Below are 72089 nucleotides of genomic sequence, written 5' to 3' on the forward strand. Positions count from 1 at the left end.
ATACTGTGCATAAAATTTGAAAACATTTGCAAAAAACACCACTGTATCATTAATTTTTTTTTTAAACCTTTAAGTAACCATTTTTTAAACATCTATAAACATTACTTTTACATAGATAGACGGACCAGATATTCCTAACACTTTGGGAATACTTAAGGGTTACCAGTTGTTTTGTAAACTGTCTATAAACATTATCTGGATTGTTATTATAAAGTTGCAACCGATGACTATAATACCTTGTTAAATAGTTAATAAACAGTACCAGTAAAACGTGGGCAGTACCAGTAAAACATGTAAACAGTACCAGTCAAACATGTGGGTTGTCCTGATACTGTACTTCAAAATGTAATAGTGTAAAAATTGCCACAGAATAAAGTAATTGTTCAAGATCTATTGGTAACTCATAAAAATAATGTCATATTTGCATAAACTGTCACTACCGTATATATCCCGACACTAGCACATTAAGATAAGCTATGAAAAAAATCATGTTCCTCTGCCTCTTTCTGGTTAAATAATGTTTATAATAATTGTTAATATAGCAAGCTATATTAACTATTCCAGGTTATTTATGCATAGCATAAATAATAGTTAGTAGAGCATGCTATGCCACTTTCATCAAAACATATTACAAAGCTATAGCAATCTCATGTCATTCCGTCTGTTCGAAAAAAAAGTTGCACTAACTGTTCGTTACAAGCAGCATTTGCCGTCAGGCAGGTAACGATAGCTAACATAAACATATTTTTGCTAGCCTACCTGCTGCAAACTTACACTTTTTTTGTACAAGACAAGTAGAGCTATTTTATCCAGTGTAATTTATCACATACCACTATCTTGTTTTTTCTTATCCTCCTCTTCCTTTCTCTTTTTTCTTTTCTGGCTTCCTGAAGCATAAAATTCCGCTTAAAATCCGAAGATTTTGTATTTTGCCGCAGCAGAGATCGCGTGGTTGGCTGGCTGCTGTCAGCGACTACTGAGAGGGGGCCTTTTAAGGGGGATCCCGATAACAGTGTCATTGCACTTTACTGCATTGACTATCAATGGGGCGCTCACACAGTTTGTCGTTTCATTTTATTCTTAACCTGTCGCTGTCTTGGGGCCCCAGGCCAGCTCGGGGCCCCAAGCAATTGCTTGGTTTGCCTGCCTTGTCGCGACGGGCCTGCACACACACACACACACACACACACACACACACACACACACACACACACACACACACACACACACACACACACACACACACACACACACACACACACACACACACACACACACACACACACACACACACACACACACACACACAGAAAGAGAGTTTAAAAAATAACACAACACTGCCACCCTTTAGTGAGGGGAGGGCAGACAGAGAATAAATATTCAGAAGAAATATATTAAATAAAATAAATATATTGATCTGAAAAATAGTATGATTATTTTAAAGCTATTTGGTTACATTTTAATAAAACATTGTTTTAGTATGTTTTTAAACACACACACATACACGTTGTAATACCAGTGTAATACCCATGTCATTATACAAATTTGTGTCCTCATAAATCACATAAACAAGAGAGAGAGAGAGAGAGAGAGAGAGAGAGAAACAAGTTTTTTTTTTTATCCTGCTTCAAAACTAATACAATGCTGCCATCTTGTGTTCATTGAGGGGAGAGCAGCACAGACAGATACAGAATTGATTATTTAAAAAAATATTTAAAATAAATATATATATTCATCTGAAAAATAGTATAGTCATTTTAAATTAATCTAAGTTCAATTACCAAACATACAATCTTAATTTAATTTAAATCAAAATATTATTTTACAAGATATGAGACAATTTCTGTTCCCCTTTTTTTGTCCTTATTTAATCCCTCGCCATGGCAACACCGTTTGAGATATCCAATATTCGTTCGCATTTTAGCATCTTCCGTATCTTTGTTTCATGTTGACCGAGTTTGGTGGAGATTGAATAAATCGCCTACGAGGAGAACGTAAAAACTCAGACCCTGAATTACATAAATATTCACCTTCAAACCAAAATATCTGACTTCCTGTTGGTCGGAGCTAATGACTGTAAATTAGAAAGTTGTCCGGCTCGAAGAGAACAATATATGTACCGAGTTTGGTGACTGAAGATAAAACTAACCCCCCCACTTTTGTCAAAAGGTGGCGCTAGAGAGGCCCTCATCCCCGCCCATTTCTGATGCTTTGCCAATGTGTACTGACTGACATCTCTGATGTGTGTGTTGAGTTTCAAGCAGTTTCAAGCAATTTCAAGCATGCTAAGAGTCTCAAAACAGCCAAAAGATTATTAAACTTTGACACGTTGCCATGGCAACAGTATTTGAAATTTCAGGAATCCATTTCATACGTCTCTATCTGTCATGTTTTCACAGTATACTGATGAAGTTTGAAGTCAATCGTGTGAAAATAAGATGGTGATTCAAAGCATTTTTGAAAGTGACACACTTCCTGCTGCCAGTTGGTGGCGCTATAACTTTGACTCACAAAAGTCATATCCATGTGATCGGCCTCTTACAACGAACACACAGCTGAAGTTTCATCCAAATCAGTCAATGTTTGCTGACGTTATAACACACTTCCTGTTTCCCTTTTCTCGCCATAAATTCGTTGCTTCGCCACGGCCAAACCATTTGAGATATCAAAAATCCGCTCGCAATTTAGCATCCTGGATATGTTCTCTTCATGCTGACCGAGTTTGGCAATGATCGAAACAATGGCCTCGGAGGAGTATATTAAATTCCAGAGCATGCGTTTTCCGAACAACCCATAATAGCTCACTTCCTGTAGGGCTGACGCATAACTTAGAGCACGAAAGTTGTTCGGCCTGATGAGGTCTATATGTGTACCGAGTTTCATACATGTACGTGCAAGTGTGTTTGATATATGGACCAAGTTTTCAGACCCCACTTTAGGGGGCGCTGTCGAGCCCCCCTGCCACGCCCGGGTACCAGCTTCAGCCCGGCTCTGATGGCCGCGCATTCCGACGCCTGTGCGAAGTTTCAAGAGTTTTCGAGCATGTTAAGTGCCCCAAAAGTACCCGAGAAGTCGAAAAAAAAAATAAAAAAAAAAAAAAAAAAAAAAACAAAGAATAATCCTTAGGGGAACAATAGGGCTCTGCGCCCTTTGGGCTTGGGCCCTAAAAAAAAAACAAAGAATAATCTGAGGAAGAACAATAGGGCTCTGCGCCCTTTCAGGGCTTGGGCCCTAATAAGATAACAATGTTTGAAATGGGTTTGGCTAAAAAGAAGATTTTGGTTTTGTCTATAATATGTACTTATACTATATTGACTGGGTTAAATAGAATTGCATTACTAAAAAGAGACTAAAATACAATTTTCATTTACTAAAACTTGACTAAAATGTCATCAGTTATCGTCGACTAAAACTAGACGAAAATAGCCATAGATAATTCTGACTAAAATAAGACTAAAATGCTCAGACTTTTAGTCGACAAAAACTTGACTAGACTAAAAATAGTATGACTATGACTAAAACTAATAAAAACTAAAATGACAGCTTGACACAAAGACTAGACTAAAACTAAAATTAAAACAGGCCGCCAAAAACAACACTATTACCCAACAGTCAAATAAATCAATCTAGTGCATGTTCACATTGACGCAGCATTGCTAATAAATTGCAACTTCCTGTTTGTGAAATGCCTCTACGTTCTGACCAAACGTGCCAAGTGAATAAATATAAAAGTAATAAGTTATGTAAACAAACGTTTAAATAATGTTACAATACAGAATACATATGTGTTTTTTTTTAACTCGAGTACAATGGTCAAACATTTTTGCAGCGCATGTTTAGAATAACAGAGGAACAGCAGCACAGGTCAATGCAAAAACCAATTTTCCTTGCTATTGCCTTCAGCTTGTTAACCACAGAGGACTGTTATAGTCACTTTCCCTTTATTTCCCTGCTTTAGAATAAAATGCTTGTTTAAAAAAGTGCTATACAAATAAATATAAATTAAAACAACATTGTATTGTATCACTTTTTGCTTTATTTCATGCAGTGTGTGAGTTATACAGCCGTTTTCGGTGATAAATAGAGGCTGTTCTCTTTCGAGTCAGTCTCTCGACACTGAGTCACCCATAGGTGTCACTATGGGGTTATCCCCTCCTTGAATCTACTGAATCCATCCATCCATCCATCCATCCATCCATCCATCCATCCATCCATCCATCCATCCATCCATCATCTTCCGCTTATCCGGGGCCGGGTCGCGGGGGCAACAGTCTAAGCAGAGACGCCCAGACTTCCCTCTCCCTAGCCACTTCCTCCAGCTCTACCGGGGGAACCCCGAGGCGTTCCCAGGCCAGCCGGGAGACATAGTCCCTCCAGCGTGTCCTAGGTCTTCCCCGGGGCCTCCTCCCGGTGGGACGTGCCTGGAAAACCTCCCTGGGAAGGCGTCCAGGAGGCATCCGAAATAGATGCCCGAGCCACCTCAGCTGGCTCCTCTCGATGTGGAGGAGCAGGGGCTCTACTCCGAGTTCCTCCCGAGTGACTGAGCTTCTCACCCTATCTCTAAGGGAGCGCCCAGCCACCCTACGGAGAAAGCTCATTTCGGCCGCCTGAATCCGGGATCTTGTCCTTTCGGTCATGACCCACAGCTCATGACCATAGGTGAGAGTAGGAACGTAGATTGACCGTTAAATCGAGAGCTTTGCCTTGCAGCTCAGCTCCTTCTTTACCACGACAGACCGGTACATCGACCGCATTACTGCAGAAGCTGCACCGATCCGTCTGTCAATCTCCCGTTCCATCCTTCCCTCACTCGTGAACAAGACCCCAAGATACCTGAACTCCTCCACTTGAGGCAGGAACTCTCCACCCACCTGAAGCGGGCAAGCCACCCTTTTCCGACTGAGAACCATGGCCTCGGACTTGGAGGTGCTGATTCTCATCCCAGCCACTTCACACTCGGCCGCAAACCGTCCCAGTGCACACTGAAGGTCCTGGCTCGAGGAGGCCAACACGACAACATCATCCGCAAAAAGCAGTGACGAAATCGCGTGGTCCCCAAACCGGACACTCTTCGGCCCTTGGCTGCGCCTAGAAATTCTGTCCATAAAAATTATGAACATACACCGGTAACAAGTCTGACTTATTGCCGGCAATGCGGACCAAGCTCCTGCTCTGGTCGTACAGGGACCAAACAGCCCTAAGCAGGGGGCCGCCGACCCCATACTCCGAGAGCACCCTCCACAGGATACCACGAGGAACACAGTTGAATGCCTTCTCCAAATCCACAAAACACATGTGGACTGGTTGGGCAAACTCCCATGAACCCCCCAGCACCCTGGAAAGGGTATAGAGCTGGTCCAGTGTTCCACGATCTGGACGAAAACCACACTGTTCCTCCTGAATCCGAGGTTCCACTATCGGCCGAATTCTCCTCTCCAGTACCCTGGCATAGACTTTCCCAGGGAGGCTGAGAAGTGTGATCCCCCTATAGTTGGAACACACTCTCCGGTCCCCCTTCTTGAAAAGAGGGACCACCACCCCGGTCTGCCAGTCCAGAGGTACTGTTCCCGACCGCCATGCGATGTTGCAGAGGCGTGTCAGCCAAGACAGCCCCACAACATCCAGAGACTTGAGGTACTCAGGGCGGATCTCATCCAACCCCGGTGCCTTGCCACCAAGGAGCTTTTTAACCACCTCGATGACTCAACGGAACACATGTCGGTGGGATTGAGGAGATACTCAAAGTATTCCTTCCACCGCCCGACGATATCCCCAGTTGAGGTCAACAGGTGCCCATCTCCACTGTAAACAGTGTTGGTAGGGCACTGCTTCCCCCTCCTGAGGCGTCGAACGGTTTGCCAGAATCTCTTCGAGGCCGACTGATAGTCTTTCTCCATGGCCCCACCAAACTCCTCCCAAGCCCGATTTTTTGCCTCCACGACTACCCGGGCTGCAGTCCGCTTGGCCTGCCGGTACCTGTCAGCTGCCTCCGGAGTCCCACAAGCCATCCAGGCCCCGATAGGACTCCTTCTTCAGCTTGACGGCATCCCTTACTTCCGGTGTCCACCACCGGGTTCGGGGATTGCCGCCTCGACAGGCACCGGAGACCTTACGGCCACAGCTCCGAGCGGCCGCAGCGACAATGGAGGTGGAGAACATGGTCCACTCGGACTCAATATCTCCAGACTCCCTCGGTATCCGGTCGAAGTTCTGCCGGAGGTGGGAGTTGAAGATCTCTCTGACAGGGGGCTCGGCCAAACGTTCCCAACAGACCCTCACAGTACGTTTGGGTCTGCCGGGTCTGTCCAGCTTCCTCCCCCGCCATCGGATCCAACTCACCACCAGGTGGTGATCATTTGACAGCTCCGCCCCTCTCTTCACCCGAGTGTCCAAGACATATGGCCGAAGGTCTGATGACACGACCACAAAGTCGATCATCGACCTCCGGCCTAGGGTGTCCTGGTGCCACGTGCACTGATGGACACCCTTATGCTTGAACATGGTGTTCGTTATGGACAAACCGTGGCTAGCACAGAAATCCAATAACAGAACACCGCTCGGGTTCAGATCAGGGGGGCCGTTCCTCCCAATCACGCCCCTCCAGGTGTCACTGTCACTGCCCACGTGGCCGTTGTAGTCCCCCAGTAGAACGACGGAGTCTCCTGTCGGAGCACTTTCCAGCACCCCTCCCAGAGACTCCAAGAGGGCCGGGTACTCCGCACTGCCATTTGGGCCGTAGGCACAAACGACAGTGAGAGACCTATCCCCGACTTGAAGGCGCAGGGAAGCGACCCTCTTGTTCACCGGGGTGAACTCCAACACATGGCGGCTGAGCTGGGGGGCTATAAGCAAACCCACTCCAGCCCTCCGCCTCTCACCATGGACAACTCCTGAGTGGTAGAGAGTCCAGCCTCTCTCAAGAAGTGTGGTTCCAGAGCCCAAGCTGTGCGTGGAGGTGAGCCCGACTATCTCTAGTCGGTACCTCTCGACCTCCCGCACAAGCTCAGGCTCCTTCCCTGCCAACGAGGTGACATTCCACGTCCCTAAAGCCAGATTCCGTGTCCAGAGATCGGGTCGTAGGGGGCCTCGCCCTCGACTGCTGCCCGATTCACAATGCACCGACCCTTTGCGCTCCCTCCTGCAGGTGGTGAGCCCACAGGAGGGCGGCCCCACGTCACTCCTTCGGGCTGAGCTCGGCCGGACCCCATGGGGGGAGGCCCGGCCACCAGGCGCTCGCATACGAGCCCCGGGCTTGGCTCCAGGGTGGGGCCCCGGCTGCGCCATGCCGGGCGACGTCACGGTCCTTGGTGTGGTTTTGAACATAAGGGTTTGTGAACTGTTCTTGGTCTGGCCCGTCACCAAGGACCTGTTTGCCTTGGGAGACCCTACCAGGGGCATATAGCCCCAGACAACATAGCTCCCAGGATCATTCGGGTACTCAAACCTCTCCACCACGATAAGGTGACAGTTCAAGGAGAGGGAATCTACTGAAGCCTTATTGATAAGGAATCTACTGAAGCCTTATTAAATAACCGTGTGGGCAAGAAACTGCACGCCAATGGCATTCAAGCGCTCCCCATGCACTATACACACTCAGAAAAATAGTATAACTGTACCTTTAAAAGGTACACAATTGGTCTTTAGGGTACAATTATACCTTTGTTTTCCTCTACTTAGAGCAGGGGTAGACAAGTTTGGTCCTAGAGAGTCGCTGAGAAGATTTATTAAAAAAGACGTTTCGACCCAAAAGGTCTTCGTCAGGCAAACAACAATAATTTGTATCAGTGTGAACCATCACACCTGACCTCATTAGTGAACTAATTACCCAATCATCCAATGTAGCGTCAAAGAGAGAAAAAAAACTTTTAACAATGAAGCATAAATCAACAGAAAAATAAATGGAATAAATAACAAACCCAAATAACCAATATAATGTGAACATAATATGATGAGATAATTTTTTTTATTTATAATTATATATATATTATATATTTCTCATCCTAACAAATTGAGCAAAATATGTCAAAAGATATATCAAAAATATCAACAGACAAATGGGGGTAAAAAATTATATTTATATATTATTCAACCATAAATCAACAGAAAAAAATAAGTTACACACCCAAATATAATACACAACGTAATATTAGGAAATCTTCCTTATATGGTGTGGCTCGGAGAGTGAACTACATGAGTTTTATTTATTTCTTAATCGTAGTAGGGAACATCTCAAATTTACCATTGATTATGATGAGTGTCAAGTCAGTTTTCTTGACTTACTAATAATAAAAGACAATGATAAACTAGACAGATCTATATAGAAAGCTTACTGTTAGAAACACTATATTACATGGTCAGAGTTTTCATCCGACTCGTTTAAAGAAAAGTCTTCCAATTAGTCAGTTCAAAAGTATTTGCACAACTCTTTACACCGTATTTCATACATTTCATATGTCAGAGGTTTTCACGAAAGGGGTTATGCTGATCCTATGTGGATTCGAGAGGCTGCTGCACGATTTGAAAATATTGATCACGCTTGAAGTCTACCGATAACAGGTTGTCTTGTATTATTCAGTATTCTGCGTTATGTAAGGAATTTGCACATATAGTTCGAAAACATTGGCACATTTTAAGTTCAGATCCTGCAATGAGTCATTTTTATAAAGATCCTCCACGATTTGTACACAAACGAGCTCCAAATATACAGCAAATGGGGGTGAGAGCTGACAAAGTGTTGGCACGTTCAAGTATGCCATTTCTAGTCCCTGATGGGAATTATAGGTGTGGACAATGTGCACAATGTAATTTTACAAATAAATGTCACACATTTAGCCACCCTCATTCTGGGAATAATTTCGTGTAACACCACAGTTAATTTATTTCACTTATTCCATTCAAAAAGTGAAACTTGTATATTATATTAATTCATTACACACAGACTGATATATTTCAAATATTTTTTATTTAAATTTTGATGATTATAACTGACAACTAAGGAAAATCCCAAATTCAGTATCTCAGAAAATTAGAATATTACTTAAGACCAATATCTTGGCCAACTGAAAAGTATGAGCATGTACAGCACTCAATACTTAGTTGGGGCTCGTTTTGCCTGAATTACTGCAGCAATGCGTGGCATGGAGTCGATCAGTCTGTGGCACTGCTCAGGTGTTATGAGAGCCCAGGTTGCTCTGATAGTGGCCTTCAGCTCTTCTGCATTGTTGGGTCTGGCATATCGCATCTTCCTCTTCACAATACCCCTTAAGGTCAGTCGAGTTTTCTGGCCAATTAAGAACAGGGCTACCATGGTCCTGAAACCAGGTACTGGTTGCTTTGGCACTGTGTGCAGGTGCCAAGTCCTGTTAGAAAATGAAATCTGCATCTCCATAAAGTTGGTCAGCAGCAGGAAGCTTGAAGTGCTCTAAAACTTCCTGGTATAAGGCTGCGTTGACCTTGGACCTCAGAAAACACAGTGGACCAACACCAGCAGATGACATGGCACCCCAAACCATCACTGACTGTGGAAACTTTACACCAGACCTCAAGCAAAGTGGATTGTGTGCCTCTCCTCTCTTCCTCCAGACTCTGGGACCCTGATTTCCAAAGGAAATGCAAAATGTACTTTCATCAGAGAACATAACTTTGGACCACTCAGCAGCAGTCCAGTCCTTTTTGTCTTTAGCCCAGGCGAGACGCTTCTGACGCTGTCTGTTGTTCAAGAGTGGCTTGACACAAGGAATGCGACAGCTGAAACCCATGTCTTGCATACATCTGTGCGTAGTGGTTCTTGAAGCACTAACTCCAGCTGCAGTCCACTCTTTGTGAATCTCCCCCACATTTTTGAAAGGGTTTTGTTTCACAATCCTCTCCAGGGTGCGGTCATCCCTATTGCTTGTACACTTTTTTTCTACCACATCTTTTCCTTCCCTTCGCCTCTCTTAATGTGTTTGGACACAGAGCACTGTGAACAGCGATCCTCTTTTGCAATGACCTTTTGTATCTTGCCCTCCTTGTGCAAGGTGTCATTGGACGTCTTATGGACACCTTTCAAGTCAGCAGTCTTCCCCGTGATTGTGTAGCCTACAGGACTAGACTGAGAGACAATTAAAGGCCTTTGCAGGTGTTTTGAGTTAATTAGCTGATTAGAGTGTGGCACCAGGTGTCTTCAATATTGAACCTTTTCACAATATTCTAATTTTCTGAGATACTGAATTTGGGATTTTCCTTAGTTGTCAGTTATAATCATCAAAATGAAAAGAAATAAACATTTGAAATATATCAGTCTGTGTGTATTGAATGAATAATATACAAGTTTCACTTTCTGAATGGAATTTGTGAAATAAATCAACTTTTTGATCATATTCTAATTATATGAACAGCACCTGTATATGATTAAATGCCCTTGTGGTTTAGCGTATACACACTCATTAAAGAGATGTGTTAAAACTCTTCATGGTTTATTTAGGATAACGTTTTTCCACGTTTAAGGATATCACAGCTTTCAGCTCTCAATGCAATAGCTGCATGCGCCAGTATTAATTTTGACAGCAAATTTTGATTTAGTTTTAGTCATAGTCTTTTGACTAAAATGCCATTTAGTTTTAGTCATATTTTAGTCACCTGAATTGTTTTTAGTTTTAGTCGACTAAATATCATAAGATTTTAGTCGACTAAATCTACAGTAGATTCAGTAGATACAGTAAATCTACACTGCGCCGTGTTCTCCAGCGGTTATCAGCACGTTCAAATCATGTGCGCATCTGTTACACAGGACATCAGTTCTGACTGGATCTCTTCAATAATCGACCCTCCCTAACATTTTCGTCTCGTTTTTATTTGTTGACGAAAATGACAGTTGATTTTGGTCATAGTTTTTGTCATCCATCTCTAGTTTTTATTTAGTTATCGTCTTGTTTTCGTCAGTGAAAAAAGGTTGTTGACGAAATTATGACGAAAATTATTCATCAAAGAAAATAACACTGGCGTGCGCTCGTGACTATTTAGCTCCGCCCACACGATACGCCTCCATCCACCCGTATTTTTTTCAGCGTATCTTTCTTTTATAAATATAATAAAACTAAAGACTTATCGGAGATATGAAGGATGCAGTACTACTCTATAGGCACTCAAGATTGACATGAGATTGTCTGAAACTGAGTGTTTCACCCCCCCCCCCCCCCTTTAACACACAGATTGTGTCAGGTAATCACATACTCAGATGTAATTTTAAAAATAAAGTGAAACTAAATTATTAAGCATTTAATCAATAGTCGAGTACAGAACGCATGAGAAAAGCTCATGAAGAGATAACAGTTAACAGAGTTTGACCTTTGAATTAAATTAAAATGTAGCAACTGATAAAACTTTCTATATAAATAACTTTTATTTCCACAGGCCTGTTTGTTTGAGAACATACAAACACACAATGCACAATGATGGTGTGTGTCGGCGTATTATAACATGATGTGTTGAGAACAACACAACCAGATGTGTTAAAAATTGACACATGTTGTGTAGATTTTAACACATGTAGTGTGTGTGCTCAGGGACAACACATGTTGTGTATATTTGAACACATGTAGTGTGTGTGCTCAGGGACAACACATGTTGTGTAGATTTTAACACATGTAGTGTGTGTGCTCAGGGACAACACATGTTGTGTAGATTTGAACACATGTAGTGTGTGTGCTCAGGGACAACACATGTTGTGTAGATTTTAACACATGTAGTGTGTGTGCTCAGAGACGACACATGTTGTGTAGATTTTAACACATGTAGTGCTCAGAGACGACACATGTTGTGTAGATTTTAAGACATGTAGTGTGTGTGCTCAGAGACGACACATGTTGTGTATATTTTAACACATGTAGTGTGTGTGCTCAGGGACAACACATGTTGTGTAGATTTTAAGACATGTAGTGTGTGTGCTCAGGGACAACACATGTTGTGTAGATTTTAACACATGTGGGGTGTGTGCTCAGGGACAACACATGTTGTGTAGATTTGAACACATGTAGTGTGTGTGCTCAGAGACAACACATGTTGTGTAGATTTGAACACATGTAGTGTGTGTGCTCAGAGACGACACATGTTGTGTAGATTTTAACACATGTAGTGCTCAGAGACGACACATGTTGTGTAGATTTTAAGACATGTAGTGTGTGTGCTCAGAGACGACACATGTTGTGTAGATTTGAACACATGTAGTGTGTGTGCTCAGAGACGACACATGTTGTGTATATTTTAACACATGTAGTGTGTGTGCTCAGGGACAACACATGTTGTGTAGATTTTAACACATGTAGTGTGTGTGCTCAGGGACAACACATGTTGTGTAGATTTGAACACATGTAGTGTGTGTGCTCAGAGACGACACATGTTGTGTAGATTTTAACACATGTAGTGCTCAGAGACGACACATGTTGTGTATATTTTAACACATGTAGTGTGTGTGCTCAGAGACGACACATGTTGTGTATATTTTAACACATGTAGTGTGTGTGCTCAGAGACGACACATGTTGTGTAGATTTTAAGACATGTAGTGTGTGTGCTCAGAGACGACACATGTTGTGTATATTTTAACACATGTAGTGTGTGTGCTCAGAGACGACACATGTTGTGTAGATTTTAAGACATGTAGTGTGTGTGCTCAGAGACGACACATGTTGTGTAGATTTTAACACATGTAGTGTGTGTGCTCAGAGACGACACATGTTGTGTATATTTTAACACATGTAGTGTGTGTGCTCAGGGACAACACATGTTGTGTAGATTTTAACACATGTAGTGTGTGTGCTCAGGGACAACACATGTTGTGTAGATTTTAACACATGTGGGGTGTGTGCTCAGGGACAACACATGTTGTGTAGATTTGAACACATGTAGTGTGTGTGCTCAGAGACGACACATGTTGTGTAGATTTTAACACATGTAGTGTGTGTGCTCAGAGACGACACATGTTGTGTATATTTTAACACATGTAGTGTGTGTGCTCAGAGACGACACATGTTGTGTAGATTTTAAGACATGTAGTGTGTGTGCTCAGAGACGACACATGTTGTGTATATTTTAACACATGTAGTGTGTGTGCTCAGAGACGACACATGTTGTGTAGATTTTAAGACATGTAGTTTGTGTGCTCAGAGACGACACATGTTGTGTAGATTTTAACACATGTAGTGTGTGTGCTCAGAGACGACACATGTTGTGTAGATTTTAACACACAACCTGTGCTGTTCCTTTAACACATCTCTGTATTACCTGTGACCAGAGGTGGGTAATCCAGGGGTCAGAAAGTAAAAGTCCCACCATATTTTTTGTGCACTCATGAACCCAGTCAGCTGATTTCACAAATTAATTCTAAAAACTGTGCTTTTAGCAAATCCAAGTGTTTGGAACAAAACACAGAGCAGGACTTTTTATTTTCTGAACCTGGACTTTCCACCTCTGTTCACATTTCGAAGTCTCTGCTGCCCTGTGGTGGACAACTTGAGACTGACAATCACAAGATCTCAGCAGAGGAGGATTAAACAACTCCACAATCAGCATTACCAGCTTCACACATTACTAACCAGACTGACTTTATTTCTGTCAGACGTCTATAGAAGCTCTGATTGAGAATCAACAGAGGTTTAGATGTTGATGTTTTATTGAGAATAATTATGTCTAACATCAGATTTTCTCTGGTTGCTGTAGTTGTGTTTTTTATGGCGAGAACAGCAAGAGAAACCGTGGTCAGATGATGTTGGCTGCTTGTTGATGATACAGATGTGATCGTCATGTAGTTGTATTCTCTACGTTTGCTTCTCATGTCATGAGAAGCATTGATTATAGTAACCATGTGACTTTCAGCACGATATCCAGCAGTGTTTAAATCAGATAAACTGAATGATTACAAAAAAATGGATGTACAATTTTTTGCATTCCTGTTTATAAACACTTTCGGACACACAGACTTCAAGAATCTTGAATATTATATAATATTTTTTTTATCTCATCATATTATGTTCACATTGTATTGGTTATTTGGGTTTGTTATTTATTCCATTTATTTTTCTGTTGATTTATGCTTCATTGTTAAAAGTTTTTTTTCTCTCTTTGACGCTACATTGGATAATTGGGTAATTAGTTCACTAATGAGGTCAGGTGTGTTGGTTCACACTGATACAAATTATTGTTGTTTGCCTGACAAAGACCCTTTGGGTCGAAACGTCTTTTTTAATAAATCTTCTCAGCGACTCTCTAGGACCAAACTTGATGGAAAACAATGGTATAATTGTACCCTAAAGACCAATTGTGTACCTTTTAAAGGTACAGTTATACTATTTTTCTGAGTGTGTATAGTGCAGGGGAGCCCGCTTCTATTTTGCACGCTTGAACGCCATTGGCGGGCGGTTTCTTGGGTTGCAATGTCTTTTTTAACAAATCTTTGGGAGCAGCAAAAGCAGTGTGCAGATACTTGTTGACTTTGAGTTGCTTCATCTAATCTAGCACCTGCAAAAAAGTTTATTGGATGGACATTTTAATATTCTCTCAGTAGAAAAAATATTTTGTGTCTGCGTGTCTGAATTGGCCTAAAAACCCACAAGAATGCAGATTCTCATTTTTGAAAACTTGAACGTCATTAAACCTCACTTAACTTGTCACCTGCGTCAATTCAAGAGTGCATGATTACATAGAATCGGGAAGGATTGTCCACACTTACACAGAGGAAATGAAGAAAGGCAGGAAGTGTGTTAACATTTTTTAAACAAAGTTCTCCAAACAGATCAACTGTCATTTTAATACATGAATCCTACAGTGAAGCGAGGTAGGACAGTTCTCTAATTATTTACAGTTTCAGTGCAGATTGATTGATTGTTGCTGTCTGATGAAAATAATCCATATGTATCTGAAATCATGCAAATACCCTTATTTTAATCATCTGCTCAATGTCTTCCAGAATGCTTTGTCTTTTCTCTCTGGTTTCTCTGCTCGTGATTCCAGGTGAGTCTCAACCTAAACCTTCCCAGATACACTCTCAGAAAATAAAGTACATAATTGTACCTTTAAGGGTACAATGGCTTGTCACTGGGGTGGTACCCTTAAAGGGTTAGTTCACCCAAAATGAAAAAATACTCACCCTCAAGTCATCCGAGGAGTTATATTACAAAAGTTCTGGCTAATCCAAGCATCATAATAGCAGTAATAGTTGCCCTGTTTTTGAAGTCCATAAAATATGCATCTGCCCATCATATAACTGCTCCACGCAGCTCTGGGGTGTTAATAAAGGCCTTCTGAAGCTAATCGATGCGTTTGTGAAAGAAAAATATCCATATTTAAAACTTTATAAAGTAAAGTTTCGGCCGACTGCCTTCCGTGTTCAATTTATGGAAAAAGTGTTGAAAGGTCCTTTGCCGATCGAAAGACTAACGCGACCAGGTCCGCTCGTCATGACGTCACGCACGCATCTTGAGTTTCACTTTCAACATTCAACACTTTTCCATGGGAGGCGGTCGACTGGAACTTTACTTGATAAAGTTTTAAATATTATATTTTTCTTACACAAATGCGTCGATTCTCTTCAGAAGGCCTTTATTAACACATCGGAGCCATGTGGAGCAGTTATTCGATGGACAGATGCATTTTTTATGGACTTCAAAAACAGAGCAACTATTACTGCTATTATAATGCTTGGATTAGCCAGGACTTAAAAAAAAAACAAAAACAAACTCTGATTATATTCGTCTGAAAGAAGAATGTCATATACACCTCGGATGACTTGAGGATGAGTAAATCATGGGCTAATTTTCATTTTTCGGGTGAACTATCTCTAAGTCAGGGGTAGGCAAGTTCAGTCCTAGAGAGCTGATGTCCTGCAGAGTTTAGCTCCAACCCTACTAAGCCACCACAGTATAAAACTCATGGCTCCCAGCATGCATTGCAGCATTAAGGTTGTCACCATTGTTGAGTTTCATATGCGGATTCTTGATATCTCTTTGCATCTAAAATTTCCCCCCCCTAGAATGCATTTAAAAATCAAAATTCAGAATGTCTGATCTGTGGCAAGAAAGTATTGTTGGTGAATATTATTTATTAATAGTTTCAGTCAGTGATGATTTCAGTCAAATATTTTTCTTCTTGACAATTTTTGTTTATGGCTTCTTTTGATTTGAACAGATTATGTGTTTTGTTAACACTATATCAAAAACCACAAAATAAAGCCAAGAGTCAAACTGCCCAACTAAATGAAACACTGATTGCCATAATGGTGACCACATATTTTCAATAAATCATCAACATCTAAACCTCTGTTAATTCTCAATAAGAGCTTCTATAGATGTCTTTCAGGGTTGCAGCCAAACTCTGCAGGACAGCGGCTCACTAGGACCGAACTTGCCTGCCAATGGTTAATTGTAGGGTTAATTGTACCCTAAGGACCAATTGTGTACCTTTTAAAGGTACAGTTATACGTTTTGTTCCCCAAGAAAAAAAAATTGTACCTCCACTGTACCTTTTTTTCTGAGAGTGCAGTATACAATCATTGAAACAATGTTGAGTCAGTGTTGAATTAACGTTACAAAGTGATGTTACTTTAGCATCACTCTTGCACCCTCAGTTAATGTTGAAGCAATACTGATATTTTAACCACAAATCAATGGTAATAAGGTTGAGTCAACATTACAAAGTGATATTTTTTTAACATCACTTTTGCACCCTCAGATAATGGTGAAGCACTGTTGAGATTTCAACAAAAATGAATTATAATATAATTGAATCAACTTTATGAACTGATATGTTAGTTCAATATCACGTTTGCACCTGCATTTAAACAGAGGTGTCAAATCCAGGGCCAGAAAGAAGTAGAAGTCCTGGCATATTTTTATTCCACTCATGAACTCAGTCAGCTGATTTCACTAATTAATTCCACCTCCTGTCTGAAAAACTGTGCTATTAGCAAATCCAGGTGTTCAGTACAAAATACAGAGCAGGACTTTTTATTTTCTGAACCTGGACTTTCCACCTCTGACAGTCTCTTGTCAGATCCATATAAATGTAAAAAATAAATGTTACTCTGGATAGAACGTTAGTGGGTGTTTTGGCAGCCAATCACATCATACCTCTTTTTCAATGTCTTTTTCAATGTCTTTTTCAAATGCTTTCACCGCTTTTCACTTGTTATCACTGACCAGACTGACTTTATTTCTGTCAGACAGAAGCTCTTATTGAGACGAACAGGATTTGTGTTGATGATTCAGTGAATGTTTCATCTTGAAGTCTCCAGAATCGTGATTAGTGGCTCATTTATTTGAGCTCTTGACCCTTGACTCTTTCACATCAGTTTTTCTCTGTTTGCTGTGACTGTGTGTTTATTATGCACATTTGAAGCAGCAGAAATTACAATGAGAAAACTATGATCAGATGATAAAGTTATCATCTCATACATTTGCTGAAATCAGCAAGTGTTTAATATGTGAAACTTTACTGTAAAAAATATTATCAGTTATTAATAATTTTTTTAATGTTATTGTTATCATTATCTGCACATTTGATTTTAGAAACACAGTACACATAGGATGTTCTAGTCTATGGTGTCACACAGGCACACACACATATCAAGAATCAGCTCATGAATCTCAATAATGGTAATAAACCAAAAGCTTCATCCCGCAATGCATTCTGGGAGTCACCATAGTACAAAACTCATCCATGACTCCCAGCATGCACTGCAGGATGAAGCTTTTGTTACCATTGTTGTGATTCATGATCTGATTCTTGATGTGTGTGTGTTTGACGAGTATCTCCTGCAGCTCTAAACTTTCTGAAAACATTGAATTTTTTAAAAATTAATTCTGCACTGCTGGACATCATGAAGTAGTTTAACAAAACTTTTATAGCTAACAGCACACAAATAAAGTAAATGTGTGCCATCCATTTACACATAAACTGGATCAGATCTTGAGATTATGACTTGATCAAGAAACTTCTGATCGTGTTTTCATGCCATAACAAACATATTTAATTAAAATGCAGTTATAGCAGAAAGAGGAGAATTATAAGACAAGTAAAGGGTCAAGAGCTCAAATAAAGGAGCCACTGATCACGATTCTGGTGACTTCAGATGAAACATTCAATGAACCATCAACATCTAAACCTCTGTTCATCTCAATAAGAGCTGGTTTGTGTAGATTCATGATTTCTAAAACATCCAGGTAATACAATAAACAGTCAAACACTCTTTATTAAACGTCAATGGACTAAACACAAGTTACCAATACGTGTCAGTGTTCATCCAAAGAGTAACTCTGGCAAATACACACATACAGTCACATGTGACACACATCTGACACACGTTGTGTAACTATAACACATTATTGTGTAAAAGGTTTTAACACACTTCTGTGTAAGAGGAATAACACATTAGTTGAGTTACAGGTAACACAGAGATGTGTTAAAGAAAACGACACAGGTTGTGTGTTAAATTTTACGCAACATGTGTTGTCCCTGAGCACACACACTACATGTGTTAACATCTACACAACATGTGTTGTCCCTGAGAACACACACACAATATGTGTTAAAATCTACACAAAATGTGTTGTCCCTGAGCACACACACTACATGTGTTAAAATCTACACAACATGTGTCAATTTTTAACACATCTGGTTGTGTTGTTCTCAACACATCATATTATAAAGCGCGACACACACCATCATTGTGCATTGTATGCAGTGTTTATGTTCTCAAACAAACAGGCCTGAGTAAATAAAAGTTATTTATATAGAATGTTTTATCAGTTGCTACATTTTAATTTAATTCAAAGGTCAAACTCGGTCAACTGTTATCTCTTCATGATCTTTTCTCAAAAGCAGCATCGATGTGGTGTTGAAGTGTGAATAATTGAGTTTATAGAGTCATAGAGTTTGAAACATTGTACTTTGTGTGCACATGCGTTCTGTACTCGACTATTGATTAAATGCTTAATAATTTAGTTTCACTTTATTTTTAAAATTACATCTGAGTATGTGATTACCTGACACAATGTGTGTGTTAAAATGACTTACACATTTATTGTGTTAAATTTGACACAACATGTGTTGTCCCTGAGCACACTCACTACATGTGTTAAAACTAACACAACATGTGTCATTTTTAACACATCTCTTTTTAGAGTGTAGAGTGCAAAATGCAAAAAGCTGACGAGAGGAGGATTTTACTTGGTCTACCGGACAAGTAGCTTGATTAAAACGTCAATGACACAAAATTCAAAACAGGGGAATCACCACAACGCGAGAATGATTCTGATAGCATTTAATTTAGCTTAAGTGGCGATTGATGGTGGATGGTGTGTAACTTTAAAGGTACAGTTATTCGTTTTGTACCTCCACTGTACCTTTTTATTCTCAAAGTGTATCATAGCTACGGGTGGGCCTAAGCCCATCCTGTCAGATCCAGGAAAATACATTATTATTTTTTTAATAATACTATTTTCTAACGTTTAAAAATTCTTCAATAATTATTTTAAATGTGATTTTATTTTGTCATGCATAAGAGCTCTATTCTAATATTAATACAAATATTCTAATTAGTCTCTTCAGTTACATCACGCCAGTAGTATTGTTATTAGGGCTGGGCGATATATATCGTGAGATTGTTATGCGCATCTCATCAGTAAAGCCGGTTAATTGATTAGTAGTAAAACGCCTTCACCTGCTTTCAGATGGAGCGGCATTTACTACAAAGAGCCGTAGTTAACTGACAAGCTGAGCCATATCGCATTAATATTGCGGATGTATCGCCAGCGATAATTAATGCGATATGGCTCAGCTTGTCAGTTAACTACGGCTCTTTGTACACAGCAAAAACTCCAGTGTTAAATTAACACTCCTGGGAGTGTATATGAGTCCACTCAAGAGTGTTGAAGGTAATGAGATAATTAAGTGATTAATTTAGTGATGATTGATCATTATTGAAGACACCTGATGATAACAAGCAGAATCTCTGAAGGAGAAAATCTCAAATTGTAAGCCACCGTTATGGGGATGGGTGTTTGCTTTAGTTGGGCTCTTGACCCTTATGTTATTAACTTTAGATTTTGTCTGGCTGCTGTATCTGAGCTATAACTGCCAGAAGAACAAAGACAAAAAAGTGATCCGTTCGTTATACTATGACAATCATCATTTAAACTATGTTTTAATTTTATGTTGATGTTTATTAACTGTGATTCTGCATAAATATATAATATTTAGATATAATATAAAGGATTTCTTAAAAAATGTTTAAAAAAAAAGATTTTTTTTAGGCACACACAGACGTCAAGATTCAGTCTATGCATCTCAACAATGGTGACGAGCAGAATATTCAATTAGGAAAAGAGAATTACATAGACAATTCAGATCATAATTTATTCATACCGCAATGCATGATGGGATCCATTAATGAGTTGTGATTGGTGGTAGCCACTGCAACATGCTTTATTATTGTCACCATTGTTGAGACTCACAGGCTGATTATTGACGTCTGTGTTTCTAAATAAATTAATTTGAAAGTCTTTTGATTAGAACAATGTTTATTAAATATTTTGGATTATAAGAAAAAAATGCTAATCACATACTGTAAAATCACAAAGCTGCTGCTAACAAGTTAAACTAAACTATCTCAATAAGTTTCATTTTTCTGATCACAGCATGATTATATCAAAACATAGCCAACACTATCAGATCACACTTTTCTTTGTTAATTTGACTGTTATAAATCAATAATAGCAGACAAACAAAATCTAAAGTTAAGACCCAGAAGGTCAAGAGCCCAACTAATGCACACACCCATCCCCATAACGGTGGCTTATAATTTATGATTTTCTCCTTCAGAGATTCTGCTTGTTAACATCAGGTGTCTTCAATAATGATCAATCATCACTAAATTAATCACTTAATTATCTCATTAACTTCTCTAACTTCTTTCTTAATTTAACACTGGAGTTTTAGCTTTGTAGTAAATGCCGCTCCATCTGAAAGCAGGTGAAGGCGATTTACTACTAATCAATTAACCGGCTTTACTGATGAGATGCGCATAACAATCTCACGATATATATCGCTCAGCCCTAATTGTTATGTTCTTCTTCGTGCCAATATGGCTATACTGGCCATAATATGGCAATAATGGCTAAACTGACATTTTATGACACATATAAGAAAGAAACACGTCTTGACAAAGATGACTGGACGCCGTAACACTTTTGTCATTTGAAAGTGAACTAACAGATCATTAGGATTATGATGATATTATCAGCCATACTTGTAAGCTATGGGTAGGTTTTTAGTCTGGCCCGCCGTGGCATGGCTATGCAATATTTGCATGTAATATTTGTGAGCAAGTGGTTTTCTAAATGTACATAAGCCACATGTATTAGCAATGGCAGGTTGTCTATACAGGACTTCTTTTCGTGATATAGTTATTGGGACTCGGGTTGGATCTCTCTCCTGCTTTGTTTTTGTTTTCACGTTGCAGCCGTTCACACCTGATTGCACGGAGCTAGTGCTTAGAGGTTAAGTATTTCATTTCTGCGACACTACACAGCAAAAACTCCAGTGTTAAATTAACACTCTTCAGAGTTTATTTGACTCCACACTCAAGAGTGTTAAAAGTTAAAGTGTTAAAAGTGTTAAAGTTAATGAGATAATTAAGAGATTAATTAAGTGATGATTTACCATTAGTGAAGACACCTGATGATAACAAGTAGAATCACTGATGGAAAGAGTCGCCATTTTAAGTCACCATTATGGTGATCGGTGTTTGCTTTATTTGGCCTTATCAAGTCAAGGGTTGACTTTTCAACATTAGTTTTATTTTCTCTGGCTTCTTTAACTGTGTGTCTGGAAAACACATTTTGTTATGGCAAAGAAAGCACAGAGAAAATCTGTTTAGGAGTTGATTATGTTTAGATTAATATTATTAATGTAATCATCATTTAGTGACCTGATGGAATAAGACCAATCTCTAATTGTGTGGGTGATGTGGTGATCTTACATTATAGAGTACAACAGCTCTGTGAAGCTACATCATGAGAATCTGCACAAAAAATTTGCAACTATTTTGTTGCTTTAGACACACACACACAGACATCAAGAACCAGCGTATGAATCTCAACAATGGTGACAAACAGCATATCAAATACACAGATCAACTCTGAACATCACAAAACAAGCTACTAAAAAGTCACATAAAACAGCAAAAATAAAAGAAAATGGTTAGAATAAAAAAAAATACTAAAACAATTAATCTTATAATTTATTCATGCTGCTGGGAGCCATTGGTGAGTTTTGATTGGTGCACCCAGAATGCACTGCACAAAGCTTTTTGATGGCCACCATTGTGGAGATTCATACACTGACTCTTGACGTCTCTGTGTGTCTAAATGATAGAGAAGCTCAAATCTTTTTTTGAACAGGTTATTGTTATTTTTTTTAATCTCTCTGATTATATTGAAAACAACAGATCTTGTGCTGAAGAATCAGGGTTGCTGTAATCAATAAAGTAAACCTAACTCAAAGATTAGGCTCTAAATAACATATGTGATTCAGCTCATGAAGATTTTGTCAAAACATAACCACTGGTCACATTATCTCTAGACACGTCTGGCCACTATAAAACAGCCAGACAAAAATTAATGTTAAAATGTCAAGGGTCCAGAGCCCAACTAAAGCAAACACCGATCACCATAATGGTGACTTAAAAATGGCATTCAGTGATTCTACTTGTTATCATCAGGTGTCTTCACTAATGGTCAATCATCACTTAATTAATCTCTTAATTATCTCATTAACTTTAACACTTCTTCAGAGTTACTTTTAACACTCTTGAGTGTGGAGTCAAATAAACTCTGAGGAGTGTTAATTTAACACTGGAGTTTTTGCTGTGTAGTATCACCTAGAGGAATTTCAAAAATAAAGCAACCTTGCAAACGGTCCTTCCGTGTGTCGCGCTCAAACATCACAAACACAGCTCATACGGGGGCTTGAGAAGGCATCAACATGTAGAACTAGACTATATTAAAAGACAAAACACTATAAAAGTTCCAACATATTTTAGCTGTTGCTATGTTTCAATCTCAAATTATTCCGGCCCACCCACACTATTCGAGGCCCACCCGTCATCCACTTTCTGCCTATGGCACTGGTGTGAACACAGCAGGGACTGAATGATTAGACAGCCCAGGTCAAACCCATCTGGGCCCCTTATGGCTGTGCTGGCTGGGATTGTACGACACAGAATACATTTTAAAATCTGTATTTTCCTGTTTTATATTTTCCAGGGATTTGCAGTCAGGCTTTGAATGTTCAGTACTCGAGTGTGAAGACATTTGTGCTAAAAGGTTCAACAACAAGTTTATCAGGCACTTATACACACCCAGATAATCTCACTGTGACTGAGATATTTTGGACCGTAAACCCAGGTAAAGACAAGCTCATCGATCTGTTGAATCATACAGATTACAGAGGCAGAGTTAAGGTCTTCCAGAACAATCAAACGTTCTCTCTCAGACTCAGTAATGTGAGATGTGAGGATGAAGGAATGTACTGCCTGAGAATCCTGACAAATGAAGAAAAACCAAATTATCTGTTTTGTCCTGGGATTCAGCTCAAAGTCACAGGTACAGTCACACTAATATTGCTCTGACAGATTTGACTCTGTTCTTTCATATAAATCAGTTTTGTCTGTGATTTCAGAGCTCAGAGTGGAGATTCCTGAAGAGGTCATTGAGGAACATTCGCCTGTTTTAGTTTGTAAGCCCACCTGTACCCTCTCGAATAAAACAAACTTCCTCTGGTATAAAAACGGCAGGCCTTTATCAAAACCGAGCGAGAGGAATGAGCTGTTGCTGCAGTCGGTCAGCAGTAAAGATACGGGAACATACAGCTGTTCAGCGAGACAACTTGGAGATCAGAAAATTCTGACGTCTTATGCCGTCACTCTTAGTGTCAGATGTACGTCACACACTTTCACCTGTTCATCTAAATTCAATCCTGACTGATCAAATGATCGACTGAGTAATTTGAGTCTTTTCTTCAGATCCTCCAAAGAGTGTCTCAGTGTCGGTCAGTCGGTCTGTAATAGTGGAGGGAGATTCAGTGACTCTGAGCTGCAGCAGTGACTCAAACCCTCCTGCTCTGAACTTCAGCTGGTTTAAGGAGGATCAAACCTCAGCTGTTGGATCTGGACAGAGTTTCAGCATCTCCAGCTTTAACTCCAGTTCCAGTGGACGCTTCTACTGTGAGGCTCAGAATAAATACGGATCTCGGAGATCAGCGTCTGTGTCTCTGTCTGTTAAAGGTGAGAATCTCCTGGTTTTGTAGGTCAGTGTCTGTATGTAGTGAGTGAAAGCGCTGGTCTCAGAAGAGTTTCTCTCTCTTTCTCTCGTCTGCACAGCTGAAGAAAGCGTCCGGTCTTCAGTCATAGTGGGAATCAGTGCAGCCGCTGTCATGACTGTGATACTGATGCTCGTCGTCTGGCTGTTGATCAGAAGGTGAGAGAGACTCTGTGTCTGGACCGTCATGAAGACTCAGAGTCGGTTTGTGTTCATGTTCATTTCTTCTTCTCTCACAGGAAACGAGCGACTCCATCAGAGCAAAACCCCAGAGGATCACAAGTGGCAACAGTGTGGCAATCTTCTCATGCTTCTTCTCATGTGTGTCCTGTCAGTTATAAAGGGAGAATTAACTCTCTCATCATTGTGTGTCATCAGGTCGAGTCTTCTGCGGACACCTACATGACCCTTGACCCCAAGTCCAGATGTGCTGAATATGACACACTGGATGTGAGTTATTCTGCTGTTGTTGTGAAGGTGTAACATGAGATCTTATTTGTGATGCATATGTTCACTTCTTCTCTAGAATATGAAGAGATCCTGTGACGCAGAGGACCCTGAAGATCAGGACGCCATTTATTATAACACTGTCATTTGATTATTAATTCAACAGTTCGTTTCACATTCATTTTTAGTGTTGTGATTCTAAAAACGAGAGAACATCTCAAAAACAGTCAAATACATCAATCTAGTGCATGTTCACATTGACGCAGCATTGCTAATAAATTGCAACTTCCTGTTTGTGAAATGCCTCTACGTTCTGACCAAACGTGCCAAGTGAATAAATATAAAAGTAATAAGTAATGTAAACAAACGTTTAAATAATGTTACAATACAGAATACATATGTGTTTTTTTAACTCGAGTACAATGGTCAAACATTTTTGTAGCGCATGTTTAGAATAACAGAGGAAAAGCAGCACAGGTCAATGCAAAAAACAATTTTCCTTGCTATTGCCTTCAGCTTGTTAACCACAGAGGACTGTTATAGTCACTTTTCCTTTATTTCCCTGCTTTAGAATAAAATGCTTGTTTAAAAAAGTGCTATACAAATAAATATTAATTGAAACGACATTGTATTGTATCACTGTTTGCTTTATTTCAGGCAGTGTGTGAGTTGCACAGTGCATCTTATGTCTATTGGCCTTTTTCGGTGATAAATAGAGGCTGTTCTCTTTCGAGTCAGTCTCTCGACACTGAGTCACCCATAGGTGTCACTATGGGGAAATCCCCTCCTTGAATCTACTGAAGCCTTATTAAAAAATCTTGCGGGCAAGAAACTGCACGCCAATGGCGTTCAAGGGCGCAAAATAGAAGCGGGCTCCCCATGCACTATACACACTTAGAAAAATAGTATAACTGTACCTTTAAAAGGTACACAATTAGTCTTTAGGGTACAATTATACCATGTTTTCCTCTACTTAGAGCAGGGGTAGACAAGTTTGGTCCTAGAGAGAGTCGCTGAGAAGATTTATTAAAAAAGACGTTTCGACCCAAATGGTCTTCGTCACAGCCTAGAAATCTAGACGCACCCTAGCGGCAGAAAATTTATTTTGCCGCGAGTGTAGTCTAGCAACTCTCGGTAGACCTGAGAGCTGGAAAAACCAAACTCTGGTCAAGCCAATCACAGCATGTGTAGAGTCGGTGGGCGGGCTTAACATAATTCTGTCAGATCCATTAAGTCAAGAATACACATGACAATAAAAATTATTTAGAAATTTTAATTGAATAATTTGCAATAGTTGATGAATCTGAATTTAATTAGTTTTTGGCGGTATGGCTCTGTTCAGGGAGTCCTCTGACCTTTCATGAGCACCATGAAATAGCAGAGAGTCAGAGGACAGCAGCAGCATTAGGGAACGCTCACACAGTTTAGGACTGGGAGAGCTTAACTATTCCCCCCAAACAAACCACACCTGGCAATCCCCTTGAGATAAACAAGAGGATGGAATTAGTCAATTAAAATGCTTAGAAAACTTATGATGGAATTACAAATTAATGGCAATATGGTTCTGTTCAGATGAGTCTCCTGACCTTTCATGAGCACTATGAAATAGCATTGAGTCAGGGGACAGCAGCAGCATTAGTGGACACTCAAAAGAATTAGGACTAGGAGAGCTGAAACCATTCCTCCCCCCCAACTGAAGCTGCAGTTGTAGCAGCCTCTATGCACAGAAAATGAGCCGTATAACGCTCTGAGGGAAGCTAGCAGTATGCATAGCGGCGGAGACAGAAGCAAGTGTCACAGGTCGGAGCGGACCGCGTGAGTCCCGCTCCTCCCTTAGTTTCCACCTCTGGGAGGTTCCCAGGGATACCCCACACGACCGGACACAACGAGGACTGGAGTAAAAACTGGAGTTCCCGAAGTTCTTGTGTAAACTGGAGTAAGGTTTAAAATTGCAAATCTTTATTAATTTACTTAAAATGGGGGAAGGGGAAGGGAAGGGGCTAAAATCCAAGAGGACTGGAGGGTGAGGACACCGCCTCAGAGCTCGCCGGCTCTTGTCGCAGGAGAACCTCAGATAAGTCGTCTCGTCCCTTTACTCAATGTCTGGCTTCAATGTCCTGCTATTTGCTCACTCGACTCTTTCTTTCTCTTTCCCAGGTCGGACCTTTCGGGGGATTTACGCCACGGCTCACTCCTTCTCCTGGACACAGGGATATAAAGGGTAAGTGCTGGGAACGGGGGCGACAGGGGTACCTCTCTCCTCGGGCGTGGTCCGACGGCTTCCTTTAGGAATGGATCAAGGGGCCGGCGTCATAGAAGTAGGTACCTCCAGGGCATCCGCTGGATCTGGGTCAATACTGGGACTTTTGTTTGGCATACAGGTAAGTATAACTTTGCTCAATGGATATCACTCACAGACTCCGTAGACACGGTTCATCAGTTTCGCTTTCTCTTCGTCTCAGGCTCCGTGATAGCGGTGGCTCAAGGGGGGATTGACCACGGCGGTGGTGCTGGATCGGGCGCTTCTCTAGGTGGATTCACACAGGTAAGTGCAGGTAAGTATGACTTTGCTCCGAGCGTGTGTGAGCGTTCCCCTCTCCTCCACTCGGGCACTGCACACGCACACAAAATTTCCTCCGACACAGGCACGTATCAATAGCTATTCGAGAGAGTTCTTACTTGGCTCCGGTCGTGCTACCACCGTAGAGACAGAGAGTAGGGTGATATTCACAGCGTGAATGTTAGGGCTAGTTACTCCGCCAGCTTCGGGATCGTACCTTCCCCAGAGAGTGGGTCAGCCTGGAAAGTGGTCTTTGGGACGACACGCACACAACACAACACAGCACAACACAGCAGATTCCAAGTGTACACTCTCAAAGTCAAGATACTGACTCACCCACGGCACTCCACACACTAACCAGGTGTACTTAAGGTCCAGAGACCACTTTTCCCACGTCGTTTATCTCGGGGGGGGGGGGGGGGATCGCTGAAGCGCTGGTATAGCAAAGAACCAACGAGAGGGACGTCGCTGCTACACCACCCCGGCGGCTTTCACTGTCCGCTGTCTCTGGCTCTCCCACGCTCATTCTCCGCGGTGGGACCACTCGTGTTCCTAGTTTCAACGTCACAAGGCTCACAGATGATACACTTCCGATGAATTTGTTACTGTATACGTTTCTCAGGGTACTCACACATTGATCAACCCGTGTGCTCGTCTTATTCTCTCCTTCAGTGTCTGGCTCGCATCCTGGCCGCTGTGCTCTCTCTCCCGAAGGGATTTGTTCATCAGCACTTCCGGCAACTGTCCTGCATGTAACTTCTCAGAATCGGACACACACTTGACACTTGAATCACAATGCAAAACTCGGTCTGTATTATACTCAGCCCCGTCTCTTTTCTTCTCTTTGTAGTTCTCCGGATCTTTGATCGCTCAGTCCACAATATCCACCTTGTGTTATCCTTTGTGTTTGCCCAGATGCCCAGATCCTCTCACCGCAACGGCTGGAAGCGGTTACCCCCACGCTCAGCTTGAGCCCGACCCGGAACTAACAGCTGCGGCTGTGTATGACCGCTGCAACGACTGACCCCCAACTGAATTCTGGAAGCCCTCTTTATACTCCTCCTACTTCCCCTTCATCCAATCCAGAGATCGCGCTGTTCATTGGAGCACCTGCCGCCGATTATCTCTGATTTTGGCGCTGGAACGGGAACCCGGAAGTAGTGGTGTTTGATCCGGGCGGAACCAATCTCTGCCACTATGGTTCCGCCCCAGGAAAAGTCACACCGTGACACAAGCCAGGCTCTGGACACAAGCTTTCCCTACTCCAAGGCAAATAATGGATCCTGCTGATCAGCTTGTGGATGACTCTTCAGGTAGGCTAACATAGATGACATAAAAGCAGTCAGATTCAGAGATAAAACCCCATTCATCCCCTTTCCTATCAGTTAAGTGTGCTTAGATTTATGCTGAAGTGCTAGGAATAAATTGATACATAAGAAATGTGAGGTCACGTGACCGCGAGTAAAACGTATCTTAGCAATATATCAGGATAAAGCCCCAAAACACCTCTATCAGCTTTAACTACCGCTTTAATGATATCAAATTCCCATAGTGCCTATAGCTTTAAGGAAAAGCGTATTTCCAATAGTGCCTATAGCTTTAAGAAAAGCATATTCCAAATAGTGCCTATACACAGTAAAATCCCCAGTGTTAAATTAACACTGCTCAGAGCACATATGGTCCCACTCTACAGAGTGTTAAAGTAACACTGAATCAGTGTTAAAGTTAATGAGATAATTAAGAGATTAATTAAGTGATGATTGACCATTAGTGATGACACCTGATGATAAGGAGCAGAATCACTGAAGAAAAGAGAAAAAGAAAAACACAAGAACTACGACTGACTATAAAAAATACATTAAATCTCTGAAGATCTCAGCAGAGGAGGATTAAACAACTCCACAATCAGCATTACCAGCTTCACACATTACTAACCAGATTTACTTTATGTCTGTTATATGTCTACAGAAGCTCTTATTGAGAATTAACCGAATTTTTGTTTGATTTTGTTTAGAAAACTGTTAGTTTTTAATGTGACCATCATGGTGATCAGTGTTTTCTTTAGTTGGGCAGTTTGATGAATTTTTAATGTTAGTGTTTCTCTGGCTGCTGTAACTGAGTTTGCTATGGCAAGAAAAGCAAGTGTAAACACAATCAGATGCTGTCGGCTGCTCAGTGATGAGATTGATCATTGTGTAGTGATTGAATTAATTGATCTCATGATCTCATACTCATGACTTGAGTATGAACAACATACTATTAACTTTTTTTAATGTGATTCTAGAAAAGAGCCAGCACAATTTTAAACAGAAAAGCTGAATAAGTTTTGATACAGATTGTACACTAAACATTTCTAACTCCTGCAAAATTTATTCACACACAGACATCAATAATCTGCCTATGAATCTCAACAATGGTGACATGCTTCATGCCGCAATGCATTCTGGGAGCCATATATGAGTTTTGCTTAATGCACCCAGAATGCATTGCGGCATGTCACCATTGTTGAGTTTCATAGGCTGATTCTTGATGTCTGTGTGTGAGTAGTACTTGCAAGAGTTAGACGTGCTTATTGTGTGATGTGTTATTAAACTGGAGTATAAAACTTATGTACGAACATTTTGATAATTGTTCAGTTTATCTGATGAAAACACTGCTGGATCTCCTGCTGTAGAGTAACAAGGCTACTATAATCAATGACTCCCAGGAGATCAGCAAATAAGGCACTATATGATGATAACAACTGTATCATAAACAACAAGCATCAAGTTTCTCTTGCTGTTCTAACCATATCAAACAGCTACAGCAGCCAGAGATAAAATTATGTTAACAACTTATTATTTGGATCAAGAGCTCAACTAAAGTAAACACTGATCACCATAATGGTGACTTCAAACAAAACTATTTTTTTCAATAAAACATCAACATCCAAACCTCAATAGACGTATAACAGACATAAAGTAAATCTGGTTAGTAATGTGTGGAGCTGGTAATGCTGTTTGTGGAGTTGTTTAATCCTCCTCTCCTGAGATCTTCAGAGATTTAATGTATTCTTTATAGTCAGTCGTAGTTCTTGTGTTTTTCTTTTTCTCTTTTCTTCGGTGATTTTGCTCATTATCATCAGGTGTCATCACTAATGGTCAATCATCACTTAATTATCTCATTAACTTTAACACTGATTCAGTGTTACTTTAACACTCGAGAGTAGAGAGTAGAGTGGGACCATATGTGCTCTGAGCAGTGTTAATTTAACACTGAGGATTTTACTGTGTAGCTTTAAGAAAAGCATATTCCCAATAGTGCCTATAGCTTTAAGAAAAAGCATGTTTCCAAATTTCCAATAGCGACTATAGCTTGAAGAAAGCATTTCCAATTTATTTATTTATTTTATTTATTTCCTGAGTCTAAGGGTGAATGAATAATCTGTGCAAGTTGATACGCCGTAAAAATAGTGTTGTGGTAATCTTTAATCAAATCTAAAAAGTAACTTCTAACTCTAAAGTTCTACTCTAAAGTTAGTTATAACTTAAGAACAAGTGTGTTTCCAATAGCACCTACAGCTTTTAAAAACAAGCACGTTCCCAAACTCTACTATAGCTTACGATATCTGTTTAAGACAAGCACATTCCAAAATCTATAGCTTAAGAAAAATAGTTCCCAGTACCTATATCGCTTTAAGACAAGCATTTAAGACAATAGCACACTATAGCTTTTAACAACAAGTGATTTCTAATATTAATTATAGCTTTAAACAAGCATGTTCCCGATATCAACTATAGCTTTAAAAACAAGCACTTCCAATATTAGCTATAGCTTTAAGAACAAGCATTTCCAATATTAACTATAGCTTTAAGACAAGCGCTTCAAATATTAATTATAGCTTTAAGAACAAGCACTTCTGAAATGAATGATAGCGTTAAGAACAAGCATTTTCAATATTAGCTATAGCTTTAAGACAAGTGCTTCCAATATTAATTATAGCTTTAAGAACATGCATTTTAAAAATTAATTATAGCTTTAAGAACAAGCATTTCCAATATTAGCTAAAGCTTTAATAACAAGCACTTCCGATATTAATTATAGCTTTAAGAACAAGTGCTTTCCCAATCTCAACTATAGCTTAAGACAATATCCCAATAGCAACTTTAGCTTAAAACGAGTTACACATTTTACAAATACCAACTATAGAGACACAAACAATAGAAGCCTAGCATTTTACTGAAAATGACTCAGCTTAAGCAATGCAGATACCATTGTCAATTACGTTGCCAATGGCCTGATAGTTTTAAACGGTGTAAACAATTTACTTACCCACTGAGCAAAGCTATGTCCAAAAGACGTCTTTTCAATGTCTTTGCCCCTAGAGGCGTACGTTGAAAAGACGTCCACTGAGGAGCCAGAATGGAAGTTTTTATGACGTCTGTTTTTGACGTGTTCTGCACGTCCGATATAGACGTTCATGGAACCTCAAGGTTAAAAACTAGTTCAAATGTGCTCATTGTGGACATATTTTCCATTTGTAATTGCAAAGCAACTCAAATACAGTGTGTGTTTGTCCAGAAATCATGAAAATAAAAGAAACTTAGCTCACACCTTTAGACACTATAGACAACTTAGCATCTGTAATTCACACATCTTTGGATCGTGAGAGAATCGTGGGATTCAATCCAGGATCTTCTTGCTGTGAGGAGACAGTAGCCACGTTTACATGCGCACTTTTTTGTCATTCCGATTAAAATCATTACGATTGAAAGATTCGGTGGACTGTTTACATGAGACGTTATCTAAACCGATCTGGTGTTTACATGTGCTGACTTTCAGTTGGAATCATTTTGTGACATGCGCACATGTGACATTTGTCTGCCGCCATTGGATCAATAGTTCTGTGTTGGTAATTTTTATATTTATTTATTTTTCTGTGGGCGGACATGCAGTAGTTTAACCTAATTTATGTCCTATACAATGGCTATTTCAACAGCTGTGAATGATGAATGTGGAATCAAAAATGAATTCAATTCATTTATTTTGAAAAACACAAAATTAACAATAAAATGCACTCAAATTATTAATAAAAACATAGGATATACGGTGAAACATGAATGAAGCATTCAAGACGTGCTCAGCATCATTACACAGCAAAGTCCCCAGTGTTAAATTAACACTGCTCAGAGTGTATTTGGTCCCACTCTACAGAGTGTTAAAGTAACACTGAAGCAGTGTTGAAGTTAATGAGATAATTAAGATATGAATTAAGTGATGATTGATAATTAGTGATGAACACCTGATGATAACGAGCAGAATCATTGATGAAAAGAGAAACACAAAAACTACAACTGAGTTCAGCCACAGCCTTAGATGAAATCAACCGAAGATAAAATAAGACATTACATTTCTGAAGATCTCAGCAGAGGAGGATTAAACAACTTCACGATTATTCCTGTCATACTGTATGTCTACAGATGCTCTTATTGAGAATTAACAGACGTTTAGATGTTGATGTTTTATTGAAAATGGTCACCATTACGGTGAATAGTGTTTCCTTTAGTTAAGCAGTTTGACTCTGCTTTTTAAAGTTCATTTTTGGTCTTTGTAATAGTGTTTACCTTAACACATGCTTTGTTACGAAGGAAGTCAGAAGCAAAGCTGATTGGATGATTTAATTTTCATTGTAAGAAAGGGTGATTCAATAACCCCATCATTAATCAGGTAATTAATTAAAAAAAATGATGCCACAGATCAGACATTCTGTATTGAAATTTTAAAAACATTACAGAAAAAATATTTTAGACACAAACAGATATCAAGAATCAGCCTATTTTTCTCAACAATGGTGACATAATTCATGCTGCACTGCATGCTGGGAGCCATTAATTTTATACTATGGTGGCTCCCTGAATGTGTTGCGACATAAAGCATGTCACCATTGTTGTGATTCATAGGCTGATTCTTGGTGTCTGTGTATGATTAATACTCGCAGGAGTTAGAAGTACTTAGTGTACAATCTGTTTTAAAACCCATTCAGCTTTTCTGGTTAAAACCGCGCTGAATCTTTTCTAGATTATAGACAATAAAAAAAAGTTAATAGTATATTGCTCATACTTATTTTTAAGATCTGTGAATTAAGCCACTACTCGACAATCATATTCTTATCATCAAGCAGCCGACAGCATCTGATTGTGTTTTTTATTGCTTTTCTTGCCATCGCAAACTCAGTTACAACAGCCAGAGAAACATTAACATTAAAAAGTCGTCAAACTGCCCAACTAAAGAAATCACTGATCACCATGATGGTGACATGATGGTGACAAAACATTTTCAACACAAAATCAACAAAAAAACTCTGTTAATTCTCAATTAGAGCTTCTGGGCTGTGGCTGAAGTCAGTTGTAGTTCTTGTGTTTCTCTTTTCTTCAGTGATTCTGCTCATTATCATCAGGTGTTCATCACTAATGACCTATCATCACATAATTATCTCTTCATTATCTCATTAACTTCAACACTGCTTCAGTGTTATTTTAACTCTCTGTGGAGTGGGACCAAATACACTCTGAGCAGTGTTGATTTAACACTGGGGATTTTGCTGTGTACTAGTAGTACTAAACATATATATTTCAGATGATTAAGGAAAGATACCATAATCACAAAGGTATAAATATTAACAAAAGTAATTAAAGTAGACTGTGGTTAATGTTACTTAACCAATTTGAAGCAGTTGTTGAACTTTTTTTTTTATTGCTAAATTAACTAACGAGAAACAGAGAGCAGCTTGAATGTTCCCCGTTGAAATGGCAGCTCTCAACGGCCACCAGGACTTGTAAAGTTTATAAAAGCTATTTATTATTTGTCGTAAAGTGAAAGAATCACCTCAGAAAAATAAATTATTCTGTCAGGCGCAGTTGAAGCCTAGGACAAACACTGTCAAGATGAGATGGTGTAGCCAGGCTATGTCTGTGTCATTATTCAAACATAATGTTCATAACATGTTACGAAATAAAAAGTTTAATACCTCAGAAAAATGAACTTTCCTCTCTTGTCAACATTAGCCTGGTGTGAGCGCGGCGCGCGCTCTTCAGATGTGGAGGTGCTTGCTGTATATCACGTCACAGAAAGACGTGCACTCAGTAATCGTATCAGATTGTTTACATGGTGGAATTTTTCGTTTGATCGGTTCATGAAAAGGTTTATCCCACCCCTCTCGAACCGATTACAATCTCATTCGGTTTGGCCATTTTTATTCCGATTGAGGTGTTTATATGGAGTATTTTTATTCGGATTGGACTTTTAAACCGATTACAGTGCTCCATGTAAACGCACCTACTGTTTCCCACTGAGACACTGGTGCTGCCCTTAATCACAGACATAAGACACACTTTGACTATTTCTGTCAGACGTCTACAGAAGCTCTTACTGAGAATTAACAGAGCTTTAGATGTTGATGTTGATGTTTCATTTGAAGTCACCATTGTGGTGGGAAGCGTTTGCTTTAGTTGGGCTCTTGGTCCCTGTTTTTATGTTAGCTTTTCTTTGGCTGCAGTAACTGTGTGTGAGAAACACAATAGTTGTGGCTGAGAAAGCAAAGATAAAGTGACATCAGGTGTTATCAGCTCGTTGTTGATGACTAAACTTTTGGAAAGTGAGCATCTGATTTTTTCTTAAAGTTTTGTGTACTTGTTTGGCAAATAGTCATTTATTATAACCACTATAAGCTTGTGACCCCACTGTATTGGCACCAATAGAAACCAAACGATCATTTATCCTGAAGGATGATAAAACATCAGGTGCACAGAATGTTTTGAGCAAATATTCCACATAGTCACACCTAGATATCAAGATTTTGCATATGATTCACAACAACGGTGACAATCAAGCATGAGTTTTGTACTATGAAGCTACCCATCATGCATTGCAGCATGAAGCTTTTTTTGTTTTGATTGTCACCAATGTTGTGAATCATATGCAAAATCTTGATGTCTGTGTGTGACATATTTGCTCAAAACGTTGTGTGCACATACTGCAAACCAACTTTTATTTAATTTACTTTAATTTATCATCCTTCAGGACAAAGGATCATTTTATTGCTATCGGTGCTAATACAGTAGATTCACAAGCTTATAGTGGATATAGTAAATTACTATGTGCCAAAAAAGAACACAAAACTGAAAATATAACATCAGATGCTCGCTTTCTGATGATTTAGTCATCAACAAGGAGTTTACAACACCTAATGTCGCTTTGTCTTTGCTTTCTCACCCACAACTATTGTGTTCCACACACACAGCTACAGCACCCGAACAAAAGCTAACGCAAGTACAGGGACCAAGAGCCCAACTAAAGCAAACGCTTCCCACCACAATGGTGACTTCAAATGAAACATAAATATCAACATCTAAACCTCTTAGTGTGTCTTATGTCTGTGATTAAGGGCAGCACCAGTGTCTCAGTGGGAAACACTGTCTCCTCACTGCAAGAAGATCATGGATTGAATCCCACGATTCTCTCACAATCCAAAGATGTGTGAATTACAGATGATAAGTTGTCTAAAGTGTCTAAAGGTGTGAGCTAAGTTTCTTTTATTTTCATGATTTCTGGACAAACACACACTGTCTGTGAGTTGCTTTGCAATTACAAATGGAAAATATGTCCAGAATGAGCACATTACTAGTTTTTAACCTTGAGGTTCCATGAACGTCTATATCGGACATGCAGAACACGTCAAACACAGACGTCATAAAAACTTTCATTCTGGCTCCTCAGTGGACGTCTTTTCAACGTACCCTTCTAGGGGAAAAGACATTGAAAAGACGTCTTTTGGACAGAACTTTGCTCAGTGGGTAACTTCGTGAAGACAGAGATGAATGAGAGTGAAATTGCCAGCTGAGACATGCTTGATATACTTATCTTGTGGAGTGCAGATTTCTCTGAAATTGTTCTTGAGTCAGTCACATAACGTTATTAGTATAACTTCAGAGAGTCCATGAAAATAATGCAGCGATGCAAACTCCAAATTAGACAGTTTATGAACCATGCAACGAAATTGCGAGTTCAAATTTACAACCTGATGAATATGAGGTGAATCGTGTGGGGGCGAATTGCTCTCGCTATATTTCGCACTGCACACCAGAGATGTTCACAAATCTTTTATCTGGAGTCCGAGTCAAGTCTGAAGTCTTTAAGCTAGAGTCCGAGTCAAGTCTGAAGTCTTTAAGCTAGAGTCCGAGTCAAGTCTGGAGTCTTTTGTCACGAGTCCGAGTCGAGTCTCAAGTCATTTTATGTCTTACAAAAAAAAGTAAAAAAAGGTTTTTTTTTTTTTTGGACAAAATATATGACCTTTCTATCATCTGTTTTGTTTGTAATAAAGGTCCTAAGATGTAAGGGATACATCCAGCCTGTTACGTTATAATTCATTATAAATGTAAAATAAAAAGACAATTGTCCTGTGGCAACAAGACGAGTAACGTTAGTCATTTTCAATACAGTCGCAGAATGGACACAAGATGGCGCCAGTCACGTTGTTTATACAGCGTTGTTATTGACGACAGACATTATCAGAAAATGTCAAACCTCTGAACGTTTCTATAGTTGTTGCTAGTCAATAGAAAACTGTACGCATGCTGATTGTGATATGCGCTTTAAGTAATAAACGGATTAACATCTTTCTATCTCTCTCTCGTAGACACACATTAGAGAAAAGCTGCGAAAAGATTGATAAAAGTAAAACGTAGTGCTAGGTTTAAAGGTTAGATTTTATTAATGTTTTTACCTTTCACTCTTTGCATTACTCTGCATACAATATCAGTTACTTTATAACATCTAACTTACTCAAGTATTTTTGTCATAAGGCTAGCAATCCAAAAGAGCCACCCAGAACACAGTAAAACAGCGAGCTGTCTGAGGTAATGTCACTAACCTGTGTGGATGGCTGCGATGTCTAGTACAATGACGTTCTGGTGTCTTTAATTGTTTTCCACACATTCTTTGCATCTAGCCGATCTGGCTAGATCTGACGCGGTAATACATCCAAATGTGAGAACATATGGCACGATGAATCTTGTCATGTTTCATCGGACTCTTATGACGCGCGCAATACACGGACATCCATAATCAAATTCTATGACAAGGGTCCGATCTGCCATGTCACCTACATGGGAAGCAGATATTATAACATTCAAATAAAGCTTACGTTTTCATTTACAATAAGACTTGAGTTGTTTTTAAAATTTCACGAGTCTTTTTTGTCGAGTCAAGTCTGAAGTCATTTCAGGTCGAGTCCCGAGTCAAGTCTGAAGTCTCATAAAATGCGACTCGAGTCCGAGTCACTAACTCGAGTGCCCATCTCTGCTGCACACATCCTTGTGATATGATCTGTTTTGCCTGCCGAATTCCCCATTTAATTAGCTCCTGACAAATCTTGTATTAAAGCAAAACATGCATTTGACCAGTGAGTGATTTTAACTAATATATACCTCTCGGACGGTCACCTCTCAGGATCACGTCCGTGACGATCGGCCGCCGCCTATCGCTGCAAAACATGCCGCAATGGAACACCAGACGTATCCCAGAGCCCGAGACACAGAACCCAGTGAAACGTTTGCCAAATGATAAAATAACAGGCGCATCAAGCGGGGGTGCTTTCGTTGAGAGAATAGCTTGTAACGTTAGAGCTTGAACCGTCACACTCGGGTAAGCTGGAAAAATTGATAATTCCAACCCTATCTCACGACGATGCTTGTCCAGAATTATTATTATAATTTTTTTGTGTGTGTTGTAAATATAATTTATTCTGAAGCAATATTCTCACCATTGTTCAATCAGCTTTGACATATTTAAATCTGCATATTTGTGATATTTTTACCTTTTATGAAGGGCATTTTTTTCACAATCTTGTGGCTCGACTAAAGGCCAATTTATACTTCTGCGTCGGACCTACGCTGTATCCTCCACGCCGCAAGTTATGCGTTGGTTTTCATTTATACTTCTCCGTTGTTGTCTGCGTCAATGTGCAATTACACATGCAGACGCTAGTAGGCAGTGTCCTCGGGCATGATGGTGTAATCAAGACAACAGCCAAAGAAGAAGCAGCTTGTTGTGTAGAATGTGTACATTCATTGTCGGAGTATCAGCAGTGAGATTACACCTTTTCTTGCAGCTTGAGTTGTTGTATCCAATACAAATTAAGCATCTCTAGTTGATTAGTAGAGTTAAATGAGAGGCGATCTGGCGCTGGAATGCGTTTGTGAAATCATGCAGAGCTCGTGGACGCTGTTTTCAGCAGCGGTGGCTCGAGCAATCGATTGCTGTTGCGGAGACTTCATTCACGAAATGTACCCTGATGTGTCCCTGTTCTTGATATACAATTACTGATTAACATCTTTGGTTTTAATGAGAAAATAAATAAACTATACTCAGCGGATCTATGTATTTATTTACTAACATAAAGAATCTCTGGACTACAAAATATTGTGTTATAGCAGACATAAGGAAGAAACTATCATCCCTTTTCTGGACACACACACACTCCTATTGCAGATTTATTTATTTATTTATTGACCTGAGGGAGAGGTTCTGGCAGACCAATCGCGGCGCTTGCGGTCCTCGTAGACTTGACGCGTTGTTACGGCGCATTCACACGGGGCGTCGGCGTCAACGCTTCTCGTTTACTTTGAATGGGTGACGTCATGCGTTGACAAACTGAATTGTGGGTTCCGTTGCGTCGCTTCACTCGCATTGCAAGCGGCAAAAGTTGAAGATTTCTCAACTTTTCAAGCGCCAACGCAGGCGTCATCCAATCAGATCACCCTATGCAAATATCCTAGAGCAGATGCTAGCCAATAGCGTTCATTTAAAACACCGGTGAATGAAGAGTGAAGAACGATCTAAAATGGAGGAAAAGCTAATAATTGCGGTGGGTAATTACCCGGTCCTTTACTACCAATCATTATTTACATACCGGGACACAAACTGGAGAGACCAGGCCTGGAAGGAGGTGGCAGAGACGGTTGGAGAATCTGGAATGTATCATACTTGTATTCCGTCCGTGTACTCTGTTTATCATTGAATGACAGGTAGCATATCATATCATGTGTGGTTCAAATAGGCGCTATCCCCCAGCCAAATGAGGAATAAAATATTAAAGTGATCAGTTTTCATACACAAAATAGTCTCACAGACTAGCTGTCAAAAAAGACGCTTTTTTGTGTTGTGTTGTGGTCCAAGCGGCAAGTAATGTGATTAGCTGTTGTCACTATGACGGTCGCGTCAGCACCAAGCTTCAGCCAAGCTTTCCCAGCCAGCAAAGTCATGTGGGGCCCATATGGGCGTCACCTGGGCTGTCTAACAGCCAGTTTTGTCCTCAGTTTCCATGTAGGCCCCACATGGGCTAGCCCAGATGAACTGAACACTGCTCAGTGTGCACACTACAGGCTGTTAAATGGAACTGAATCAGTGTTGGAGTTAATGAGATAATTAAGTGATTAATAGAGTAATGACTGAATATTACTGAAGACTCCTGATGATAACAAGCAGAATCACTGAAGGACAGAGAAACACAACAGACTTCAGACACAACTTCACAAAAGCATTATCAGCTTCCCTTTTTACCTATTAGATTGACTTTCTGTCATCTTAGTTCTTATAGATAATTAACAGAGGTTTAGATATTGAAGTTGTACAAAGATGAGGCACAAGAGGGAAAGGGTTCGCCAAGTGAGCCTCAAGTTTCACTTTTAGTGTCTAAGCAATGTTAAAAAAACTGTAAGAAGTAGGTATTTCTTCATAGTCGTTTCTCTCACTATGATGTTTGACACATACCTTCCTCTAGATGGCACGTCAGGTCGGCGAGGCTGTAGAGGTGTGCAGTGACGTCGCTGTCCGAGGTGCTGATAAAAATAGAACAAACATTAAAGTCATCATCAGTGACGTGTTTTATCTTTTTTTTTTTTCTGTCAGAAGAATGTCACTGCATCTTTGCCTTTCATCTCATTGTGTTTGTAAAGGCCCCAATGCCTTGCTCTGAAAAACCTGGTAAAACTGGTCAAGAGGTTCTTCCTCTCGTTTAGCTCATTGTGAGCGTCCTTTCACATGCCTCAAGGTGACATCAAACCCCATAAACACCTTCTGTAAGTGCCCGTTTGTAATGGTGTCGTTTGCCTTTACAGTGTTAATGGCATCTTGAACTCAATATAGTTAAACACTTTCACTAAATTACAGTATAGCTATTGAAATTACAGTGAATTATCAATCATGAAATCCTCAAATCTTCTTGATTTTTGCCTTTTACTTCTGGGGTGGTTTGTGTTTGTGTTGATGGGTGTCTAGATGAAGTCAAAGAGAAGCTGTTACCCATGAGTACATGTTGCATGTTTATCTTGCATCAGCATAAACTAAAAAAGAAAAGAAAAAGAGGAAGCGGTGTACAGAAGTATTTTTTTTCCAGTTGAGTTACCATATTATTTCAGTGAACTCTCATGAACATAATGTCTTCAGCCCAGGTCCTCTGTTACTGAATGAATGCATTAATACAGATTCAAAGAGGCTTCAAGACATCCAGTCAGACATTTTCATCAGGGTTTGTTAAATCATGTTTCCAAAGAATTGTCTGTACACACACACACACACACATACGCGCATGCACGCACGTTTTGTGTGACTGGAAGAGGAGTGTTTTGCACTCATTCAGAGGAAGTGAAGAAAGACAGAATGTGTCATTTTTACGTGACATGCAAACCCTGCAGATTGCAACGAGGTAGGACTCGTATATTTTACAATACAGTTTCAATATATAGATTATTGAATATGATATATGAAGTACTTGTCTTATGTATCGGCAACCATACGCGCCAGCCTTACGTTTGTTTAACAGTCTTCCTCATGTCTTCCAGAATGTTTGGTCTTTTCTCTCTGATTTCTCTGCTTGTGATTCCTGGTAAGTCTGAACACAACTCTTATTTTCACACACACGCTGAAGAAACCTCCATCTTTCAGGGTGTTTTGTCTGTATTTCTGTATTTAATGACAGTTTAATGTCTGTGTCAAGAATGCGTACACACACTCTAAAAAGAGATGTGTTAAAAAACAACACACTGAGTGTGTTGATGGTATTTTGACACATGTTGTGTAGATATAACACACAATGTGTGTTAAATGTTACTCTGGATGAACAGCAGTGGGTGTTTTGGCAGCCAATCACATCATGCCTCTTTTTCAATGTTTTTTCAATGTCTTTTTCAAATGTTTTCTCCGCTTTTCACTTGTTATCACTGACCAGACTGACTTTATTTCTGTCAGACAGAAGCTCTTATTGAGATGAACAGGATTTGTGTTGTTGATTCAGTGACTGTTTCATCTGAAGTCTCCAGAATCGTGATTAGTGGCTCCTTTATTTGAGCTCTTGACCCTTGACTCTTTCACATCAGTTTTTCTCTGTTTGCTGTGACTGTGTGTTTATTATGCACACTTGAAGCAGCAGAACTAACCATGAGATAACTATGATCAGATGATAATGTTATCATTGAATACATTTGCTGAGCTCAGGCAAGTGTTTGATATCTGAAACTTTACTGTAAAAAATATTTTGCGCTGTTAATAATTATTTTATAATATTGTTGTCATTATCTGCACATTTGTTTTTAGATACACAGTGCACATAGGATGTTCTAGTCTATGGTGTCACACAGGCACACACACATATCAAGAATCAGCTCATGAATCTCAATAATGGTAACAAACCAAAAGCTTCATCCCGCAATGCATTCTGGGAGTCACCATAGTACAAAACTCATCCATGACTCCCAGCATGCACTGCAGGATGAAGCGTTTGTCACCATTGTTGTGATTCATGAGCTGATTCTTGATGTGTGTGTTTGACGAGTATCTGCTGCAGCTCTAAACTTTCTGAAAACATTGAATTTGTATTTTTTTAAGAATTCATTCTGCACTGCTGGACATCATGGACTAACTTCACAAAACTTTTATAGCTAACAGCACATAAATAAAGTAAATGTATACCATCCATTTAATCATAAACTGGATCAGATCTTGAGATTATGACTTGATCAAGAAACTTCTGATCGTGTTTTCTTTCATGCCATAACAAATATATTTGATTAAAAGGCAGTTACAGAAGAAAGAGGAGAATTAAAAGACAAATAAAGGGTCAAGAGCTCAAATAAAGGAGCCACTGATCACGATTCTGGTGACTTCAGATGAAACATTCAATGAACATCAACATCTAAACCTCTGTTCATCTCAATAAGAGCTGGTGTGTGTAGATTCATGATGTCTAAAACATCCAGGTAATACAATAAACAGTCAAACACTCTTTATTAAACGTCAATGGACTAAACACAAGTTAACAATACGTGTCAGTGTTCATCCAAACACGAAGTAACATGTAACACACATCTGACACACGTTGTGTAACTATAACACATTATTGTGTAAAAGGTTTCAACACACTTCTGTGTAAGAGGAATAACACATTAGTTGAGTTACAGGTAACACGGAGATGTGTTAAAGAAAACGACACAGGTTGTGTGTTAAATTTTACGCAACATGTGTTGTCCCTGAGCACACACACTACATGTGTTAACATCTACACAACATGTGTTGTCCCTGAGCACACACACTACATGTGTTAAAATCTACACAACATGTGTTAAAATCTACACAACATGTGTTGTCCCTGAGCACACACAATACATGTGTTAAAATCTACACAAAATGTGTTGTCCCTGAGCACACACACTACATGTGTTAAAACTGACACAACATGAGTCAATTTTTAACACATCTGGTTGTGTTGTTCTCAACACATCATGTTATAAAGCACCGACACACACCATCATTGTGCATTGTATGCAGTGTTTATGTTCTCAAACAAACAGGCCTGAGTAAATAAAAGTTATTTATATAGAATGTTTTATCAGTTGCTACATTTTAATTTATTTCAAAGCGCAAACTCTGTCAACTGTTATCTCTTCATGATCTTTTCTCAAAAGCAGCATCGATGTGGTGTTGAAGTGTGAATAATTGAGTTTATAGAGTCATAGAGTTTGAAACATTGTACTTTGTGTGCACATGCGTTCTGTACTCGACTATTGATTAAATGCTTAATAATTTAGTTTCACTTTATTTTTAAAATTACATCTGAGTATGTGATTACCTGACACAATTAGTGTGTTAAAATGACTTACACATTTATCGTGTTAAATTTGACACAACATGTGTTGTCCCTGAGCACACTCACTACATGTGTTAAAACTAACACAACATGTGTCATTTTTAACACATCTCTTTTTAGAGTGCAGTTCACAGTTCTGATAAACTGACAGACAACTTCAATATATCTATTAGCGACAGATCAAATGAGACACTTCCTGGAAAAACTGGCTATTGGCGGCATTTTTGTGTTCATGTAAAGTGTTTGTTATCGTCTGGGTGGCATGTTACTAGAGTATTTGGGATATAGAGAACATGATCCATATACAGCTTGTTGTATTCTGTCTTGTGGATGGTTACAGTATAAGGGAAACTGCAGAGTAAAGACATATTTTTAACAAAAACGATATGAAGACAAGCAAAGCAAACACTGAAGTAGAAGAAGAAGCACATCTTACTTTAGACCTGCTTCTGTGTTTTAGAGAAAAGTAAAAATACTTAACCTGTTTTTTCCTGTTGTATATTTTCCAGGGATTTGCAGTCAGGAATGGAAGGTTCAGTACTCGAGTATGAGTAAATGTGTCCTAAAGGGTTCAACAGCACTTTTATCAGGCACTTATAAACACCCAGATCATCTCACTGTGACTGAGATATTTTGGACCGTAAACCCAGTTAAAGGCGAAGAAAACATCAATCTGTTGAATCATCCAGATTACAGAGGCAGAGTTCAGTACTTCCAGAACGATCAAACGTTCTTACTCAAACTCAGTAATGTGAGCCGTGAGGATGAAGGAATGTACTGCCTCAGAATCCTGACAAATGTAGAAAGGCAAAGATATCTGGGTTTTCCTGGGATTGAATTCAAAGTCACAGGTACAGCCACACTAATATTGCTCTGACAGATTTGACTCTGTTCTTTCATATAAATCTGTTTTGTCTGTGATTTCAGAGCTCAGAGTGGAGATTCCTGAAGAGGTCGTTGAAGAACATTCGCCTGTTTTAGTTTGTAGCACTACCTGTGACCTCTCGGAAAAAACAAACTTCCTCTGGTATAAAAACGGCAGGCCTTTATCAGAACCTGGCGAGAGGAATGAGCTGTTGCTGCAGTCGGTCAGCAGTGAAGATACGGGAAACTACAGCTGTTCAGCGAGAGATCAGGAATATCTGTCGTCTCCTGCCGTCACTCTCAGTGTCAGATGTACGTCACACACTTTCACCTGTTCAGCTAAATTCAATCCTGACTGATCATTTTAACTTTTTTTTCTTTCCTGTAGATCCTCCAAAGAGTGTCTCAGTGTCGGTCAGTCGGTCTGTAATAGTGGAGGGAGATTCAGTGACTCTGAGCTGCAGCAGTGACTCAAACCCTCCTGCTCTGAACTTCAGCTGGTTTAAGGAGGATCAAACCTCAGCTGTTGGATCTGGACAGAGTTTCAGCATCTCCAGCTTTAGCTCCAGTTCCAGTGGACGCTTCTACTGTGAGGCTCAGAATAAATACGGATCTCAGAGATCAGCGTCTGTGTCTCTGTCTGTAAAATCTGCAGGTATTGATATGTGCCTTTGGCTCTTGTGCTGGTGTCATTTTCAGCCGTGTGAATGACTTTTCTCTACGCTCAGGTGACAAGAACGCAGGTCTCTACGCAGCTGCTGGAGTCGGGGCTGTTCTCGTCTGCATCTGCATTATTGTTGTAGTGGTAAAAATCCTAAGGTAAGAGAAAACTGCAGTGGAACATACATACCATTCAATATATGGCGTATCATATTAACTACTTATTATACGTATTGTCCCCTTTTGATATTTGCATTTCCATGATATGGATACGTATGTTTCCATGTCTCCAGTATGAAAGCAGGAGATACCGGCGTCCAAGGAGGCGTTTCAAAACAGGCAAGTCTTAGAATAGTGTCTATTTCAGCACTTTTTCAGGCAATTATGATCCCAATGGGTGAATGTGATTTCAACCATGTTCCTGTATCATCATCTTTGAACAACAGTCCAATCAACCAATCAGATTTGAGGGACAAGTTTACAGTTTATGTCAAGTTTAGGCTTAAAATCGAGGTTGGGTGCGTTATTCACCTATCATTTCCCTCTGATTTTAGGGATAAGTTATGAGTAGGGTTAGATTTAGAGGTAGGGATATGGTTCGGACAGGAATGTTGATCCAGGAGCATGTCTTGGTCAAATCACAGTGACCATTTGCAGTGTGTTCATCTGGACTGTGTGTGTTCATTCAGGATCACAGCAGCGCAGCGGTGACGAATGAGATGAGCACGTGTGATTCAGGCGCTCAGAATGACTTGATGTACGCGAGCATCGCTCCCCAGAGACCCAAGAAGCATCAGAGCGCTGGAGATGAGGACGAGGTTCAGTACGCCACCGTCCACCACCACAGAAACACCCAGAACACGAGTGTGAAGGCTGGAGGTCGATCTGGAGATGTGAGGGATCGCGGTCCTGCTGAGTCTGACGGGTGAGGCGACCTTCATTATTTACACTTCACTCGCTACATGTTGTGTAGATTTTAACACACAACCTGTGTCGTTTCTTTTACACATCTCTGTGTTACCTGTAACTCAACTAATGTGTTATAGTTACACAACTTGTGTCAGATGTGTGTTACATGTGACTGTAGGTGTGTATTTGCCAGAGTTCCTTCCTGTGTTTGGATGAACACTGACACGTATTGTTAACTGTAATCTCAATAAGAGCTTCTGTCTGACAGAAATAAAGTCAGTCTGGTCAGTGATAACAAGTGAAAAGCAGTGAAAGCATTTGAAAAAAAACATTGAAAAGATGATGTGATTGGCTGCCAAAACACCCACTGCCGTTCTATCCAGAGTAACATTTTAACACACATTGTGTGTTATATCTACACAACATGTGTCAAAATACCATCAACGCACAGTGTGTTGTTTTTTAACACATCTCTTTTTGCAGTGTACGGTTAAAGGGGTCATGAATTGAGAAATTAACTTTCTCTTGAGCTTTTGACATATAAAAGGTTGAGATAAGATGTGAATAACAACAAGTAAGATAAGAATATCCTGTAAGTTTCGGAGCTGAAAACTTCCTTAGTCAAAGAAAAGCTTTTATCAACAGCTGGCTCAGCAAATGAGAGATCAGCGAATGTGCTTCCCTGTGACGTCAGAGAGCAGCGAAACGCCGCCTTAACCGAAGAAGACCAACGTCTGATTCTGTAGCCCCGCCCACCGATTCGCGCATGACATGAAATAACACAGGCCTAAATGGAGCTATACCGGATCGAGCTGCTAAGCAATAAATATGCCGTTGAAGATTAGAAGATATTGTGCAGTGCCCGTCTGTGGAAGAACATGTTCGCACACATTGCAAACGCTTCCTTCGGATTCCAATATTAGGAATGCGGTTGATTTATTTTTAATGAAGTTCCAGGTCACACGTGTAAGACATTGCGCGTTTGTTCACCGCGGATTCTTTTGTAAACAAGATATATTGGATCTGACAGGAATGGTGCAACACACTTGTGTGAGTAAAATGGTTTTTATATGTGATAGCATTGCATTGTTACAGATCGTTTGATGTCTATGTGTCTAACTAAACATAATTAATGAAATGTTACCACGCTGTCACAGGCTGGAGTATCCTTTGTATTTGAGGTGTTGTTGATTCATTGTCCTGCGATTCGGGATCAGACTCTGAGGCGAACACGTATGGGCGAATCATTCCAGCCGCCATTTTTCCACATTGGAAGTTTTCAAAACAATTGACCTATCGGTAAGCCCCTCCCCTCGAACGCAGATGAGCCAATAGCAGTTGAGTCTCAGTTGCGCTGGGACCGGAACTCGGACATCTTTAGGCGTCAGCGCCATAGAGAAACATTGGAAAATCCGAAGCTCTCATCGGTTTGATGGTGTTTATGCTACAAAAATGCTACAATGTCGTGCCTGAGGTACTGTAACACTGATTCCAGGGATCCTGAGAGGATTTTCTGTTTGTCATACTCTCGTTATATTAAAGTCCCTGCTAACATACAAACCGTAATAACTAACTGTTCTCACGTCATGTAACACTGTAGGTCAAAAACACGAAGGTCTACATTTCAGTGCCTCTCCATATTAAACTGGTTATATGTAAATTAATTTAATTTTAGATATGTTTAAGGTCTACATTATCTGTCCTACTAAGGAGGACTCCTATTTTGATGGGTATTATATTCTACGAGTAGTGAAAGGAAGAGCTTGCACGCAGTTTATCGGAGTTGTTTTGCAGATACAAAGTTTACCAGTTATTAACTGCACCCCCGAAAAGGCATAAGCTCTGTGTGTATGTTTGTTTACTGTTAGTTGTATGAGTGTGTTTGTGTAATTTGCTGTGTATGTTAATGGTAATGCAACGGAGAGAGATAGTTTGTGAATAAGACGTTAATGCGCACTTCTAATGCTTTGTTTGTTCAGCTCTTACGATTATTTTTTTGGAGTGAAAAAGGACATAATAAACTTGATAAACCATCAGTAAAGTTTGGCCATCATTCAGACGGGATATACGCTACATTCTGTGTCCAAAAACATCTTGGGATAAGGTTTGCACACTGACAGCTGTCATTGTAATATATAGCAACTCCGTTTGTTTGTCCGAGTTAGCAACAGTAACTGAGGGGGGCGGGGCTTACCGATAGGTCAATTTACATTTACATTTATGCATTTGGCAGACGCTTTTATCCAAAGCGTCTTACATTGCATTCAAGGTACACATTTTTTTTACATTTTGTCAGTTCTTGCTTTCCCTGGGAATCGAACCCATGACCTTGGCGTTGCTAGTGCCACGCTCTACTGTTTGAGCTACAGGAAAGCCTGTACGAGTACTGACGGGGGAGTAGAAACTCATTATAATATGCAAAACTGTTATCCAATCATAGCAGTGGGCGTTTACTTCCAAGTCTTCAATGCGGCAAGCCCCAAAAACCGAGGGTTCCATGAGAGGCTCAAAACCAGGGTAGAAAATAGCCTATTACTTATTCATTATGATGTTTTTGAATGTAAAATCCCAGCAAACATCATAAGTTGATCTCAGACAACAGTAAACAAATAAAAAAGCCAGTTCATGACCCCTTTAAAGATTTGAACGAATCCCTAAATACTGCAGGTGGCTCGATAGAAATAAGGTTAATCTTATTTTGTCTTTTTTTACACTTATTGAACAGATTGGATGATCCCAATGTGATCTACAGCAGCGTCAATGTTGCATGAAGAATTTCAACCCCTGATCTGCTACTGAACCATCGTGTCAACATGCTCCTCAGCTGAAATGTCCTAAATGCGGCATGAAAGGGAAGTTGCAAGCAACTTTACTACCATACTGTGATGTATTTTAAATCTTTGTGTGTGTGTGTGTGTGTGTGTGTTACTGTTTTGAATATACATAGAGCGAGTAGCAGTCACGTGAGAATAGCCTATCAATAACCAGTGTTGGGGAGTAACTACCTGTAACAGAATTATGTAATGTAATTACAAAATACATGTAACTGTAATCCGTTACAGTTACTGAGAAAGAATGTGTGATTGAATTACAGTTACTTATGAAAAAGTTAACGATTACATCTGAATATTTTCTGTAAAAAGCTAGGATATGTTGAATATTAATTTGTTGCTTTGCCTGTTTTTTTTGTGCATGATGCCTCCTGCATTTAAAGGCCGTTTAGTAAAGCAAAAGTCGGATTTTGTGGTGGCTTTGCTTTAAAATGAAAGGAACTGAAGGATTTTGAAAGTCTAACAGTAATCAGTGCTGAGTACTACACTCTCGAAAAAAAGAGTAGCCTACAAAATTGTCCCTTTTAAGGTACAAGTGGCCGTCACTGAGGCTGTACCCTTAAGGGTACATTTTTGTACCTCTAAGTCAGGGGTAGGCAAGTTCGGTCCTAGAGAGCTGATGTCCTGCAGAGTTTAGCTCCAACCCTACTAAGCCACCACAGTATAAAACTCATGGCTCCCAGCATGCATTGCAGCATTAAGTATGTCACCATTGTTGAGATTCATATGCTGATTCTTGATATCTGTGTGCGACTAAACTTTTTTCCCCTAAAAATGTGATTAAAAATCAGAATTCAGAATCTGTGGCAAGAAAGTATTGTTGGTGAATATTATTTATCCATATTTTTAGTCAGTGATGAGTTTAGTCAAACATTTTTCTTCATGATAATTTTTTGTTTATGGCTTCTTTTGATAAAGTTGTGAGAGAGTAGAAGGTCGGAAAAGGGGAGACAACAACCAAAACACAGACCGGTGTTCTGAAATATTCGGTGGCACTGGGCGGAGCTTACATGAATCTTCACGAGTTTCCTGTTTTGTGTTAAAGCGCCACTGAAAATATTAGTGCATGCTCCTCAGCCTACATGAAGGTCATTAGCCTGTTTCAGCCTTAAGTTAAGCTTATATTCTAACTGGTATTTACTCAAAATAGTTTGTGTGTGTAACAGAGGCCAGCTAGCAGTCGCTGTGAGAGTAAACCTCACTCCTCTGATCTAAAGAGACGCTCCAGCGATTGACACTAGGGGTTGCAGCCTTTAGCCTCCTTATTAGAATGTCTGACTCTTGTGCGGACAGACCTGGGTTCGAGCCCCGCTTGAGGCGGGCATTTCGAGGAAGAGGGGTTACAAATGTATATTGTGTTATGTTTTGTTGTGTGTTAGCTATGTTTGATACGATTTCAGCCAATGATTTGCCAGGAGTGTCTTAGGATAGCCTACGCTATTTTTCTGGGTAGACTTGAATTTCTTGTGTTATATATGTTTCCAATTTTAATGATTATCTTAGGCCATGATGAAGTACCGGTATGCATGTGATAACCAATAAAATGTCTATATAACCGTGGTTCTTTTCCAAAGAAGATGGCTTGTGCTAATAAATATCCCTGTACACCAGAAAAATCAGGTTTATTTTTCACTTTGTTTTAAACATGACAGCGTATTTGAAATTTTAACAATGGGATCCCAAGCCCCTGTGTAAAGTGTGTTAAAGGATTAGTTCACTTTTAAATAAACTTTTGCTGATAATTTACTCACCCCCATGTCATCCAAGATGTCCATGTCTTTCTTTCTGCAGTCGAAAAGAAATTAAGGTTTTGGATGAAAACAGTCCAGGGTTTTTCGCCATATAATGGACTTCAGTGGGACCCAAACGGTTCAAGGTCCATATGACAGTTTCAGTGCAGCTTCAAAGGGCTTTAAACGATACCAGACGATGAATAAGGGACTTATCTAGCGAAACAATCAGTTTCTGCGAGAAACCGAGCAGTATTTATGCTATTATTTTACCTCTTAACAGGAGAAACTCGATCGTCTCTGAGCTCCGCCATAACTTCCGGCAAGTAAAGTCAAATTTGATCGTGGTCATAGATATATCGATAGTAGATGCCTCATTCTACTGATCCGTGCAGTCGCTAATGAGGCATCTACTTATACATCTATGACCACGATCAAATTTGACCTCACTTTCCGGAAGTTATGGCGGAGCTCAGAGATGATCACGCTCGTCTGATAAGAGGTAAAATAACAGCATAAATACTGCTCGGTTTCTCGCAGAAACTGATTGTTTCGCTAGATAAGACCCTTATTCATCGTCTGGTATCGTTTAAAGCCCTATCGTTTGAAGCTGCACTGAAACTGTCATATGGACCTTGAACAGTTTGGAGCCCACTGAAGTCCATTATATGGAGAAAAACCCTGGACTGTTTTCATCCAAAACCTTAATTTCTTTTCGACTGCAGAAAGAAAGACATGGACATCTTGGATGACATGGGGGTGAGTAAATTATCAGCAAAAGCTTATTTAAAAGTGAACTAATCCTTTAACGTGTGTGTTTAAATAAAATCGTTTTGCTAATTATGTGTCATGACTTCTCGTTTGTGAATAAAACTTCAACGCAGGATCAGTTGCTCTTTTTTAATTCAAAATGAAACTTCTCTCAGGACTTTTATCTTTGCTATTTACAGTAAATGTGCAAATTATTACATGGTCTATTATTTGAGCCGCAAAATAAATGTAATTAAAATAAGAACATTTGTATTGTTATTGTGAATGCACTGCAGGCTTGCTCATTTCACACTTGACTAGTTTAATAGGTTTTTTTGAGACATGTTTTATCATTTTGTTAAAGGTCCCATGGCATGGCATTTTTCTATTATTTTATAATGTTTCCTGAGGTGTACTTATATTGTTAATATGATTTTTACATCATAAAATGTCATAATTTAGAAATAAAAGGCATTTTGTCTATACTGCTGTTTGCCCTGTGGCTGACTGCCCTGTTTCAAGAGGCGTGTCTGCTGTGAGACTTCAGTAAAAACGCCCACTGTTGTGATTGGCTGACATCTTTGCATTTCAAATGAGCAGAGGGGGCGTGGTTTAACGAGGTCTACGAGGCACGAGCTGCTGCCAGAGAGACGGATGGACCTGAGTTCACTTCTCATCAGTTCTGTCAGTCTCAGTTCAGTGAACTGTTGTAGTTACTAGAATATACTTCAGGTTATTCGTTTATTTCCAGTCGGAGGGGCTGTCACTCATGTCAGAAAGTTAGTAACTTTAGTAAATTATGGATCAGTGCTGACTCGAGACGCGAACCGTTTAGAACGATTCAATCCGATTTGGTGAACTGGTTCGGTTCACTAAAAAGAACCGATTCAAAAGAATGATTCGTTCGCGAACCGGACATCACGGAGACGGAGCGATTGCTAACAAAGTTATTTATAGTAACTACTGAGTTGTGAGAGCTGTGCTGTCAGGGCGAGTTTATTGTGTTTGTATCTGAGAGTTCTGAATAAACACGAGTCCCAGTCACACCGAGTCCGTCTTCATCATTATTACCAACTTTGTAACACATGCAATGTACCATTACTGCGAGATGAACGAGTTAGTAAGTGTTGATTATAGCATTATTTTAAGATATGTTCCTATCATATGAAAAGCGTCAGTGACGCGCATTGAGTACACAGCGCAAACAAAGACACAACAGCAGTAATCGAATGTAATCCAGTTTATTGTGGTGATAGCTGGCTAGCCTAGCCGGATACCCTCACGCTTACCCCCCTTCTGCTTAATCTAACACCGCGTTTGGTGCCTCCGCTGTGGGCCAGATGCAGTATTGGGGGTCGGGATGTTGAAGGCCGACCGGTCAGTGCAGCCCGAGCTTCGGCGTGCGTGAGGTTTATCCCTAAAGAGATGTGAGTCTGCTGATGTTGAGCAGAAACGACTGTATGCACATTTTACAACAGATAGACGCAACGAGGACGTACAAAAACACTGACTCACAAGATAAAAAACACGAAAACACTGTTCTGTCTGGAGAGAGAGAAGCCGCAGTGTGTGCAAGAATAATAAATAATTAGCAACACATAAGAAATCACTGAACACAGATCAGAAGGAACTGAAAAAAGACTTCTGTTTTCATTTGTACATCCAAACACTGAGAAACTGCCAGCATTCACTCGTTCACAAGCTATGATCTCTCAAGCGTTTGCATGGGCGTGCCAGATTCTCTGGGCGGGGGAAAGGGAGGAAACCGTTCCTGCTTGGACGTCAAACCAGGAGACTTCAGGATTGGCTCGTCTGGCCTGTCATTTTCTCAAAGGCAGAGAAAGACAGCCAGAACACGGTTTTACACCGATCAACATTTCTATCCACTTGGGGACAATAGTCAGGCTAGGGGAACTCATATTAATGTTGAAATACCTCATAAAATGAAAATTTCATGCCATGGGACCATTAAGTCAGTTCTCCTGGGGAGATTGGGAGTGTTGAACATATGAAAAATAGGCTGTTTGTATATGTCTAATTATCCCCATTATTTTGCCCTCGCAGTACGACGTCTGCTTTGTATGGCAAGACAGATAGTTAACAGCAATGAATAAGAGAAACTCCAGAAGTCTTGTTGAGGATTGATGATTTATCTTTTGTTCTCTTTTCTTCCTCAGATTTATTTCTTAAGTTTTTCTCCATTTAAGTCTGTAAGACTGAAAGAATAAACTGAAAATAAACATTACAAAAGTGTAAAATCTGTTGTGTCTTTTACACAATAAAATGTAATGTTACTCAGTAACGTTAACTCAGTAAGGTTACACAGTATTCTCTATAATCAACACTTTTACACAATAAACTACAGGGCCCGTATTCATAAAGATTCTAAGAGTCCTCTCAGAAAACTCCTAATTTAGCTTAAAAACTTTTAAGTAGGACTCTTAGCTTAAGAGCTTTTACGTAGGAGTCTTAGCTTAAGAGCTATTCGGGACCGATCTGAGAGCAACTCTGAGCAAGGAAAATACAAAAACTTTTATCTTAGTGAAGAGGCGGGGCTGACCCCGTTGCTACGTATGACACAGTCTTTTGAAGACTGTGATTGGTTGGTTGTCCAAAAAGGGGAAAAAAGGAGCGCTTTTAAGTATAGGGTCTATTCTAAGCCTTCACTTTGAAATTACAAGCGCAAATTGTCCTATTTTACCGTTCTCTCTCACCCACACACACACACACACACACACACAATATATAAATGTACACTGAAAAATTTAATTAAGCATAATTAATTTGTGCTCGTTTAAATAATTAAAATATATATATATATATATATATATATATATATATATATATATATATATATATATATATATATATATATATATATATATATATATATATATATATATATATATATATATATATATATTTTTTTTTTTTAATTTTAAAAAATGAATTGGTTTAATGGGAATTGCATGTGTTTTTGTTTAAATTGAGATCAAATAAATTGATTGCGACCACTTACGATAAGATTTTTTAGTAAATTCAACAAATAATTTTTTTCAGTGTATATAAATCCTTTTATTATTTACCATGCTGTTAATTTCCTATAAGGTATTTGATTGGCTTAGAATTATAAACATTGTTCCACTCTTTCCAATTACACTGATTGCTGGCATAATTGGTGGTTTGAAAGTTGGGTTTAATGCAACAAACATGATCTAATCTATAGCGTCTGATTAAGTCACTGTTATCCATTGTCTGCAACACATTTCTTCTCCCTCTTCGTCTTTCTGCCATTTTCTCCGCTGCTAAAGAAACTCTTAAGCCTCTTAAAAGTCCTCGTCCGTGCTCCTAACAAATTTGACCTTAAGACCTCTTTTAAGGGTTAAGATGCTTTCTGAATTACTTTTTTCTTTACTAGGATTTTTTAGTTAATTTTAAGAGTAAACGCCCACATTTCATTCATTTTCTTAGAATTTTGTCACTAGGAGCTACTCTTTGCATTAAGATTCTTTATGAATACGGGCCCAGATGTTCTTAATGTATAGAAATTAAACAAACATCCGCAGCAGTATCACCAAACTCACTGCTAAACTGTTACACGCATTATCCATATGAAGTAACGTTAAACAAACCCACTAACGTTAATTAACCTGAGACGCAGTGCCGAGGCACCAGATAAATCGAGATATATCCAGCTGCAGCCCCGCAGCACACCAGTTCCAGAACCCCATCCACAGAACCGGAAGTGAGCGGCGCTACCCATACACGTTGTTTTCAAATGGATTTTAATCGGATCAATGTCTACAATATTTAATAACAATACTTTTAAATAAAGTTACTTTTCTATTCCCAGCCAGCACAGTCATGTGGGGCCCATATGGGCGTCACCTGGGCTGTCTAACTGGGGCCCAGCCAGTTTTGTCCTCAGTTTCCATGTAGGCCCCACATGGGCTAGCCCAGATGAACTGAACACTGCTCAGTGTGCACACTACAGGCTGTTAAATGTAACTGAATCAGTGTTGGAGTTAATGAGATAATTAAGTGATTAATAGAGTTAAGACTGAATATTACTGAAGACTCCTGATGATAACAAGCAGAATCACTGAAGGACAGAGAAACACAACAGACTTCAGACACAACTTCACAAATGCTTATCAGCTTCCCTTTTTACCTATTAGATTGACTTTCTGTCATCTTAGTTCTTATTGATAATTTCCACTGAGCAAAGGCGTATGTTGAAAAGACGTCCACTGAGGAGCCAGAATGAAAGTTTTTATGACGTCTGTTTTTGACGTGTTCTGCACGTCCGATATAGACGTTCATGAAACCTCAAGGTTAAAAACTAGTTCAAATTGTGGACATATTTTCCATTTGTAATTGCAAAGCAACTCACAGACAGTGTGTGTTTGTCCAGAAATCATGAAAATAAAAGAAACTTAGCTCACACCTTTAGACACTTTAGACAACTTATCATCTGTAATTCACACATCTTTGGATCGTGAGAGAATCGTGGGATTCAATCCAGGATCTTCTTGCTGTGAGGAGACAGTGTTTCCCACTGAGACACTGGTGCTGCCCTTAATCACAGACATAAGACACACTTTGACTATTCCTGTCAGACGTCTACAGAAGCTCTTACTGAGAATTAACAGAGGTTTAGATGTTGATGTTTCATTTGAAGTCACCATTGTGGTGGGAAGTGTTTGCTTTAGTTGGGCTCTTGGTCCCCGTATTTGTGTTAGCTTTTCTGTGTAACTGTGTGTGTGAAACCAATAGTTATGGCTGAGAAAGCAAAAATAAAGTGACTTCAGGTGTTGTCAGCTTCTTGTTGATGACTAAATCATCAGAAGTCTAAAATCTGATGTTGTGCTTTTGAGTTTTATGTTCTTGTCTGGCAAATAATAATGTGTTTATATACTATAACCTTGTGAATCCACTGTATCGGGACTAATAGCAATAAAATAATCACTTATGCTGAGAGATGATCAAACAGCATGTGCACATTGTTTTTAGATAATATTTCACATAGTCACACGCAGAAATCAAGTTTTTGCATATGATTCACAACAACGGTGACAATCATAACAAAAAAAACGTCATGCTGCAATGCATGATGGGTAGCTTCAAAGTACAAAACTCATGCTTGATTGTCACCGTTGTTGTGAATCATATGCAAAATCTTGATGTCTGCGTGTGACTATGTGAAATATTTTCTCAAAACAATATGCACCTGCTGTTTTATCATCTTTCAGGATGAGTGATTTGTTTATTGCTATTGGTGTCAATACAGCAGATTCACAAGGTTATAGTATATAAACAAATTATTATTTGCCGAACAAGAACCTAAAACTCAAAAGCACAACATCTGATTCTAGACTTCTGATGATTTAGTCGTCAACAAGGCGCTGACAACACCTGAAGTCACTTTATCTTTGCTTTCTCAGCCATAACTATTGTGTTTCACACACACAGTTATAACATCCAAAGAAAAGCTAACTCAAGTACAGGGACCAAGAGCCCAACTAAAGCAAACACTTCCCACCACAATGGTGACTTCAAATGAAACATCAACATCTAAAGCTCTGTTAATTCTCAGTAAGAGCTTCTGTAGACGTCTGACAGAAATAGTCAAAGTGTGTCTTATGTCTGTGATTAAGGGCAGCACCAGTGTCTCAGTGGGAAACACTGTCTCCTCACAGCAAGAAGATCCTGGATTGAATCCCACGATTCTCTCACGATCCAAAGATGTGTGAATTACAGATGCTAAGTTGTCTAAAGTGTCTAAAGGTGTGAGCTAAGTTTCTTTTATTTTCCTGATTTCTGGACAAACACACACTGTCTGTGAGTTTGTGAAGTTGTGTCTGAAGTCTGTTGTGTTTCTCTGTCCTTCAGTGATTCTGCTTGTTATCATCAGGAGTCTTCAGTAATATTCAGTCTTTACTCTCTTAATCACTTAATTATCTCATTAACTCCAACACTGATTCAGTTACATTTAACAGCCTGTAGTGTGCACACTGAGCAGTGTTCAGTTCATCTGGGCTAGCCCATGTGGGGCCTACATGGAAACTGAGGACAAAACTGGCTGGGCCCCAGTTAGACAGCCCAGGTGACGCCCATATGGGCCCCACATGACTGTGCTGGCTGGGTTCATATCTGTGAACAAGAGAAACATGTAAGCCAGTGAGATGTGAACAGAAGCATGAAGGAGAATATGTTGAGTTGTGTGTGATATTTCTGTCATGATACATGTGGTGGTGAACGAATATTGAATCTGTTCACGTCTTGCACGTTTTATCATTAAAGCTTTTTTTTTGCATTTGTCAAAAGATATTATTTGCCTTATTATTAAATAATTATTCATGAATAAAACGTATTCATTTCGTTTTCAGGGATGAAAACACTTTCATCTTTCAAGTATTTCTGCAGGACTGCCATGATATGGACTTAAGAGTCACACGTTTTTTTGTTTTGAGATAACTTTTTTGCATGTTTTTATTTTTTATGTGTCCTTTAAATTTGTTTTAAACCTATTATTTTAGAAATATTTTATATATGTCCTATGTGTTTTCTTTTAGAGAAACACGTTTCACTTTAATGCCTTGTATTAAATTGTTATTTTTATTTGAAAAATAGAAATGTCACATTCTCTGTCTATTATTTTTAATCGAAATAATACGATTGAATATAGAGTCAAATGGGAAACACTTTATAACATCTTACAAATGTATTAGTCCTGATATATTTTTAAAATAATAAAAAAGGTTTTAGTATTGTTGAAGTAACAATAAACTACAGTGTTTGTGTCCATTAACATTAAATCTCAGGCTATTTTCTGTCAGTATTATTTGTAACAACATGAATGTGAATGACATAATACTAGTATATCTATAGGCAAATGGGAAACACTTCACGTGTTATACATTTATTCATATTTTTTTAAATAAAAACTGTATAGTTTTAGCCTGTTTCCATAAAGTAAAAACTACTGTCTTTGTATTCATTGATATTAAAATGTTGATCATTGTACATGTAACCAGGTTGAAATTATATCTTTACTTTTACGGTTGAAATGTCACCAAATCCTGATGAACATTGTTTTCTATACGTTTAAGATGTTCTATTGCCAATATTTATGGCTGGATGTCGTATTCAGACCATAGTGTTAATACCTGTACTGTCACTTTAAAAGTGTCACAGGCTTTGTGGCGTCATGCACGCGCTTCTTTCAATTTGCGCCAGACTAGCTGAGAGGAGGTAATGTATTATTTTGCTCGTCAGTTTTAAACATTTATTTTGGTTTTTGTATGATGCAAACCTTGTTTTATGCATGTATACGCGTTAGTTTTGAGGTTGTGAACATGCAGTTAATGTCAATTGAACGTAAACCTTGTAAACAGACTTTTTGCAAGCTTTAAAGTAGACATGTTTCCACGTGCTAGTCTACAGGATTTTCTGTATGTTTATCTGCTAACAGGAGCTTGAGACCTGTGTGTTGTGTGGAGGAGACTGCATGTGACAGAGCCTTATGTATTTTTTTGTTGATTTGTACAGGTATGTGTATAATGTTCATTATAATTCATCCGGTATAGTGTTTACATTGATTGTGTTAAGCATGTAAAGGAAATTCATGTTGTCAATTACATTGAGCATTTTATAATTTATTCAGTTCATTTTCACATTTTTATTTAAAAGTATTTTTGCTGATAATAGTAAGTGTCATCAGTATATGTATATGCAGTTTGCGCCAGACTAGCTGAGAGGAGTCTGCACCAGGCTCGCTGAGAGGAAACACATTTGCTGTTTCGCCTTCATTAAAAGAGAAATCAGCAGTTGGTCGTGGTCTGCGTCTTTCCTTCATTCAACACAACAAGAACACAACGCAGAATATACGAGAATTAGTGGACGTGCATCCAACCTAACAAACTGTTAAAGATACAGCGCGCCCGTTACAATGGTGCCGTGACCTTTCAAGGATTGGTCTGGAGATCGACGTCAGCTCGTTCGCCGTGGGAAGCTGCATTCACTCGCCTTTTACCGTGGTCAGGTATTCCCTGGGATTGCAACCTGATATATATTTTTTTCTTTTCTTTTGTCTTCAATATAACAGCATTTAAGAGAGTGCTTTACTGATGTGCAATTGATTGCTGATTGATGTGATTATCTAGATTTTTTTTTGTGGTGCTCTTTCAGTTTAGTCATTTAGATTTTATTTTATTGGCTATATTTTTTTTTTTACTCTCATATTTCTTTTCTGTGTACGGAGTGACTGAAATATGGCAGAGGGTTACACATATTTTGCAGAGGGTGAAATTGACAATGCTGAGCGTGACTCTATCGAGGACCAGTTTGGTGTGGGGAGGGTTTTTTTCTTTCGACCCTTAGAGTCCAGAACACCAGGGCCTAGTGTCACAGCGTTACACACCCCACAGCTTACCTCTACACGTTATGTAGATCGTGCCATGCCAAGCCAAGTCGAGCAGAATCCAGACTTAGGCTCACTCATTACACAGTTAGCTGAGAAGATAGGTGAATCCATTACAGCTAAGCTACAATCTGACAGGTGCACACACAACACCAGTACTCCTGTACAGCCCTCAGAGATGACATTGCCTAACGTCAAGGTTGTCATGCAGTCAGACGTAAGAGAGCCTCCTATATTCAGGGGTGATAGCTCAGACAAATTCACAGTTCATGAATGGGAAAATCTTATGACTCTGTATTTAAAGAAACGAGCTATTCCAGTGATTGAGCATTCACAAGAAGTCCTGGCAAAGCTTATGGGCAAAGCAGGGGATGTGGTGAGGATAAAGCTGCGTAACGACACATCTATTAACCATACTGCAAATCCCCATGTGATTTTTGACATTCTGAAACAACACTTCAGCGAACTGAGTTACTCAAACATGCCTTTAGCAGATTTCTACAATACATTGCCCATGCCAGGTGAAGATGCTATGGAATACTGGATACGGCTAAACAAAACAGTTGATGTAGCGGATGAGTATCTGAAAAGGCAAGGCCGTGGCATTGATGACCCGGGCCATGAAGTCAGTATGATGTTCATCAAATACTGCCCAGACCAGTCTCTTGCAAGTGTTTTCAAGTTCAAGTCTGCTGAGAAATGGTCGGCATGTGAGATCCAAGAGAGGCTTGATGAGCACATGCAGGGACAGAAAACTCAAGCTGCAACAGTTAGGCCACTCAAGGTGAGCACAGTAGAGCACAAAGTCCTTTCCCAGCATGTGCCTATGGCTGATAATACACCAGCCTCAAACACCACTGTACCGTCTGTGCCATCTCCGGTGTCTATGACTACTGCAAGTGTTGACAATGTCTGCATGAGGAGTTTGGTGAACTTGTTAGACCGACTGGTTACACAGCAAGCATACACAAATGCCAGTTAACCTCAGAGCTCAAGCCGCAGTCCCTCACTCTTTTCAAAAGGTGTGCAGGGTATGTAGGGCTTCTGATCTTCAACATTGTCTCACTGCAGGCGAGAGAACAGGTGTTTAAAGTGCTTATCACCTGGCCACTGGAAGAGGGACTGTCCTGATCAGACCAACCAGCAACGCTCTCAAGCTGCCAACAGCGCTGGTGGACAGGATCAACAGTTAAATTAAAGCTGCGAGCAGCGATGACGGGCCCAAGCCGGTGGCACCACCACGCCGGTGGCATCAGCTTAACTGTGCACGGCAGGCAATATGCATTTAAACAGGAGAATATTTTAGAATCGCTCGAATATGCCACATTTACCGCAGCAACTGGTGCCACTATCACCACAAGCCACACCCATGATGTAATTTAAATCTAGATTAATTTTAATGTCATAGGATAAAATAGATAAAAGTTATCTTTTCCTGCTCAAAATTCAAGGTGTTTGTAGTTCTTTTTTACTAATTCACACTAAAGTGATAGTTTTTTGTGATAGTCTATGATACGAAAGGGTTAAATTATCTTTCCCAGAGAGAAAGGCACACACACAAACTCACAGGGTGAGAGAGACACCCCCCCTCCCCCCCACGTGCGCGCACACACACTCAAACACACACACAGGGTGAGCCTGAGAGTGAGGGGGGAGGGGAAGGACTGAGAGAGAGGCAATCTGCACATTGAACAAGATTCACAAGATTTTAACAACAAAAAGAAATAAAATCTAAATGGTGGGAGAAAGTTTTTTTTATTTCACTCTCTGAAAAAATTATTTTGAATATATTTGAAATCAATATGTGTGGTCCAATATAAAAAATAAATGACAAAATTAATAAATGGAACCAAATCACAGAAACAGCAAAGATGATTTTAATATCAGTGTTAGGTAAGAGTAAGATGCGTGTCTACATTTTATGGAAGTTTATTATAAATAGCCACTTTTATAAAATCATGTGAAATTTATGTTTTAATACATTTATATTATATCAGTAAATAATTAATTTAAAGACATATGCATCATCCGTGATCTTGGCAAACACATCACATGACGTTTTTATTTCAAGTGAAAGTTATTTGTGATAGCCTATATAAAAAGGGTTAAATTGTCATCATCAAGAGAGAAAGTCACACACACACACACACACACACACACACACACACACAGACACACACACACACACACACACAGTGATAGAGTGAGAGTGAGGGAGAACTGCATAGCGGCCGCCTCCGTCACATTTCGTGCCACCTCCGTCTGTCGACAAAACTCAAGACAGGCAGTCACTTGCTCAGATTAGGCATGTCGTGGTAATTAAATAATCATCAGAAATATATATTGTCACATGATCTTTCAGCAATCTTTATTAGTATTTTATGATTTGCTAGTACAAAGTCATCTAAAGCCATTCCATAGCTGAATGTCTTTCCTCCTCTGTAGCTGTCCATCATTCTCCGTTCAGCATTCAAACTGCGCGTCGTGTTTGGTTACAGTCAGTCAGCAGCTCGGTAAAGCTCACTCCAAGATGATATATTCCCGTTATAATACTAGATATGCAGATAAAATAATTTATCTTCCTGGAGTTTATCTAGCGGTTTCTGAACGATGTTGTGCTCCCTACCCGGGTGACAACATGTCACAGGGTGTTTTGGTGATGGTTCATGTTCATTGTTCTTGGTTCGGTTTCAGTTTATGTTCATGGTTATGTTTGAGTTTGTCATGTTCACAGTCTTGTCGTGCACTTCCTGGTCTTGTCATGTGACTCCCATGCCCTCATGTGATCTTGTGTCTTGTCCTGTCATTGGTTCATTGTCTCATCACTGTTCACAGGTGTCACTTGTCTTGTCATTAGTCTGTGTGTGTATTTAAGCCCTCATGTTTGCCATGTGTCTTTGTCAAGTATTGAATGTTGTAACCCGCTGTCGGTGAGTTTAGTTATTGTCAAGTCAAGCCAAGCCAAGTCAAGTCTTTGTTTTATGTTTGGATGTAGTCAAGTCAAGTCTTTGTTTTATGTTTGGATTATGTTTGAATAAAACTGCACTTGGGTCCTTCAACTTGCCTCCAGTGGATCCACGTTACACAACACAAGGCATCACACGCACAATAACCGGAATTTAAAACTGTGAAGAAACCGACCGATATACATAGTAGACTAGGATTTGTGCGCTCAACACTCATCTTCTCTTTATGCCGTGAACTTTTTAATGTGCACTCGCGGTGCACTGCGCCCTCTGACTCCATGTTGCTTTAAGCGCATCATTCTGCACCCGGGATGCGCATAAGCGCATTGTGCCACGCTTTCATATATTTTCATAGTTTTGTGCACTTAAAGATGATTAAAAAAAATCTTGTTCTCACGTATCTATCATATATTTGTTGCCCCTTTACAGAGCTGCACATTACGTTTACAATAAACTATAAATCTTGAAATGTTATATTATTTGTGTAGGCCCATATAATTATTTACATTCATATATAAATTAAATATAAATTGTTTTTTTTTATAAATGTATTTAATAAGAACACAAAGTAATTTGTACCTTTTCATTAACATTTTTAGATTTTATAAAATTAGTCCAGAGATGTTTTTTCAAGAATTACTTTTTGTAATTGCAAATTTTTTTAACTATCCACTCACCTAATTTAATATATATTTTTGTTATAGCTTATGATTATATATTTTTATTTTATTGCTCAACAGTAGTTCTCATCGCCGATGAGGTCTTTAAATATTTTGAGAAGGTCTTAAAAAAGTATAGTATAGTCATTCCGTTTCATGTTGACCGAGTTTGGTGGTACTTTAGTTGAGTATTTGTGCACATTTATGTGTGTGCGTGTGTGGTCAAACTGCAAACACTGTGTGTTGAGTTTCAAGCAGTTTCAAGCAATTTCAAGCATGCTAAGAGCCTCAGAACAACACTGCTACCTTTTAGTGAGGGGAGGGCAGACAGAGAATAAATATTCAGAAGAAATATATTAAATAAAATAAATATATTGAATTTGATCTGAAAAATAGTATGATTATTTTAAAGCTATTTGGTTACATTTTAATAAAACATTGTTTTAGTATGTTTTTAAACACACACACATACACGTTGTAATACCAGTGTAATACCCATGTCATTATACAAATTTGTGTCCTCATAAATCACAAACAAGAGAGAGAGAGAGAGAGAGAGAGAGAGAGAAACAAGTTTTTTTTTATCCTGCTTCAAAACTAATACAATGCTGCCATCTTGTGTTCATTGAGGGGAGAGCAGCAGACACAGAGAATTTCTGTTCCCCTTTTTTGTCCTTATTTAATCCCTTGCCATGGAAACACCGTTTGAGATATCCAATATCCGTTCACATTTTAGCATCTTCAGTATCTTTGTTTCATGTTGACCGAGTTTGGTGGAGATTGAATAAAACGCCTACGAGGAGAACGTAAAAACTCAGACCCCGATTTAACCAAAAATTTACCTTCAAACCAAAATATCTGACTTCCTGTTGGTCGGAGCTAATGACTGTAAATTAGAAAGTTGTCCGGCTCGATGAGGTCAATATATATACTGAGTTTGGTGATTGTAGATGAAACGAAGCCCTTCACTTTTGTCAAAAGGTGGCGCTAGAGAGCCCCTCATCCCCGCCCGTTTCTGAGGCTTTGCCCATGTGTACTGACTGACATCTCTGATGTGTGTGTTGAGTTTCAAGCAGTTTCAAGCAATTTCAAGCATGCTAAGAGCCTCAGAACAGCCAAAAGATTATTAAACTTTGACACGTTGCCATGGCAACAGTATTTGAAATTTCAGGAATCCATTTCATACGTCTCTATCTGTCATGTTTTCACATTATACTGATGAAGTTTGAAATAAATCTGGTGAAAATAAGATGGTGATTCAAAGCATTTTTGAAAGTGACACACTTCCTGCTGCCAGTTGGTGGCGCTATAACTTTGACTCACAAAAGTCATATCCATGTGATCGGCTTCTTATAACAAACACACAGCTGAAGTTTCATCCAAACCAGTCAATGTTTGCACAAGTTATAACACACTTCCTGTTTCCCTTTTCTCGCCATAAATTCGTTGCATCGCCACAGCCAGACTTTTCGAGATATCAAAAATCCGCTCGCAATTTAGCATCCTGGATATGTTCACGTAATGCTGACCGAGTTTGGCAATGATCGAAACAATGGCCTCGGAGGAGTATATTAAATTCCAGAGCATGCGTTTTCCGAACAACCCATAATAGCTCACTTCCTGTTGGGCTGACACATAACTATGAGCACGAAAGTTGTTCGGCCCGATGAGATCTAAATGTGTACCAAGTTTCATACATGTACGTGCAAGTGTGTTTGATATATGGACCAAGTTTTCAGACCCCACTTTAGGGGGCGCTGTCGAGCCCCCCTGCCACGCCCGGGTACCAGCTTCAGCCCGGCTCTGATGGCCGCGCATTCCGACGCCTGTGCGAAGTTTCAAGAGTTTTCGAGCATGTTAAGTGCCCCAAAAGTACCCGAGAAGTCGAAAAAAAAAATAAAAAAAACAAAGAATAATCTGAGGAAGAACAATAGGGCTCTGCGCCCTTTCAGGGCTTGGGCCCTAACTAGAAAACCCACACCCTGGGAGGGGCGGTGTGGGTAAGGTAAATGAATTCCTCTCTGATAAACACGACCCAGCTCGCTTGTATGAGGACTGGTGTGCCAAAGCACCTGAGGGGACCCGAATAGTCATTCAAGCCACACAGAAGATCGAAGCATTCAGTGAGTTGTTTTATGCTACTGTCCATGTCAATCACAGTGTGCAGCTTAAAGGCATGTTGGACTCCGGCTCTATGGCATGTAGCATCAACGAACATGCGGTAGAGAAACTCAGCTCTGCTGGTGTTTTGCCCGAGAAGCAGCACCCTGAAGAAAATATCGTTTTGATTGGCTGTGGTGGTCTGCAGACTCGACCTGAGGGTTTTTATGACTTGGAGATGCAGCTTTACGGCGCTCGCTGTGTTGTGCCTACCTTGGTTGTGCCTGGTCAGCACGACGATCTCATATTGGGCTCGAATGTCATCAAACATGTGATTCGTGTTCTGAAGGGTGATAATGATTATTGGAACATGGCTTCCAGACCGGAGTATCAGTCTGATCCCAATGTTGAACAGTTCTTGTCAATGTTCACCAATGTCGAGCGCTGGAGAGGGAGTGAGGTTCCTGACAAAATAGGCACTGTCAAGCTCACCCAATCAGTGATACTTCTACCCAGGCATGAACACTTGGTTTGGGGTAGACTCCCTGCTAGCGTGCCGATGTCACCTGGAAGCACTGTTGTCGTAGAACCAACCAACTCCAAAGCCATGCCACGAGGTGTTCTAGTGGGCCGTCTTGTCACACCTCTCTGGGGTGATAGATGGGTGCCTATGACAGTTGTTAACCCATCTGACAAAGCTGTCACACTGAAGAGAAATTGCAAATTGGCTGATGTGTTTCCATGCTTGGCAATCGAGGATCTAGATGCTTTTCAGGGTCTACAGGTGGCTTCAGAAAAAAAACAACCAGTTGCACACAACAAACAACCTGACATTGAGATACAGCAATCTCATACGGAGAAACAAGTACATGACATACTGCAACTGAAACTTGACACATTGCCCAGTGCCTATTCAGCTGGTCAGTTGGCTAAAAGCCTGTCAGAGTTGGGCTTAAGTGATGTTGACATAGACGCATGTCAGGTTAGTAAAGACTGTAAGTCTAGGCTCACACAGCTATTAATTGAATACCAAGACATCTTCTCCAAGCACTCATTGGACTGTGGTGAGGTCAAGGGATACACACACCGCATTCATCTCACTGACGATCGCCCTTTTCGCTTGCCGTACAGGAGAGTCCCTCCTGCCCACTATCAGAAGTTGAGGCAGGTTCTCACTGATATGGAGGAAAAAGGGATTATCAGGAAGTCCTCAAGCGAGTATGCTTCGCCACTGGTGATGGTGTGGAAGAAAGACGGTGGGTTGCGAATTTGCACTGATTTCAGGTGGCTGAATGCCCGGACCTTAAAGGACGCCCATCCCTTGCCGCACCAGTCTGACTGTCTGGGTGCTCTTGGTGGCAATTGCCTCTTTAGTACGATGGACCTCACTTCTGGCTTCTTCAACATTCCAATGCACGAAGACGACAAGAAGTACACAGCTTTCACAACCCCCCTTGGACTGCATGAATATAATCGCATGCCACAGGGACTGTGTAACAGTCCAGCATCCTTCATGAGGATGATGATTGGGATTTTTGGGGACATGAACTTCACAAAACTCCTGTGTTATCTTGACGATCTTCTCGTCTTTGCATCGTCAGAGGATGAGGCCCTGTCCAGGCTCCATACAGTGTTCCAGAGGTTGCGGGAGAATAACTTGAAACTGGCTCCGAAGAAGTGCTATCTGCTTCGAGAACAAGTCGGATTCCTTGGACATGTCATTAATGGCGAGGGTGTGGCCGTTGATCCTGCCAAAGTGGAGGTCATCACCAAGATGACCGTACAAGACCTCATGGAGGACGATGAGTGCACGCCTTCTGTCCGGAGAATCAAATCTTTCCTTGGCATGGTATTTTACTACCAGCATTTCATCCCAAACTGTTCCTCCATTGCGAAGCCCTTGTTCGCACTTACGGCTGGACAGAAGAGGCGGGGACGGTCAGTTAGAGATAAGAAGCCCCTAGGTGCCTATCGCAAGCTTACTCCTGCAGACTGGTCAGCGGAATGTGGAATCGCTTTTGACCGGTTGAAGACCATGCTGTTGGGATGTGTTGTGCTGGCTCATCGAGACTTTGACGAGCCATTTATTCTGTCAGTCGATGCTTCGTTGAACGGACTTGGAGCAGTGCTCTCTCAAGTACCACGAGGAGAGTCCAAGGCCAGACCGGTTGCTTTTGCAAGCAAGACAATTAGTGCGTCACAACGGAAGTATCCAGCTCATCGACTGGAGTTCATGGCTTTGAAGTGGAGTGTCTGTGAAAAGTTTAGCCACTGGCTAAAAGGCCGTAGCTTCACAGTTTGGACGGATAATAATCCGCTAACCTACCTTCTAACAAAGCCAAAGCTTGACGCATGTGAAATCCGCTGGGTCTCTAAGCTTGCGTCTTACTCATTTGATCTAAAACACCTGCCTGGGAAAAGAAATGTGGTGGCTGATGCCTTGAGTCGCGACCTCTTCGCGAAGCCCATTTGTCAGAGGCTGCTGAAGGAACCATATCCCACCCTGATTCAGGAAGCTAATGGGATAGAGGAGGATTCTGTGCAGGATGCTTTCAGGGTCAGCTGCCAGTCTCAAAGCTACAGATCTGGGGACCATCAAATGTTCAAGGTGGCGTATGATTCTGCCGAGATCAGAGCTCTTTGTCAGGCCCACTGTCACTGGATTGATGCAGCGGAATCCAGGGCACTCTATCTGACCCAACATGTCCAACAGCTGTCGAGTGGTCAGGATGTAACGCCCATGTTCTCCGCTCAGGAGCTGCAGCTGAGTCAAGAGCAAGACCCCAGCATTTCTAAGGTGTTACCTTTTGTTGCAGCCAGGAAGCGACCATCTAGGCGGGAAAGGCATGGTGCTGATTCGAAGGTCCTCAGATTGTTCAAGCAATGGGACAAGTTGGAAGTCCATGATGGGATGTTGTATCGAGTGACGAGAGATCCCGTGTCCAAACAGAGAAGATCTCAATATGTGTTGCCTCTGAGTCTAAAGGAAAAAAACATTGTTGGGCATACACGATCTGGCAGGTCATCAAGGTCAGGACCGTACTCTCTCACTGGCAAGGCAGCGATTTTACTGGCCTGATATGGAGAGGGATGTTAGGGCACATGTCAGATGCTGTCAGAGGTGTGTGTTTGGGAAGTCGCCGGAACCTGCTGCTCGTGCGCCCCTAGAAAGCATCAAGAGCTCTGCCCCGATGGAGTTAGTTTGCATGGATTTTTGGTTGGCGGAGGACAGTAAACAGCGATCTGTGGATGTCCTAGTGGTCACCGACCATTTTACCAAACTTGCCCATGCATTCCCTTGTGCCAATCAGACGGCAAAGCAAGTCGCCAAGAAGCTCTGGGACAATGTGTTCTGTGTTTACGGTTTCCCTGAGAGAATACATTCCGATCAGGGCACCAATTTCGAGAGCAACTTGATTGCAGAGCTTCTTCGTCTGGCCGGTGTGGCAAAATCCCATACGACAGCCTACCACCCCATGGGCAATGGGGGAACAGAGCGATTTAATCGCACTTTGGGTAACATGCTCCGTACCCTTCCCCTTAAGGAAAAACAACAATGGCCACAACAAATTCAGACCATCACGTTTGCCTATAACGCCACTGTTCATGAGACTACGGGTTACGCTCCCTTCTTCTTGATGTTTGGCCGTGTGCCTAGATTGCCGCTGGATATTATGTTTAAGCAGGTTTTGAATGACCCAGGGATTGTTGACTATGACTCATATGCCAAGTCCCTGCTTTCTTGCCTCAAAAGTGCTATGGAAATCGCCCAGAAACATTCGTCTATTGAGCAACAGCACCAGGCCCGGCAGTATAACAAACGTGTCAAGGGTACCTACCTCTCTGTGGGAGATCGTGTTTTAGTAGCAAATAAAGGAGAACGAGGGAAGAGGAAGTTGGCCGACAAATGGGAGGATGGAGTGTACACAGTTGTTGGTGCAAATCACAGTATCCATGTCTATAAAATACAGGATGCAGAGGGACGCACGAGAGTTGTGCACAGGAATCTTTTGTTGGAGGTCAACTTCTTGCCACTCTCTGGGATGGATGAGAGCCAGGATAACCATGCAAATGATCAGTCTTTGGCCAGCGAGGAGTCTGCTCAGGAAGACTGTGACTGTGATGATGATAGAGCCTCAGTGTCTGTGTTATTGACTCAAGATGACAGTGCACAGAACCTGTCAAATTCCAGAGATAGTGAGAGTCTTGCAGTTTTGTCCCCTGAAGTCCCACTCGAATCTGAGTCAGCTGATTCAGAAGAGCTGGACCAGTCTAGTTCAGTGCCAAGTCCTGTGGGTGCCATTACTGATAACCCATCCATTTCACCTGCACCACAATCAGATATTTCACACTCACCACATGCTGATGCATTGGTTCACACTGACCCGCACACACAGACCACAGTTGATGGTCTTGTTAGAACACGTGCAGGGAGAGTAGTGAAATCAGTGAACAGACTAATAGAATCCATGGTTCAGAAACCATTTCTGAGGGGTTCAAACATTTTGTTTGGGAGCCAGAGCTAATCTCTCTTTGTTTTGCAGAGATGTCTCTTGATATATATTGGTGATGTTATATATATATATATATATATATATATATATATATATATATATATATATATATATATATATATATATATATATATATATATATATATATATATATATATATATATATATATATATATATATTGGACTGTGTTATGAGCATTGATGCTTGCAAATGTTTGTGGGACAATTTTTTTGGGGGGGCCAAGTGTTGTGTGGCGTATCAGGCGTCGCATTGAGCTAAGGGGATTCAGAGACCTGATCAACCTTTTTTTTCCCTGAATCTTGTATGTGAGGTGACTTCTAAGTTGACTGTAGACTAGGTCTATTTATTTTCATTTGGGCCAGATTGTGTCAGTAGCAGACATATTATGTGTTCTTTACAGTCCTGAGACTCCACTTTATCAGGATGTTGGTGAATTTCAGGAGGGGTGAATGTAACCAGGTTGAAATTATATCTTTACTTTTACGGTTGAAATGTCACCAAATCCTGATGAACATTGTTTTCTATACGTTTAAGATGTTCTATTGCCAATATTTATGGCTGGATGTCGTATTCAGACCATAGTGTTAATACCTGTACTGTCACTTTAAAAGTGTCGCAGGCTTTGTGGCGTCATGCACGTGCTTCTTTCAGTTTGCGCCAGACTAGCTGAGAGGAGGTAATGTATTATTTTGCTCGTCAGTTTTAAACATTTATTTTGGTTTTTGTATGATGCAAACCTTGTTTTATGCATGTATACGCGTTAGTTTTGAGGTTGTGAACATGCAGTTAATGTCAATTGAACGTAAACCTTGTAAACAGACTTTTTGCAAGCTTTAAAGTAGACATGTTTCCACGTGCTAGTCTACAGGATTTTCTGTATGTTTATCTGCTAACAGGAGCTTGAGACCTGTGTGTTGTGTGGAGGAGACTGCATGTGACAGAGCCTTATGTATTTTTTTGTTGATTTGTACAGGTATGTGTATAATGTTCATTATAATTCATCCGGTATAGTGTTTACATTGATTGTGTTAAGCATGTAAAGGAAATTCATGTTGTCAATTACATTGAGCATTTTATAATTTATTCAGTTCATTTTCACATTTTTATTTAAAAGTATTTTTGCTGATAATAGTAAGTGTCATCAGTATATGTATATGCAGTTTGCGCCAGACTAGCTGAGAGGAGTCTGCACCAGGCTCGCTGAGAGGAAACACATTTGCTGTTTCGCCTTCATTAAAAGAGAAATCAGCAGTTGGTCGTGGTCTGCGTCTTTCCTTCATTCAACACAACAAGAACACAACGCAGAATATACGAGAATTAGTGGACGTGCATCCAACCTAACAAACTGTTAAAGATACAGCGCGCCCGTTACATACATCATGACATGCATATTATATGAACAGAAAAGTGACTTTATTTAAAAGTATTGTTGTTAAATATTGTACACATCGATCCGATTAAATCCATGTGAAAACAGCTTATATTTTACAAAAGAAAATTACATATATGGATAGCGCAACTATGACTGTTTAAGCCCCGCCCCTCACTTCCGGTTCTGTGGATGGCTGCAGCTGGATACTACTGGATAAAACAGCAGTGCATCAGAAAACAAAAGGCTTCAACCGAGTGTAACTCGAGAAAACCGATAGTCACGAACGTACTAAAATACATTAATGAAAGTAAACATGTACACCACACAGTAAATTACACTGCAGACAAAGATCTGACCAAGCTCTGTGCTGTTGCTCGAACAGGTCCGTCACTGAAACGGGTCCGACTAGGAACTATGGTGACCCTGCAGCACTTCCACAAGGTTTTAGTTCAATTCTACAAACGTACCACAACAAATAAAATGTAAAAAGAATTAGAAGTGGTTAAATTGATCAACCTTTGGAGGTTTCACCAGGACAACAACTTATTCTTGGTCTTTAAAAACGGTTGACATTAATGTTTAGCACTCTTATCGAAATATAATATTTTTTAATTATAATTTAAATCGGATTAATTTTCAAATTGTTTGTTATAAATCAACATCTCAGGAAAATGTTATGTGGTTTCTAATCAAAATATGACTTTCTGTTACAAAACAGGGCATTGATTTCATACATGTCCACTGTAGTGGACGCCAG

General features: G+C 40.0%; 2 protein-coding genes across 2 annotated transcripts; both read left to right on the forward strand.

Moving 5' to 3' along the window:
- The first annotated feature begins 14785 nt into the window (after positions 1–14785).
- On the forward strand, positions 14786–25425 carry LOC307123095 (B-cell receptor CD22-like). Its single transcript, XM_079811485.1, has 9 exons — positions 14786–14811; positions 14944–14987; positions 23297–23635; positions 23712–23969; positions 24055–24315; positions 24412–24508; positions 24589–24640; positions 24728–24799; positions 24876–25425. Exons 2-9 carry the CDS (start codon positions 14945–14947, stop codon positions 24945–24947), a joined length of 1194 nt encoding a protein of 397 aa, XP_079667611.1. The 5' UTR covers positions 14786–14811; position 14944; the 3' UTR covers positions 24948–25425.
- A 15394-nt stretch (positions 25426–40819) lies between these two features.
- On the forward strand, positions 40820–50409 carry LOC307123096 (uncharacterized protein). The gene is made up of 9 exons (XM_079811486.1): positions 40820–41097; positions 41234–41277; positions 44043–44384; positions 44461–44709; positions 44786–45052; positions 45126–45216; positions 45351–45396; positions 45747–45982; positions 48692–50409. Exons 1-9 carry the CDS (start codon positions 40859–40861, stop codon positions 48735–48737), a joined length of 1560 nt encoding a protein of 519 aa, XP_079667612.1. The 5' UTR covers positions 40820–40858; the 3' UTR covers positions 48738–50409.
- Positions 50410–72089: the final 21680 nt, after the last annotated feature.

This window comes from Gobio gobio, assembly GCF_949357685.1.
Source record: "Gobio gobio genome assembly, chromosome: 3".
Taxonomy (NCBI): Eukaryota; Metazoa; Chordata; class Actinopteri; order Cypriniformes; family Gobionidae; genus Gobio; species Gobio gobio.

Coding starts and splice junctions, on each gene's coding strand:
- LOC307123095 (XM_079811485.1), top strand. CDS start 14,945: ATGCTTTGTCTTTTCTCTCTGGTTTCTCTGCTCGTGATTCCAG. Junction 14,988..23,296: donor TTCTCTGCTCGTGATTCCAG/GTGAGTCTCAAC, acceptor TATATTTTCCAG/GGATTTGCAGTCAGGCTTTG. Junction 24,641..24,727: donor GAGGATCACAAGTGGCAACA/GTGTGGCAATCT, acceptor GTGTGTCATCAG/GTCGAGTCTTCTGCGGACAC.
- LOC307123096 (XM_079811486.1), top strand. CDS start 40,859: ATGAATGCATTAATACAGATTCAAAGAGGCTTCAAGACATCCAGTCAG. Junction 45,397..45,746: donor AAGGAGGCGTTTCAAAACAG/GCAAGTCTTAGA, acceptor GTGTTCATTCAG/GATCACAGCAGCGCAGCGGT. Junction 45,983..48,691: donor GGTCCTGCTGAGTCTGACGG/GTGAGGCGACCT, acceptor CTTATTGAACAG/ATTGGATGATCCCAATGTGA.